This window comes from Dermacentor andersoni, chromosome 2 (assembly GCF_023375885.2).
Source record: "Dermacentor andersoni chromosome 2, qqDerAnde1_hic_scaffold, whole genome shotgun sequence".
NCBI lineage: Eukaryota > Metazoa > Arthropoda > Arachnida > Ixodida > Ixodidae > Dermacentor > Dermacentor andersoni.
The window spans coordinates 64,728,810-64,800,898 of NC_092815.1; positions in this window are offsets into that span (position 1 = coordinate 64,728,810).

Below are 72,089 nucleotides of genomic sequence, written 5' to 3' on the forward strand. Positions count from 1 at the left end.
ACCGAGCATACAAGTTACCTCAGTCAGAGAACCCCGCAGGCTGTGAGGCTGTCTTATGGCGGAGAATTTCAGCCTAGAGGATCTTACGTGCCTAAAAACTTCCTTGATTTATCTGCGATATGGAATGATTACTTTCAGCGTTTTAACCAGGGCTTACTCATAACGACTTAAACTTGACAGGAGCCTGTAACAAGTCTGAACATGCGGGTGATGTGTTTCAGCGACATCTTGTTTCGCAGGTCAACCATACACTATTTTAAAGCCAGACACTGTGCTCCGAGTCACAACAGTATTTGTGATGTATCTCGCTGTCTTGGAATCTCATCATTTTTGTGGGTCAACTAGCGGGTCAAGAAGGCAGAACAAGTGTCTTGCCTGGCTAACCCGCTCATCTGTCTTTCCTTCTTCTCTGTCCTAAGACAAGAGATGACGAGACAAGACAAGACAAGACAGGACAAGACAAGACCAGACAGACGGACGGACGGACGGACAGACAGACAGACAGACAGACAGACAGACAGACAGACAGACAGACGGACGGACGGACGGACGGACGGACGGCGTGCGCGCGTGCGCGCGCGCGCTCGCTCGCTCGCTCGTTCGTTCGTTCGTTCGTTCGTTCGTTCGTTCGTTCGTTCGTTCGTTCGTTCGTTCGTTCGTTCGTTCGTTCGTTCGTTCGTTCGTTCGTTCGTTCGTTCGTTCGTTCGTTCGTTCGTTCGTTCGTTCGTTCGTTCGTTCGTTCGTTCGTTCGTTCGTTCGTTCGTTCGTTCGTTCGTTCGTTCGTTCGTTCGTTCGTTCGTTCGTTCGTTCGTTCGTTCGTTCGTTCGTTCGTTCGTTCGTTCGTTCGTTCGTTCGTTCGTTCGTTCGTTCGTTCGTTCGTTCGTTCGTTCGTTCGTTCGTTCGTTCGTTCGTTCGTTCGTTCGTTCGTTCGTTCGTTCGTTCGTTCGTTCGTTCGTTCGTTCGTTCGTTCGTTCGTTCGTTCGTTCGTTCGTTCGTTCGTTCGTTCGTTCGTTCGTTCGTTCGTTCGTTCGTTCGTTCGTTCGTTCGTTCGTTCGTTCGTTCGTTCGTTCGTTCGTTCGTTCGTTCGTTCGTTCGTTCGTTCGTTCGTTCGTTCGTTCGTTCGTTCGTTCGTTCGTTCGTTCGTTCGTTCGTTCGTTCGTTCGTTCGTTCGTTCGTTCGTTCGTTCGTTCGTTCGTTCGTTCGTTCGTTCGTTCGTTCGTTCGTTCGTTCGTTCGTTCGTTCGTTCGTTCGTTCGTTCGTTCGTTCGTTCGTTCGTTCGTTCGTTCGTTCGTTCGTTCGTTCGTTCGTTCGTTCGTTCGTTCGTTCGTTCGTTCGTTCGTTCGTTCGTTCGTTCGTTCGTTCGTTCGTTCGTTCGTTCGTTCGTTCGTTCGTTCGTTCGTTCGTTCGTTCGTTCGTTCGTTCGTTCGTTCGTTCGTTCGTTCGTTCGTTCGTTCGTTCGTTCGTTCGTTCGTTCGTTCGTTCGTTCGTTCGTTCGTTCGTTCGTTCGTTCGTTCGTTCGTTCGTTCGTTCGTTCGTTCGTTCGTTCGTTCGTTCGTTCGTTCGTTCGTTCGTTCGTTCGTTCGTTCGTTCGTTCGTTCGTTCGTTCGTTCGTTCGTTCGTTCGTTCGTTCGTTCGTTCGTTCGTTCGTTCGTTCGTTCGTTCGTTCGTTCGTTCGTTCGTTCGTTCGTTCGTTCGTTCGTTCGTTCGTTCGTTCGTTCGTTCGTTCGTTCGTTCGTTCGTTCGTTCGTTCGTTCGTTCGTTCGTTCGTTCGTTCGTTCGTTCGTTCGTTCGTTCGTTCGTTCGTTCGTTCGTTCGTTCGTTCGTTCGTTCGTTCGTTCGTTCGTTCGTTCGTTCGTTCGTTCGTTCGTTCGTTCGTTCGTTCGTTCGTTCGTTCGTTCGTTCGTTCGTTCGTTCGTTCGTTCGTTCGTTCGTTCGTTCGTTCGTTCGTTCGTTCGTTCGTTCGTTCGTTCGTTCGTTCGTTCGTTCGTTCGTTCGTTCGTTCGTTCGTTCGTTCGTTCGTTCGTTCGTTCGTTCGTTCGTTCGTTCGTTCGTTCGTTCGTTCGTTCGTTCGTTCGTTCGTTCGTTCGTTCGTTCGTTCGTTCGTTCGTTCGTTCGTTCGTTCGTTCGTTCGTTCGTTCGTTCGTTCGTTCGTTCGTTCGTTCGTTCGTTCGTTCGTTCGTTCGTTCGTTCGTTCGTTCGTTCGTTCGTTCGTTCGTTCGTTCGTTCGTTCGTTCGTTCGTTCGTTCGTTCGTTCGTTCGTTCGTTCGTTCGTTCGTTCGTTCGTTCGTTCGTTCGTTCGTTCGTTCGTTCGTTCGTTCGTTCGTTCGTTCGTTCGTTCGTTCGTTCGTTCGTTCGTTCGTTCGTTCGTTCGTTCGTTCGTTCGTTCGTTCGTTCGTTCGTTCGTTCGTTCGTTCGTTCGTTCGTTCGTTCGTTCGTTCGTTCGTTCGTTCGTTCGTTCGTTCGTTCGTTCGTTCGTTCGTTCGTTCGTTCGTTCGTTCGTTCGTTCGTTCGTTCGTTCGTTCGTTCGTTCGTTCGTTCGTTCGTTCGTTCGTTCGTTCGTTCGTTCGTTCGTTCGTTCGTTCGTTCGTTCGTTCGTTCGTTCGTTCGTTCGTTCGTTCGTTCGTTCGTTCGTTCGTTCGTTCGTTCGTTCGTTCGTTCGTTCGTTCGTTCGTTCGTTCGTTCGTTCGTTCGTTCGTTCGTTCGTTCGTTCGTTCGTTCGTTCGTTCGTTCGTTCGTTCGTTCGTTCGTTCGTTCGTTCGTTCGTTCGTTCGTTCGTTCGTTCGTTCGTTCGTTCGTTCGTTCGTTCGTTCGTTCGTTCGTTCGTTCGTTCGTTCGTTCGTTCGTTCGTTCGTTCGTTCGTTCGTTCGTTCGTTCGTTCGTTCGTTCGTTCGTTCGTTCGTTCGTTCGTTCGTTCGTTCGTTCGTTCGTTCGTTCGTTCGTTCGTTCGTTCGTTCGTTCGTTCGTTCGTTCGTTCGTTCGTTCGTTCGTTCGTTCGTTCGTTCGTTCGTTCGTTCGTTCGTTCGTTCGTTCGTTCGTTCGTTCGTTCGTTCGTTCGTTCGTTCGTTCGTTCGTTCGTTCGTTCGTTCGTTCGTTCGTTCGTTCGTTCGTTCGTTCGTTCGTTCGTTCGTTCGTTCGTTCGTTCGTTCGTTCGTTCGTTCGTTCGTTCGTTCGTTCGTTCGTTCGTTCGTTCGTTCGTTCGTTCGTTCGTTCGTTCGTTCGTTCGTTCGTTCGTTCGTTCGTTCGTTCGTTCGTTCGTTCGTTCGTTCGTTCGTTCGTTCGTTCGTTCGTTCGTTCGTTCGTTCGTTCGTTCGTTCGTTCGTTCGTTCGTTCGTTCGTTCGTTCGTTCGTTCGTTCGTTCGTTCGTTCGTTCGTTCGTTCGTTCGTTCGTTCGTTCGTTCGTTCGTTCGTTCGTTCGTTCGTTCGTTCGTTCGTTCGTTCGTTCGTTCGTTCGTTCGTTCGTTCGTTCGTTCGTTCGTTCGTTCGTTCGTTCGTTCGTTCGTTCGTTCGTTCGTTCGTTCGTTCGTTCGTTCGTTCGTTCGTTCGTTCGTTCGTTCGTTCGTTCGTTCGTTCGTTCGTTCGTTCGTTCGTTCGTTCGTTCGTTCGTTCGTTCGTTCGTTCGTTCGTTCGTTCGTTCGTTCGTTCGTTCGTTCGTTCGTTCGTTCGTTCGTTCGTTCGTTCGTTCGTTCGTTCGTTCGTTCGTTCGTTCGTTCGTTCGTTCGTTCGTTCGTTCGTTCGTTCGTTCGTTCGTTCGTTCGTTCGTTCGTTCGTTCGTTCGTTCGTTCGTTCGTTCGTTCGTTCGTTCGTTCGTTCGTTCGTTCGTTCGTTCGTTCGTTCGTTCGTTCGTTCGTTCGTTCGTTCGTTCGTTCGTTCGTTCGTTCGTTCGTTCGTTCGTTCGTTCGTTCGTTCGTTCGTTCGTTCGTTCGTTCGTTCGTTCGTTCGTTCGTTCGTTCGTTCGTTCGTTCGTTCGTTCGTTCGTTCGTTCGTTCGTTCGTTCGTTCGTTCGTTCGTTCGTTCGTTCGTTCGTTCGTTCGTTCGTTCGTTCGTTCGTTCGTTCGTTCGTTCGTTCGTTCGTTCGTTCGTTCGTTCGTTCGTTCGTTCGTTCGTTCGTTCGTTCGTTCGTTCGTTCGTTCGTTCGTTCGTTCGTTCGTTCGTTCGTTCGTTCGTTCGTTCGTTCGTTCGTTCGTTCGTTCGTTCGTTCGTTCGTTCGTTCGTTCGTTCGTTCGTTCGTTCGTTCGTTCGTTCGTTCGTTCGTTCGTTCGTTCGTTCGTTCGTTCGTTCGTTCGTTCGTTCGTTCGTTCGTTCGTTCGTTCGTTCGTTCGTTCGTTCGTTCGTTCGTTCGTTCGTTCGTTCGTTCGTTCGTTCGTTCGTTCGTTCGTTCGTTCGTTCGTTCGTTCGTTCGTTCGTTCGTTCGTTCGTTCGTTCGTTCGTTCGTTCGTTCGTTCGTTCGTTCGTTCGTTCGTTCGTTCGTTCGTTCGTTCGTTCGTTCGTTCGTTCGTTCGTTCGTTCGTTCGTTCGTTCGTTCGTTCGTTCGTTCGTTCGTTCGTTCGTTCGTTCGTTCGTTCGTTCGTTCGTTCGTTCGTTCGTTCGTTCGTTCGTTCGTTCGTTCGTTCGTTCGTTCGTTCGTTCGTTCGTTCGTTCGTTCGTTCGTTCGTTCGTTCGTTCGTTCGTTCGTTCGTTCGTTCGTTCGTTCGTTCGTTCGTTCGTTCGTTCGTTCGTTCGTTCGTTCGTTCGTTCGTTCGTTCGTTCGTTCGTTCGTTCGTTCGTTCGTTCGTTCGTTCGTTCGTTCGTTCGTTCGTTCGTTCGTTCGTTCGTTCGTTCGTTCGTTCGTTCGTTCGTTCGTTCGTTCGTTCGTTCGTTCGTTCGTTCGTTCGTTCGTTCGTTCGTTCGTTCGTTCGTTCGTTCGTTCGTTCGTTCGTTCGTTCGTTCGTTCGTTCGTTCGTTCGTTCGTTCGTTCGTTCGTTCGTTCGTTCGTTCGTTCGTTCGTTCGTTCGTTCGTTCGTTCGTTCGTTCGTTCGTTCGTTCGTTCGTTCGTTCGTTCGTTCGTTCGTTCGTTCGTTCGTTCGTTCGTTCGTTCGTTCGTTCGTTCGTTCGTTCGTTCGTTCGTTCGTTCGTTCGTTCGTTCGTTCGTTCGTTCGTTCGTTCGTTCGTTCGTTCGTTCGTTCGTTCGTTCGTTCGTTCGTTCGTTCGTTCGTTCGTTCGTTCGTTCGTTCGTTCGTTCGTTCGTTCGTCATCTTAAAACACTAGGGAAAAAGAAAACGAGCATCACCAGCTGGACGCGCATCGGCGCCTCGTGGAGCAAGCGCAATGCTTCGCATTGCGTAGATGTAAACTGCACTTGAGTCTGCCATTTCTTCTTTATCAGAGGTTGCTGCTGTTGCTGGCTGCGGGTATCAGCTATTCACCTTAATGCTTGATGTCTTCTACAGCAATAGCAGTTATGGGCTCACTGCCCTTGACGCTTTGAAGTCCATTTGGGTCGTCGATGCTTCGCTTTGCGAGAATATTATAAAGAAACCGTTTCACACCGAAAGAAAATAAATGTAATTTATTTAATTAGAAGCCACAGTGCTCCACAAGGATTTAGGCTCCGCAAATACAGATTGCCAGTCAAAGATTATACTCCAAGCCACTTTGCCAATGCTAAAGCAAAAGGTACTGTGCCTACAATATAGTGTGCTGGCCTCTTGAGCGCCCAATAAAATGGTTGACTGACACCAGGCTCTGCAGAGCTTACGCATAAACCAGCGTGGAGGAAAAAAAAAGATAAACAAAGCCAGCAGTAAGAAGCGAAAGGCAGGATAGGAAAGATACGGAAGAAATAGCAGTCTCTCCGCCACCGCGAAACATCAACTTACTAACTAAGACTGGGGCTACAGTAGTCACTTAATAATTGTTTGTTCTTCTAGGAGGGAGACTGTTCGCACCCATCTGCAAAACAGTATACGTCAGCCGATACTTCGCAAAACAGTGCAAAGCATATTACCGCGCCACCTATCACATTTCGACTTCGCACTGCTAGCGAAACTGTGACTTTTTGCTGGTGAAGAATGCAGTTCTTTAAACTCACTCATTCACTTCATTGCGGCACAAGAGCTTTGGTGGCTTTCGTGAATTAAATATGTTTCGTGTGATGCTGCCGTCGCATGCTGGAGGCTCATAGTCATTTTGACTGTAAGTAACCTAGCGACTAGCGTGAAGCTGGAGCTTGCGTGCATCCTAAAGTCCACGTTAGCACCATTTGTATTCTACATAGGTAAAATAGTTTTAAATTAAAACTTCTTTTTCTTATCCTGCTTGCATATTGCGTGAGTTGGCCGGCATTTCGCCGTATACTTAAGAGGAAGCTTTAGCTCGGGCCCAACTCCGACGCGGCCTATTCAAATACATGTAAAAACGCAAAAACGTTTTGATGAGATAACCCCTGGACCGATTTTGATGAAATTTGTTGCATTTGAAAGACAAAGTTAAATTCTAGTGACTGTTGGAAGCGGAATTTAGATTTAGGGCTTGAATTTTCTTAAAACGATCTTCAAATATTTGACCGTTTGAAAAAAATAGAGGCACGAAGTTTACAAATTCATAGCTCTGCATCAAGAACTGATATCGCGGTTCTGTAAACGGCATCCATTAGATCATTCAAAGCGGACAAATGCAATATGTCATTTTACATCTTACGTGAATTTGTTACGTTGGTTACAACGGTTTTGCAAAAGTTGTATTTCCCTAGGATTAGATTTTTTTATATTCATGTGTAACATATCAATTTTGTCCGCTTTAGATGTACTATTAGATGGAATTCACAGAATTGTATTATCATATTTAGTGGTTGAGTAACAGAGTTGTAAACTTGATAGTTTCGTTTTCTGAAAATTTTCCATTTTTGCCAATTTTTAATAAAAGATTGACGACCTAACTCAAAAATTCGAAACCAACAGTCACTAGATCTTAAGTTTGTGTTTTAAATGCAACAAACCTCGTCAAATTTGGTGCAGTTCAGCGCTGCCCCAACACCTCCTGCTAAGCGCGTCCAGGCATGTTTCAATGCCACATGTCTTCGTGTGTGTGTGTGTGTGTGTGTCAGGGTTGCCAGGTCCAAAATGTGAAAAGTAGCCAAAAAATCTCGGAAAGTAGCCAGAAAAGTAGCCAACTTTGGCCAGATACAGAAATGTAGCCAATAATGTAGCCACGTTATCGAAAAACGTTGTATTTTCATTTATTGTGTAACTCTGAAGACATTGTCAAAGCCAACGCTCAAAGCTGCCTTTAGTAAATGTAGGAACATACAAAAAATATTATGAAACGCGTATAAATGACTACAGCTAACAGCGCTTTGATCAGCATGGAATACCACTAGAATATTATCACAAATCAGAATCACAGCTACACTTCAGGTGTAAATGTTTGAGTCAATCTTGGCAATCATTTCTGGAGGAATGTCAAAGCTCGAGGCATCCTCGAGCGATCGCTTTCGCGATTATTTACGTGCGATTTGCCGTCTTGGCATCGGACGCGTCGCAGGCCGTTTGTTACGCTGCGCAAAGTGAGATGCCCAGTCGCGCGAAATGTCGCAAAAGTGATCGTATTCCCGAATACAGCTGTATATTTTCAAGCTGGCAACGCATAAGTGGCCGACTACGCCGAGAGCGCGCCGGCCGTTGCCATGCGGGTGGCATGTTTACGTTTATACCACGGCCAGCTGTCCGAGTGTTCGGTTTTGAAAACTTCGGGCAGCTTCGGGTTGTCTTAGGATCCCAGCTTACGTGACTTCCTGTCAGGACCGAAACTAGCTGGCAGCCCGATGGCAGTCAGAACTCTGAAGATCGAAGAAGCCCAAAGCAGGCCTGACGCGGAACGTCAATGCGAAGATGGAACATGCTATGACGTCACTAGTGCGAAATCCTTTGCATGAAATGAAAGTGCCCGAGTAAGATTGACGATGATTGAACCAGTTGAAAAGATTTCAAGTGCCGTGGTAGTGCGTTGGCCTAAATATTTGTTAATGTTGCTGCATAATATGAGCTACATAAGTTTCTACCCAATTTTTACAATAGTGAAGCTATTTCAAAAGTAGCCAAAGAAGTAGCCAAGTAGCCAAGGCAGTTTTTTTCCCGCCAACAGCCTCAAAAAGTAGCCAATTTGGCGCAAAGTAGCCAAATCTGGCAACCCTGGTGTGTGTGTGTGTGTGTGCGTGAGCGTGCATGTTGGTGGCCACGCTTGTCGAAGCGCGGCAGCCGGGGAGAGGAGCTCCCCAACTGTGAAGCGAGGAGGTCTGACCAGCGCCGGCCCGGCGGATACGTCACTTCTTGTCACAACGTGTCCGTGCGTTGGTCCAGGGGTTATCTCAGAAAAACGTTTTTGCGTTTTACATGTATTTGAATAGGCCGCGTCGGAGTTGGGCCCGAGCTAAAGCTTCCCCTTAAGTTATGTAGAGCGAAATTTTGACCGACAATGTGCCAGTGAGCGCATCTTTGTTCTGTGTAATCGAGCAATAACTCGCAACATTAAACCTCTACATACAATGTCAGCTCACATGTTTCTATAAGGGATACAAACTTCTTACTGACAGAACGCCTGATATTCAACAGCGTTTTTAATTTTCTTAAATTTCTTATTATTGTGCTACCCCATTTTTGGGTCACTGGGTACACTTGTCACGACCGCTATTCGCCAGACGTGTATCAAACATTGTCCTGGTGACGCCACCACGTCGACGTCTCACAGCGTGCGTACGCTTGAACTGGTGTTTGCCTCTGGGCATAGCGCCTGAACGCTGTAGCGCATAAACGGAAACATTACGTGACATTACACATTGCATAGGGTGAAAATGAAGGCAATTGTGCGCATCACACTTAGTTTTATAGCATTTAATTATGCTCTTCACAAGGGCTACGGTTTACGTAGACTCCACTACGTGCGTTTGATGTGCGTCACTTTCTCGACGTTTACGCGACGTGGGTGTAGAGTCGTCACCATAGCTGTCGCTGTAAAACCTACGCGCAATTCGTCGATAATGCGCCAAAGGAAGTAAGCGCTATACCTATTCCAATCTAAGGACACCGGCTCAAGAAGCGTCGTCGTTCCAAAAAGTAGTACCTCAATTTGCTAAACTTTAAGTTGTGTGGCGTGTGGGGAAGGCCATTAGATGAGGCCTCTTTTGAATACCCACCGTGAAGAATGGACTTGTGAAGTACGCACTTAAGAATTCTTCAAGGGTGAATTTTCTTTATCGTTCTTCGGAGGAGAGCATTTCTTTACGTGTTTTTTTTCTTCTTCCTGGACTTCGTCCTCTGTGCTGCGGATGGTATGGATTACTTACATCGCTGTAAACAGTATGGAAGAAACGAGAAAAGAGGGCGAGAGTTTATAATGGGGGCAGCGTTTGACTTTGGTTATAAGCGCTGATGGATGGTGGGGGCTCCTCATCTACGAAACTAATTGCACTTGATGGCGTCTCACTCAATGGAGGGTGGCGCCAGGCAGTGAAAGAGACGCCAAACCAGCAAGAAATAAGCCAAGTCTTAGTCCTGACCCAGCATAAAGCTGAAGATCGCGTGCAGCTTTAAAGCCTTTTAATATTCTGCGAGGGAGGAATAAACAAGAGTCAAAGTTTGGTGGCCCAGTTTAAGAGTCGCTTGATTAATGTCATTTTAGAAATTACATGCTCGAACGAGAGTTAAAAATTACGTGCTAACAACATATGTTTTCCATAACGTTTAAGAACGGCGCTACCGACACAGGACACAGAAAAGAGAATGGGACACACACATACTTAGCGGGCTACTCAAACTTAACTCGCTTATCCCTACAGGTCTTTTTCGTTGTTATGACATCTATTGGAAAGTTTGTTCACGCTGATAGCAATCCCGATGAAACCGTTTTTCTTTACTGCCACCTCATGTAAGCGTAAATTCATTCCTACGCATCCATCACAAGGGATAATATGCAAAGAAAAACAGTTTCATAAATGCCTTCTACCCTTCCCCTTCTCTTAGACCCTACTTTTGTCAGAGCGACATTGAACAGATGATAGAGATATAGAGTGAAAGTGAGAGAGAAGTAGACATATATTTTAATGAAAACTTGAAGCATGCCTAGACACAAATTTGGCACGGTATGGTGCGTGATCTGTTATGTAAAATGAAGGGTGGAAAAGAGTGAGGAAAAAAAAACGCGCACGCTAATGCTGAAACTGAATTGAATTGAATGCTACAAGCGTCTGAAATGATAATAAGCCAGTAACGCCGTTTGAATACCCTAGGGCCGATAACAAGAGAACTACTGACAGATTCGTATGCGCCAATTGTGTTAAGCAAAGACAGCGTTGTACTTTTCGGTGCGCTTATTGTTGTATTGGAGACATTGAAGGCAGTAGCAAGAATCTACAGCCGACAGCAAATAAGACGACTGTGGGGAAACGAATTGTCCAATGTCACTTCAGAACATAGAAGTCAAAGCGAAAAATATATAAAAACAGAAGTTGAAATAACAAAAAATAATTTCATTTGTGCTCGAGGAAGCTTTTGTCCGCACTTGAAAATGCCTTTCAATCGAAAGCAGCAAGGAGTACGAGCACATTCTCGGAGCACGTTCCGACTCTTGTGCATCGGGCTAAACAAAGCGAAGCTCAATGCGCGCAGCTCTTGCCATGAAATCGACCCTTTGGTGGTGCAGCAATGTATTAGCGCACAGGCATTCGCATCAAGTTAATGTGTTTTCCAAGCTACGTTGTAAGAGACAATAAAAGAAGCTAAACTAACGATTAATATTACATCGCGAGACGCACGGTAGATGTACATATACGCGCCACCGTAGCCGGAAGGTGTAAATAATTATAAATGCTTCGCGATCTTCGCGCATCAGGCGAAGCCAAGCAGTTCAGGGAGCTGTAAACAAACCAGACGAAAAATAAGGAGTGGTGACGAAGTTTTGCGACGCTGCAAGAAAGTCGTAGAAAGGCGAAACAACAGGAACGACAACAAAAGTAAAAAAAAAAACGGGGGGAAAAAAGAAGGAAGAAAGAAGGGTGAGAGACGCGCAGCGCCTGGCATCAGCGACAGACTTGAGCGCGTTTTCTTCATTGGCGATGTGCTCCTCGACTTGTTTCCGCCTTCCCTTTCCTTCTTTTCCCTTCCAAGTTTTTGTCCTTGTCGTCGGTGCCTTGCCCCTGGGGGCTGGGGATCTCAAGTCAAGCGCGCGCGCCTCCCGATCTTTTTGGTGAGGGATAGGGGAAATGGGGAAGGGAATGCTGGTGGGCGTTCCTTGTGGGCCCCGAGGGAATCAGTGGCTCACCCTTCTTCAGAGCTCTTCCGAGTCCTAGCCCAGAAGTTTGGGCCAAGCTGGAGCATTTCTCCTGCCTTCGCCACCGGCGATGGAAGAAAGTCTCGAGATGGCACACGGGCGTCGTCGTGCGAACGCCCAGTGCGGAGTGTGCGTGTGTGGCACGGTAAGCCCCCCCCCCCCCCTCCACCCTTACCTAGCTTCTCTCTCTCCCTCTCTCTCGACACCAAGCCAGCAGCCGCCAAGTCTAGAGGTGGCGAGGAGGCGGCTTGGCCATCCGTTAGAAGGAAGAAGGGATTCCGAAGGCAGTCGTCGACTAGCTGCAGTTGCCCCGAAAGCAAGGAGGAACAACCGAAGGACAGGCACTGGCTACGCTCGGAGGAACACTGCCCGTCTCAGCGCTTTGGGCATCCTTGCTATGCATAGATGTCATGATCGTCGTTGCTATATGTTTTGCACTTCACTACACTACCCTGCAATTGAGTTTATTTTCTAAATCGGCACTATTTTATGCCCGTTTAGTAAATACAAAAGGTCCGAACTTTATTCCATCAAAGCGATAGTGAGTGCGGACACACTGTCTACAGAACCCAGTTTTGCTGGAGTTTGCTGGAGAGTGTACAAGACTGGATAATTTGCGTGCCCGAAAGGCTTGTTTGATGAGGTGACTTAAGAAATAGCCGTGCGTCATTTCCTTCAATAGGAAAGCTGCTCATTTCAGTTTATGGGAGTATGTCCAAAGAAGTAGGAGTACACTTGCCCTTTACTGAACGCGCATAGTTTACTACGTGTGCGCAGGATAACGGGTAATAAAGCAAAGGAAGGAACTTATATAAATGATCTGCCTAACAACATATCATCCTGCATACGATTGTTCGCCGATGATCGCCTAATCTACCATCCAGTAACCAATAGTGATATTCATATAGCAATCCAACGAGACCTAGAGATAGTGAACCATTGGTGTGCTACATGGCTCATGATACCAAACGCGCCAAATGTAAAACAATGGCTTTCACCCGTAAATCTGCTAATTTGCAGTTTATATACCACATTAACAATAGTGTTATATCCCTGACTGCACAATATAAGTATCTTGGCGTGCACCTCACACCTAACCTATCATGGTCTGAGCACATTACGTGTGTCTCTGCCAGTGCATCCAAATCATTAGGGTTTTTGCGTCGGAACTTGCGCAGTGTTCCATCTGCCTTGCGTAAAATGGCTTACTTAACGTTCGTGCGACCCTAGTTTGAGTACACGTCTCCCATTTGGTCTCCACAGCAGCTATACCTAACTGAAGCGTTGGAAATCATTCAGAATAGGGCAAGTTGTTTCATTACTCATAATTACAGCGCCCAGTCTAGCATAACGCAGATCAAAGCCGAACTACCGTTGCAGTCGTTGAGTACTCGCCGTGATATGGCATTGCTGTCATTATTCCATAAGTTCACCCACTCTGACGGATTATCCCTATCACGCTTGGGACACCACGTCCTCACATCGAGCCGATTGCATAATAATTTCAGTTATGACCCTGTATACGAAGCGACGCAAGGATTTAACTTTTCACCACTGCCTCGCGCTATCCGTCTCTGGAACAGCCATCCGGATAACATTGCTACGCTCAGGAATCGTGATGTCTTTTGCAGTAAATTGTTCAAACATTTTTTTGCACACTGTGCGCAGGGTTGAGTTAGTACACGGGTACTTATCAATCCCACGACGTTTTCGTTTTATATGCGTTGTCACGCGTCATGCCATGTGTTTGTTTCCTGTTTCTTTTTTTAGCCTTACGCAGTGTATAACATCTCAACGCAAGGTATATTGCTCCTTTTATGTGATACTTCTTGCTGTTATTGGTGTTTTTATACAATGCTTATCTGTTCATTCCTTTTCTTTCTTTCTTTTTTGACATATTTCTGTAAATGTGCGAATTTCATCGTTTTGTACCAATATTTGAATCCCTTTATGCATTGATATCTTTTTACCGATTGTATCTTGTGATAAACTGTGCCATATGCCCCTCCTCACCCTATGCCTCTTCGTAGGCCTGTGAAGTATTTCTAAATAAAATAAAATAAAATAAAATAAAATAAAGAGAGTGGTTCCGCGGAACGTGGAGGCATAAGCTGAATAACACAGGTAGAAAAACGGATGCCTGTGGAGCTTACGTTTCTATAAGGGGCGTTGCCTTCGTCAGGACAGCAAATTTTTCAGGCCCGTCTTCAAGGCTTCTTGTTGAAGCGTTGGTATGAGCGGCATTCCTTGTTGTGCAACAGTTATTCACAACAAAAGAAGGAATCATATCATCGGAAACCATGAGTTCGCGTCGCCCTTCGCGTTGTCATTTCAGGGTCATTGATTGCACGCCTAAGGGTTCTGTGCTTAAGAGAATACTCTTGCCAAGCCGCTTATTTCGAACGCTGTTGCGCAAACCGAAATTGTTGCACAATTGTTGCGCTAATCAAAGCTCAGGATAAGAAAGAGCTAGATTAAGATCGGCGGCCTCTAACATTACGTAAGCTAGGACTGCGACATCTTCGCTCTGTGAAAAAAAGAAGGAAAAACAGAAGGAAAGAAGTAACAAATTTGGTTGTTTTGTTAGTGTTTGCTTATTATACAGTAAAAGTTGTTTTGTTGCGATTGATTGTGATTCTAAAGAACTCACAAGAAGGTCAAATATTCGCTGGATACAGCCTATGAAATAACACATTGGTGGACACACAGAACGCACCACGTGCACTGCATCTCTGAACTGCTCAGAGGCAGGCGAATGGTCCACTTCAAAACACGAGAGACAGCAAGTCGTCGGCTCCTTTTACCGGCTATACGAAAGCAGCTGCTCGGGAGCGAAAGGAGACGACGGTGCGGGGCCGCAAACATCCATTGGCTTATCCGCGGATTCACTCCGTTTGCTTTGGGCGTGCTGCACCCGCCGTGCACCCCTGTTGCCTTTCTTCTTCTCCTCGTTCACCTACAACTGTTCGCCATGCACGAACTCACCGCAGAAACCGACGCGGGAGGAACAAACTCGCGCACCGCGTGCTGCGATCGCAGCGAAACAACGGCCTCAGGCGGGGAATGTCAGGAGAAACCCGGTGCTTCCTCCCTCGACCCAACGGCGTCGTAGTCGTTGCCCTAAGTGGATCAAACGGAGCTCGCTTCTGGTTCTGATTGGTTTCCGTTTGTTTTACCTCGCGTGCTTCGCCTTTCCCCGCAGCGTTGTGCCGCAGCTTTCCTGTTTGGCGCGAACAAACGCGAGCGCTGGAGGGATGAATGCGAGCTCCTAGCGTATACCTCGAGGACTCGCGGCTCTGGAGAGATGAAGGGGGGATGTTAGAAGGAGTGGGAAAGAAGATGGGCAAAAAAGAACTTTGCCTCGAGCTGTTTACTCCGGGCATCCAGCTCGAATTGACGTGCTGTGGTTGAGATATGGAAAATGAGATGATATTGTTTTCTTTATTTTTTTTTTCGTTTTCGTGTTTCTTCACCACCGATCGCAGAGAATCACGGCGCGTGATAGGGAACGCACCCTGCGGTTCGATGGTTGCGGCTAAAGAAGATTTATTTTTATTTTTTCAGGTTTTGCGGCACCCTTCTTTATTCTGGGTTGTTCCTCTTCCTCATTCTTTAGGTACACGGTTTTCCGTCATTTTCTGTGGCACGCTCATGAGATTCAGTTGGCGGTTCTTCGGTCTAAAAGATTTGAGACGAATGAAAAATGCCTTTCTATCCTCTCTCAGGCTCAAGTAACATCCTCAAATCTCTTGGTCCGCTACCGCCAAATGGGTGTTTCAGCGAGATTGTGATGAGAGATGCTCTCGGAATGAGGCTATCACGTTCAAGTGTTTCCAGTTTGGTGGCCGACGTGAGATATTAAGGGCCTGCATTGAATAGGGCCCCTGGATAAACGGAAACCTTGGCGCGTTGTGGTTAACATCTGATGTGGGACTAACCCGCCTCCGGGGGGAAAGAAGGTACTGATGATGGACGTTAACCGGAGTTAATAAAATAATGCTGGTCTGGTATCGATAAGCTACCAGCATATTCGTACTTAGCGGATGATTGAATGAATTCCGCGTAGAAAGGCGTGAAGAAATGGATTATAGCATTAAAACTTCATAACAAAGTCGATGGGGGTAGGGCTTGGGCTTGTCGGTAGCTCATATTTTAATTTGCTTTAGCGCAAGCAAAACGACACTGACATAGAAGGCGCACGAGGCGACACACAACGCTAACTTCGAACAATAGATTATTGTTCAGTTTTCCTAGCCGTACTTAACCACTCCAAACGTCATAGGACGCGTGTCTATGGCTAGGTAAGCACAAACGTATTCACAGAAACTGCAGGCAGGCACTTCTGAAGCTACACTGATTATTAGAAGGGATTGCGTTTAAGGAACGTGAATATATTTGAGTTCTTTTGGTGATAATGGTATTGAAGGCTTACTAACGCATGCGTCATCAAAATTTGCTATGTTTCTAGCTTCCATAACCAAGGGCTTAATACCATCGCATACTACCGTATCACTCATTCCCTTTACTTGTATAAAAGACTACATTGGCGAAACTTTTTCAGGCGTAAATGATAAGTTACGGGAGCTCATTAAGAAAGTGAAGAACGTGGTGTCTGACGGTTTTCATGCTTTGCACTGCCATAGACGAAACTGTCAACCCAGATAAAAAGAAACAGTTATGGATAAGAGCAAGTGCGAAATGACATTCTTGCTTATGTTTTGACATGCTTGCTTATGTTTTCTGTGGTTTTGTTAGTGTACACTTTTCCTATAGCATTTTGAGTGGTATAAGTATGGCTGCGAAACTGTATATAATTTTGTTATTGAAAGTTACCGCTGTGTGTAGTTTCTCGCGTGCATTCTATGTTAGTGATTGCGCCTGCCCTAAAGGAAATTAGAATTTCCTCAAGAAATATATGGTGCACTGCTCACCCTGTCACGCTAATATAAATAGGTTTGACTACGTTCAAATGCGTGTGGTACATAAAACCATTTACGAAGGACCTATACATGTGTAGAACATTCAAATGAAACATGTAGCCTGTATTGACTGTATCATACAAATCCAAAGAATTTAGGCACCTTATTTACCTGCGTGGTAATGCGAGAAAGGAAGCTTTATTTTTGTTCCCTCACGCTTCCAACAAGATTTTTATTTCTCTTCTATTTCCGTTTTTACTCTCCTGCCGGCCGCATTTCTTGATGTATATTGTAGATCGTTGGTAAAATCAAGCACTTGACGGAATACCGTCTGGTCAAGGGAAAACATGACTGAAATATCGGGTCACTGAGCAACACAAAAGGAAAGCCTCTTTACCTTTGTGGTTCCATAGGGAACAAAAGTTTCGTACGTTTGGTCTGTCACCAAATTCGGGTGACAAAGCTGGAATGACGGTGACGCAACGACCACGAAGGCATCATGACCACGACGGCACCACGAGCCTATAACTGGTGGCCCAAGTTATTAGACAACTTGGGCCACTAGGTCGCGGTAGAAGGTGTGACGACGACGGCATGGCGGGAGTGAGATATGGCGAAGAAGTAATGAGAGTGAAACGCCCACGGTGGCATAACGACCAGGAGCACATATCTAGTGACCCAAGAAGGTAGGCAACTTGGGCCTCTGGGTTGGCTAAAGTGGCTGGCTGGCTGACTGGCTGGCTGGCTACCAGCTAGCTAGCTAGACAGACAGACAGATGGATGGACGGATGGACTGAAGGCTGAAGAATGGCTGAAGAATGGCTGAAGTAGGCAAAGAATGTTGTTCGCATTAGAATGGGGATCAATGTTCGAAGCAGCTGCTATAAATCTTGCGACGGAGCTACAATGTCGTATCGCGACCTCTTTTGATACCATAGCGCCAACATGGCAACAGAAATAATGTGGTAGCATGGAAAGATCGCAGGTGGAAAATCCTCAGGGCTCCAGTTAACAAAACTTCACATTCGTAGAAGTTGTGATCGGCCTTCGCTGATTATACGTTCGACTATACCGTTGGCCGGCAGGTACTTTTGCAAGCCGTACCAGTGTACGAACTGCTTTCTGAATGCAGGCCGTCTACTGTTTTATTGCAAAGACTACTATGACACTCAGTGATAGCGCGAAAGTAGAAATATCCGCTACAGAATAATCAAAAGTCGTCCCCCCAGGAGGAGAATATTGCCAGAAACTTGGTCACTCACACAAACTCTTCGAACCCCGACTGCTGATCAGTATATGAACAGTTCTGTAGAACTCTGCGGTGGCCTAATTATTGCATGTGGAAGAAGTGGACAACGGCCACGCCCTCGATTATATTGCGCAGTGCTACAGCAGTGAAGTCAGGAAACCGTCTGAGCTGACCAGAGAATGAAAAGTCTATCGAAAGGAGGATGCATAGAAGGGTTTAAAAAAAAAATGTGTGTGCGAAACAGCAGCTGCTGGAAATTCGAGTGACAGGATAGCTCCACAAAGTGGTTTTTGCCACGATCGAAGTAAAACGGGCATCCAACGCTTCCCACGATGCGCGCGAGAGCAAATGGAGCGTGGGCGAGCTAAAAGGCCGACCGCCGCCTGTTTATCCGCAGACGCAAGGTGTCTGCTGGCAAAGCAAGAAGCCGTTTACCGTAAGCTCCTTCCGACAAGGTCTAGCGCTTTCTGCTAAAACGAAGCGAGTAAAGCTTGAGCCTGCGCTTCTGCCGCAAGCTTCTGCTTCTTATACTCGGTCCGTTTGTGAGCGATTCCGGCGGTGCCTGGTGAGAGCTTAACACTCCCGAGTGTCTCAAACCACGGAGCCGTCTGCACTCGAAGTCTGAGCTGTATACGCGAGCCCGGAGAAGGTGAGAACGTCAGCGTAAACATACACACACGGCACGCAAGCGGAGAGTGCTGGAGAATGGAGGCACCGATACGTACACATCCGACGAAAAGAAAAGTCGCGCGCAGCGAAAAGCACCGTGCGAGACGCATCGCCCGAGCGCCAGTGAATTCCCAGAAGTCAAGCGACGAGGGGCGAACGTTTAGAGCTAATCCGCTTTCTATCGGAAGCCACCGCCAAGCGATAATCTTTTCCGGCCATTACCGCGCGTTCTCTTGTTTTGTTTTCCTTCTTCTGTAGCAAGACTCTGGATTGCACTTCGCCTGTTTTTTTTTTCTCCCCTTTTGGAGATGTACGGTATTTATGTCTTGTCTCTGCAGGCTGCCGCTGTGAGCTGACCGCAGCGAGGAAAGATGGCCCGATTGCTGGGCGATTAGCGGCGTGAGGGTTGAAGGCAGTTTTGTAGCTTTGTGCTTAAAGTGTTCCGGTAAAGTGGAAACAGTGATGTTTACGTGGCTCAGCTCAGAATGAACGCCGTATGGCTGCTATGCGCTTGTATCTGAAAGGCCAACGTGGTCCGATAGAAGTTTCGTGTCAGTTTCTTAGTTTCTTTCTTTTTGTCTTAAAGGGACACCGATGGCAAATACTAAGTGAACGTGGACTGCTTAAATACCATCCCATAAACCTCACAACGCTTGTTTCGTGCCAAGACTTAGTTTACGAGAAAATTGCATCTAAAGGGTCCGAATGCTTTTTTCGAAATTCATATCTCCCGCCAAGCGGGGGAGTGGTGACGTTGCATACGCCATCACCACCCCTCGCTGCTTGCCGTCGGCGAGTAAGGCGGCGCCCGATAGACGGCGGTACCGAGTCAAGACGGAGCTAGCTTGCGGTTTAATCTCTCATACAAACAGGCGGCTACAGTAGTAGGGCAGCAGCTTCCAGGTTTATTTTATGCGGGCGATATTGTGCTGATAGCTAGCAAGCAAAGTGATTCGCAACGTCTGGCTAACATCTGTGGACAGGAAAGCGAGAACTTAGGTTTGAAATTTAGCGTTAGCAAATCAGGTGTTGTGATATTCAATGAAAACGGTGAACAGAGAGTGGCAATACGGGGCCAGGAAATACCTCGGGTAAAAGAATATAAATATTTTGGGATATGGATTAACGAAAGCAATAGATTTGTGGAAACACAAGGAAGAAACAGTAACAGTAAAGGGGAAGAGAAATGCAGCCATAACGAAACACAGAGCGCTATGGGGATACAATAGGTACGAAGTGCTCTGGGGTATGTGGATGGCTGTAATGGTTCCAGGACTTCCTTTTGAAACTGCGGTTGTCTGCTCGAAATCAGGGGTACAATCAGAACTCGGTGGCATGACGATGACTTGAAGCATGCGAAGAAGCCTGCGAATGCACGCAAAGGGCCTCGAGCGGCCAGTCGCGCGGCAATTTTCTGTGCATTTGTGGGCTTCCTTCAGGCTCAGAAAAACACTTTTATGTAGCACGTATTGAGCAACAAAAAGCTGCGTCAGGAGTTTTTCATGTCACTCTACAATTCTTAATTGACACTTTCCATCTAATTATGATATTTGAGAAGTTGATTGATTAATTAAGAATAATTATCCATTTAGGAGGAATGAAAAAAATAATTTCAGTATCTCCAAGAGACGGCAAAGAATATTATCTTGATTCTGTCCAGCTACGTGGCATTCGCATATTTTTAAACTCTGGCTAAAGTTAGCTGCGACACCCTGTATATAACTATTTGATGTCTACGTTTGCATTGTGAGGTTAATAACTACACGAACATTTTGTAACGTGGTTTTGTGCTCGATCAGACAACGCTCACATTTTGATTTTGTTTCCTGTCGGGGGGCTTTTTTAAATCAGTATTTCTGTCATTTTTCTTATACATGTTTAAATGTCGCCAATATATTTAGTTTCATCGAAGACAACAAAGAATGCTACTCACATTACGTACAATGGTTAAGCATGCTGCATCCAAGAAGACAAGTAGAAGATTTGACTGGCCATCCTGGCCCTGCGAAAGTGGATGTATAGCGATGCTGTTGAAAACTATCACTAATGCTTCTGAGGAGGGTATGCAATGCTTTATTGCTTTCGAGTAACGGTAGTAATGGTAATTTAGTCTAATGGTAGTTATGGGTCTAATGGTAATTTTGGCAGCAAGCCACCGCTGGTCGTATTGCCGTTTCTTTTCCGTTTGCCGCTCCTCGTATTTGCGTTGCTTCTCGCGAGTCCTAAATTGTGCGTTACCTACCCACATCAGTGCTACAACAACAATGAAATCTGTTGCTAGCTTTGTTCATTTATATATCAGAGGCAAGTGATCTTCACCGGGAAACATATTCGGGAAGCGCTACGGGCTCTGCGTTGCGATTTGGTGGGTCTTAGTATCAATGATGTGGTTTTGATGCTCGTTTTGTGCTTTTTCTTTATTGAAAAGAATGCTGCGTTGTATGTTGTATGCGCGATACCAAAGAATGTATGCACTTATCGCCTAAATCAGTGAAGGTTTATTTTTTAGTGCTGAATGTATTCATTTCCAGGGAAACGCGCCGCGGAAAATCCCGACTAACTAGCGGCTAACAGCTTCCCTTTAAAACCTACAGCGCAGAGAAGCAGTGTGATGTCTCCTAAGCAGCTGCAGCAGCGCCTCGCCTTGATCTTCTTTAGTTAGTTGGTCGAAGCAGCCGCTTTCGGATGAGAGTCCGAATGCTGTTGTCTAACTCAGATGCATTGGTAAGTGAGAACTCGGCAGGCAAGAATACAGCGTCGATAATTCGAACACAAACCACCGGTCACGCACGAAGAACAAGCGCTCTCGTTGCTGTGAATTTTGCAACCCGCTCGCTCGTAGCTTAAGCAGTAGTTCCGCTCACCGCTAACGTCGTTTCCGGGTCGCCGAATTCTCCTCTTTCGGAAACACTACCAAGCTACATGTTGAAGTATTCATTGAGGCTAATGTCCGAATTGGAGGGCTTTTGTCTGTGAACAGTGAAAAGGAACCACCGAGAGTCTTTAAGAGCTTTGCTTATTTCGTACCTTTGGTACCTTTCCGAGCAGGTTTTACCAGTAAGGCTGTTTGTTGTTTATCGTCATGAACCAAGTCGTCGTTTTGTATTTATTTTATTCTGTCTGTAGCAGTATATATAAGTAAAGCAAACGGGGACATACTTGCCTTATGTTTGGGGGATTTGCTGTTATGTTGCCCAGGGTTTGTACCAGCCCACTTAGCCACTTAGCCAAATCTCCTCGTGTTGGAAATGTTCTTTGGTTAGTATGTTTTTGGTAAGCTGCACTCAGCGATCCAGTGAGTTTGTTTCCGGGCAAACAACGGTAGTGTTACGTTCCTGCATGCCTCCTCGTAGAACTTAAGCGGTGATGCTATCTTCTGCATTTGTGCGCTGCCCCAAAGCTGTCGGCAACCTACACAAACGGTTTAAATGCGTGAAAAGCTTACCGCCTCTTGTAGCACGTGTAGTGTAGAACCTTCATCAGCGCGCCATCCGCACGCCACTCATAACCGGCGAATTCCGTCGGCTACGTGAGATGGTCGGTGTCTATATGTGCGCGAGAGAAGGGGGAGCGCAGCGTGCTGGCGTGAGCCGGCTTTCCAACACATGAAAACTTTACACTTGCACTGCGTTATGGTAGCTCCATGCAGGCTGTTTCACAACACACGTGCGAATAGAAAATTCGAGGCGCTTGGCGATGAAGCCTGCATCAAAGGTGGGAGATAAACACGCGCCTTCGGTTCAGCGTGCTCACACGAAGGAGAACCCAAAACACACATTATTGATAAACTTTGGTAGTAATCGTCGTCACGGAAGTGGTTAGAGCACAGCAGTGTTGTTCTTGAGCGCTCAAAATTCTTTCGCCTTACAGCAGCCTCTCACTTAGCTGAAAGCTTCTTGTCTTGCGGGTAGTAATGGAAGAAAACATCGTCGCGGCCGCTAGTTTTCATGCAACCGTAGGCTGCACAGAACGCCGGCATTGTTGGCCTAACATTTCAATTGATGGTGCGCACGTTAACTACCACTCTACATAGACACAAACAAATGAATGCAGGGTCGAGCTAAGCAGCTTATGACGGCACGCACGCAGCAACAAGCACGGTCAGGCACGGCCGCGGAGACTGCGAAGAAACGGAACACCAGTGCTGACGTCACTACGCCGCAGTTTCTGGTTTCCGCTCGCATCGTCAGCGTCAGCAGCAGCGCGCGGCGCTCGACAAGGGGCGGAGCGACAGCGCAATTTTAACCGACGATTACATCGCTCCTAAGTGAAAAATCCACCCCAAAATTTTACCTGCATGGTTTATACGCTTCCCGCATGCGTATATGAGCGTCTTATTGAATTCGACATACTCTTTAGTTTCCATTTAAAAGAAATCGCAACGCATGGAAAGCACTTGTCACCATTCAGGACTCGATCCCGGGTCCACGATGCTTGAACCATCATGCCGTCGTCGGTGTTGTCATTGTGGTCGTGCTGTGATCGTTATAGTCGTCGCCGTTATGCCGTTATTGTTGTCGCCGACCTTAAGGAAGGATTGTTGTCGTTGTCATCTTCGTCATTGTTGTGGCCGTCGGGCAGGTTAATGTTGTTTCAGGTGGCGATTAAGGCATCCCGTCGAAATTTAAAAGACGCCGTGGGGAGTATGATATGCAGAAGGTAAGCAGGATGAGTGTGTCATTGGGTGAAAAAGGGCTACGGAACAGACTTCTGAGGGCATGGTCGAAATTTAGAGGTCATACATATTTTTGGAAAGGTCAGACGCGTCATCACTATGGTGCAAGGATCCGTGCGTCCGGTTTATCTTTCATCTGTCTGTCTGTCTGTCTGTCTGTCTGTCTGTCTGTCTGTCCTGTCTGTCTGTGTCTGTCTGTCTGTCTGTCTGTGTTTTACCCAATGGTGCAAGTGTCTAATAACTTGGGCCACTATATAGTATGTGCTCGTGTTTGTGATGCGGCCGTTGTCGTTACATCATCGTCGTCCCAACTTCGTCATCGTACTCTCGTCACGCCGTCGTCTACACGCCATCGTAGTCACACATTCGTCGTCATACCGCCTTCGTCTTTCCATCGACGTCGTTTTTTCCTCATTCTATTGTAATCATACTGCCGTCATTCAACTGTGATAAAACCACCTTGTCATACCGTCCTCGTCATTACCTCGTCGTGAGACAGTCCTATAGTGCATCCTTTGTCAGATCGTCGTCTTCATGCCGTCGTAGTCGTGCCATCGTCATTATTTTAGCTTCGTCATCAAACTCGCGTCATGCCATCGTCGCCACGACATCGTCGTTATCCCATTGTCCTCTTACTGTTTCCATGCCATTGTCGTCATACAGTTGTTGTCATACAGTCGTCGCGAGGCCATCGTGGTCGTTCTATCGTCGTCCTTAACTTAGGCATGCGAATGTCGTTATGGCGTCATCGTCAGCCATCGTCGTTACGTAGTGGTCGCCATACCATTGGTGTCATGCTGTCGTCGTCACCGTGTCATTTTACCATCGTCATCACTTTAGTAACGTCATCCGAATATCGTCATGCCGTAGTCGCCATACTGCCTTCGTCCATCCATCGACGTCATGCCATGGTTGTCATTATATCGTGATCATGCTGTCGTCATACAATCGTGATTATGCGGCCTTTGTCATGCCATCGTCGTCATTGTGTTGTCAGACAGTCGCTACCTTGCGTCCGTTGTCATGCCGTCGTCGTCATATCATCGTCATTCCAGCTTCATTAACCGGTTGTCGCCAGATGATCGTCGTATACTCGTCGTCATCACGCTATCGTCATTATATTTTTTGTTGCTCCATAGATCTCATTCCAATCGTCCTCACTACGTCGGCGTCATACAATTGTCGTCATGTCGTATAATCATGGACGACCTTGGCCAGTTAGAGCGATAGGTAGAGGAGGACCTTACCAGAAAAAAAAATTAGGGGTTTTACGTGTCAAAACCACTATCTGATTATGAGGCACGCCGTAGTGGAGGACTCCGGAAATTTTGACTACCTAGGGTTCTTTAACGTGTACTTAAATCTAAGTACACGGGTGCTTTCGCCCCCATCGAAATGCGGCCGCCGTGGCCGGGATTTGATCCCGCGACCTCGTGCTCAGCAGCCCAACACCATAGCCATTGAGCAACCACGGTGGGTAGGACCTTACCAGAGTATGTCGCATGTAGTCGAGGCAACGGAAGTGTGGGAACGACCACTATAGATGCTAAATGAATGTTACTTCAGAAATACCGTGTGTCGCGAGATTGCACGAATGACAATCGCATTATTATCGACTGTCGTCGTGAGACGAGTTCGTCAGATCTTTCTTTCAACTTGCCTCATATAATATCGCCTTTTATCGTGCGCATACGTGTAAAGTAGGCTGATATCGATTTCGCCGTCATTTACCTCTCCAGTTGATGTAGCTTCTCGTTCAGTAGCGCATAACCATTCGTTCCTTTTGTGCATTTTTGTTCATGTGATGGTGATTCTGTACAAGTGTGGTTTGTGCAACAAGATAGTAGTCACATAAGATATCTCACATATTGTATAATATCAGGTGCGTCAGGCGAGCACCGCTGTACATTCGGGAAGCATCCCCAAGCTCGCAGCGGGCGGAAGAGGACGCATGTGGCCGGGGCCGACGGCGCGCTCCTTTTACAACGGTGCAGAGGCGTCAGGACGAGGAGGCGGCTGCGCAGACCAGGCGTGGAGAGGACACGTGCTCGGGCCTGGCGTGCCGTTTGTCTTCATAGACGAAGCCACCGGCCCGCAGCCGGCACCGTTCCGGGCTTGCTCTACACCAATCCTTTATCTTGATTTCGCCGAGGGACGGCCGCGAGCAGCGGAGCGAATCGGGCTTTGCTTGTTTGCCTCCGCGCATGTGGTCCGCCGGGGAGTGGCCTTCTCCAGGGAAACACGTAAAAGAGCAAGCGGTTGGACCCAGAGTGATGACGCGTCCGATTGGTTTATCTTTCAACTCATCGTCGCGTAGGATTTCCTGTGAAAAACAACCGTATTCAGCTCGTTGGCTACTGTGATTGTTTGTGCTTTGGGTAGCGGAAATTACAGTAGGAGTAGCCTATAGCCGGTGCCTGATGTGCAGCTCCATTTCGAAGCTTGCTTGATCGCGAGAACAGTTCGTGAATGGACTGTACATAGAATACCTCGATTGTTTGAGTCATTGATTGACAAAAATTTAGCCGTAAAAATGAGCATCCGAGCGTTGAGAGGGAGGACTGTTAGTGAGAGGGGTCACAGATTGATTCTTCTAGGCTGTTGCATTCACCGTACTGATGTACGCTGTTGAATTCGGAAATTAGTGTGTTAAACCTTGACATTTCTAATATGGCCTGTTCATTCCTTAAAAAAGAACCAATGCAGCTTTTCTGGCTATCCAGTCAGAGGATTTAGCTGCGACGTCTCAAAAAAGAAGTTGCCGCTGAGTTCCTTGAATCACTGAAAGCAAGCAAGTCTATTTACTTACGGTGAAGCAGCATGCTTAACGTTTCGGTTCTTGTCGTATTACTAAAGGTAAAACACAAATGCAATATCATAACGACTTCGCTGTGACGTAACTCTCATAGCTGCTTAAGTGCATGCTCTTAGAGAACTAGTAAGATAAAGCAGCCCTAAGCGTGTAGCTCAGTCCTTATTCATTTGCTCATCGGCTCTTGCCGATGCCGAATAGCGTCGTCCCTGGAGAGAAAAGCGACCTGCTGCAGTAAGTGCACCGGATACGGCAACTACGTGCGATAGATAGATTTATCGAGAAGGAGCGAGAATAAGCTGAAAATATCACACCAACCCACACGCGTAGGAATACAGCAAAGAAATAGTGCACCAGAAAAACAACCGGCACGAAAACAAGTCGGGTGGTGGCTCAGCCACTTAGGATGTGGCTGGGTTGTCCGGGAAGCCGGTGTGGCCGCTCTGGGGAGCCGATTCTCCCGTGCCTCGCGTGTCAATGGGCCGCCCCAGTAACGACTCGGCGCCCGCCGCAGCCGCCGCCGATATTGCCTGCCACGGGAGGGACCTGGCCTTGTTTTGACGTCGGCCACAGTGGCACAGTGTTTCATACGATCCCAGGGCACGGCAGCTTTTCGGTTGCACCCTTGTCTGGGACGATAGTTTTGAGAATAATGAGGGAGAGAGACACATAGGGGTCTGGCGTACGCGTGAAGCGCGAAAATTTATTGCATGTAAGGCAGAGATGTCGGCTTGAAATACAGGTTCTGTGTTATCTGTGCCCAATTACTTCCTTGTGTTTGATAGCACACCTGCACCCAATAGCATGTCCCTATTAGCTTCCCTCTACAAAGACACCATCGGCAGGACCATATACATTATTGCCATACGGCATCCTCCATCGAACCCACATGATCATGTAAGTTTCGTTTGAAAAGGGTGTTACACGGAATATGCGATTTTTTAGTAGAACGTTTGGCGACGCTCCACCTTGGACGTTGAAAAGTGGTCTACTGGTTCAATCCCGGCCGCGGCAGCAGCATTGCGATGGCGTTGAAATGCATAAACATGTGTGTACTTTAATTTACGTGCACATTCAAGAACCCTACAGGGTCAAAATTAATCTAGCCCAGCACTAGGACGTGCCTCATAGTAAGGTCGTGGTAATGGCCCGCCTTATTCAGGTAGTCTAAAATTGTGGCAGCCTAAGTCAATGTGCACTGTACATAGGTAAATTTCTTCGATCATATCGTTCTGCAGAGCAGGAAAGCCTTCCCGCGTTCTACGGTGGTGACAAGAAACAATCCACTTAATGAGGACACATGTGTTTTTTTCCCACACTCATTAGACAAGAAGCTGCGAAACCGTTGATACGGAATATGTCATAAGTAAATGACAGCCTTTAAAGGGCCCCTCACAAGGCCCCACGGCAAACTTCGGTTATACATTGTAAATTGTTACGTGTCCTCTAGGCAGCGTTCTACCGCAAAAAATTTTCAAATCGGCTCATTCATAGCCGAGATAGAAATATTTCAGTGCCACGAATTCATGATTTCGGCAGGCGAGCTGCACTGCCAAGCGAGACATTCTTTCCACTTACCCCGTCTTTCCTTTCGCAAGCTAAATTCTTTCCCTGCGTTCTCCCATATCGGACCTCGAGGATCACGTGACGCAAACGTCACGGGCCCTGCCCTCATTTTTTTCTTCCTCGTTTTTTTTTGTGTCGCGGCGCACTTCCGTTCACGGCATCGCGCGCGAGCTGTTGTGATTAGAGAGGTTTAGCTTGTCAAGTATTCCGGTAAAACGCACGCGGACGGGGCGTTGGGGCGTTGGGTCGGAGGCGTAAACGTGAGCGGTCTGCATGGTGCAGCCACCTGGTGGCGCAGTGCTCAAACAGACAGAAACAGCTAATATTCCATTAACCGAGCGTATTCTTCTTCGCTGCTGGTGTAAATCTTCGGCACTGGCGTAATAGTGTTGCTGTCGCGTATTGGAGTGCTTCACGCCTGCTTCACCTCCGCCATGGGTCGGCCCGGCATTGCACTATCTTCGGGATCGGTCCACGTATGGGGAATGCTACACGCCTGCTTCACCTCCGCCGCAGGTCGGCCTGGGATTGCACTATCTGCAGGGTTTGACCGCTTCCTGCTGAATTCATAACGGCGTTTGGTTATAAAACCGTTACCCAAGAACATGCTCTCTGGGAGACACGACAAGAGGCGGTCTGCCAGAGCCAAGGCCCTTCAAGAAAGGTACCAAAGCAACCAGCACACCGCTTATGTCGATGCAGCAAAGCAAAATCACCAAACTTACGTAGTGAGCGTCGTGACCGGAGAGGGAAGTATCCTCAACGCCGCGACCATAAAAACAGCGTCCACCGTGGAAGCGGAAGAGACTGCCATTGCTTTGGCCATCATGAATCCCTCTGTGCAAACTATCATAAGCGACTCCAAAAGGGCAATAGTCAACTTTTCGAGAGGCAGCATAGGCGTCTGTGCAGCGCGAGTCCTACGGGACTTTAATAATGAAAACACTGTTGAACTCGTATGGGTCCCTGCCCATTCGGGGAATCAAGGGAATGAGGAGGCGCACTGGGTAGCCCGAGGTATAATCAACCGGGAGATGTGCCCCTCAGACTCGGATCCCATGGATGAGGCACCGACGACATACCACGAAATAACAAACTATTACAAGCAAAAAAGGCGAATCTACCCGCCTCCAAACGCAAGCCTCACGCGAGCGCAAGCCTCGATCCTGCGTCGAATCCAAACTAAATCGTTCCCCAGCCCACATTGGCTAGCCATAATTACCAACGGGCAATGGAACCCAATATGTCAAAACTGCACAAATCAAACATTGGCTACCCAAAATCACATTCTTTGGGGGTGCGAGGGCTTACCCCCTCCCAGGTCGCTCCTGCCAGCTCCCTCACAGCAGACGTGGGAAGAGCTGCTCAGAACGCCGGATGAAAAAGTACAAAAAGCCCTCGTTGCCTGGGCCGAAAGGGTCGTTCCTCGTGAGGGGCCATTCTAGGACTCGGGCCTGCCAGATCATAACTGAGCAGAGTCTCAATAAAGTTGTTACCACCACCACTATCTGCGGGATCGGTCCACGTATGGGGAGAGCTTAACGCCTGCATCACCTTCGCCGCAGGTCGGCCCGGCATTGCACTACCTACGGGATCGGCCCACATATAGGGAGTGCTTAACGCCTGCTTCACCTCCGCCGGGGGTCGGCCCGGCATAGCACTATCTCCGGGATCGGCCGACGTATGGGGAGTTTTTTGCTTACGACACGAAAATTTCCTTGGACGTTAGAGGCATACAGCTTCGCTGTAAGACACGCAGACATTCGGTTTCTGTGTTTTAATATTTCTCTTAGCTTTAGTTCGTCTATTCAAGCAACATGTTGCACAAATAACAGATGTTGCCTTGAATAATTCTCGAAGTCACGTGTCACCACGAGCATCGTCACAGAACAAACACGTGCACGTAGGCGCACTAGCACGTGTACGTCACCCTCCGGCTTGGAACACGGCGGCTGCGAGGAGAAGGGAAAACGGCGTCCAGTTTGAAATTTCAGACCTTTCCGTGGCGCGTAGCGATGTAATACTTTGCAGACACGATCGCTATCCCGCATTGTATGCTCTACGCTCGTCAGCTCAACATGGCCAGACCCGGTGAGGGGCCCTTTAAGGGGGACAATCCCCATCCAGGGTAGCCGAGAGATATTCCAGTCCAATTTTACTGCTTGAGATATATGGTCGAGCATTTCTCTCGGCAAATATATTATCAGTGCCAAGCAAAGCACGTATGGCTTGCACTGTATTTACAAAACTCGGACGATAAATGTCCCGAAACTTCCGTGAACCCTTTAGTGACTCACAAATGTACAGAACACTGCCATTGCTATGCCAAGTCACCAGTCTAATTTCTTTCGTGAGTACTGGATGCAAACCAATGAGATAGAATTATTTACTGCAAGTCAGCTTTATGGCATGCGTTACTATAATTTTGCGGGAAACTAATGCCGTTGAGTCTTCAGTCGTTGCCAGAAACAAGTAATATTTAGAGTGAATAGCTGGCTATATATTCCGCGGATCGCTGTAAGATGTATTGCGTAGCGGACGTCATTGTAATGCGCGCAGCAAACGAGCACCATATGAATGCACTGTAGTTGCTGTACTTCCGGATGCAACTTTTTATTCCAGAAGACTGATCAGACGCTGCTATTACTCCAGTGTAGAGTAGCCAAAAAGAATAACCTCTGTAAGACCCATCGCTTCAAATTTTCTTTCTGTTTCCTAGATTGATGAAAAGGCAGAATACGTTTTTCTTGCTCAGCGAAACCTTACCAGATAGCAAACTTTGCGTGAGGTTGTGAATCGTGTGCTATACCGCTCATGAGCTTAATTTCCGTAGCTTTGTTTTGCTACATTTAAGGCGCTTGAATAGACATTTTAACTATTCTTATGCAATCTTTTTTTTTTACATAAGCGCGACATGTAGGTTATCACTTCGTATAATATAGGTGCGCTGAAAATTCAAGTTTGAAATACAAGAGATCTGTGTTATGAGGTACTTTCATAGTCACGGTATACTCCCAAGGCATGGCAAAAATAACGCACGGTCCACTGATGTCGTTTGAATTTCCGAAGTAGTGCTCGCGGGCGTAGATACACATAGCTCTTGCCTTTTGCATCTGCACGCGAGAGAAAGAGCACGCGGAAAGTGCAGGTAAATATTTAGTTATGGGGGTTTTACGTGCCAAAACTTCGATGTGATTTCTAGGCAGGCTGTAGTGTGGGACTCCAGGTTAATTTTGACCACCTGCTGTTAACGGGCATCCAATGCACGGTACGCGGCCTGAGGGGCAGGGGAGGGTTTCATTTAGCCCCCATCGAAATGCGGCCGCCATGGCTGATATTTTATGCCACGCTCACAGCAACGTGCGCGAATGATGGCAATATGATCACAGTGATTTTATCTGCCACGGACAGGGACGTCAAAGAGGCCGCAGCTAACTCAACGCAAATTTCGGGGCCGTGGCCCCTGACAAGAGATAAGCGTCCATGGCGAGTTTCTCGAACAGTCGACGAAGGGTCGCCGAGTGCTCCGAGAAAGAGAGCCGTCGTCTTTATGGCAGAGCGTTGTGTACGAGGCAAATCACGTCTTTTTCTTCCTTACTCGACTTAGCATTTTCTCCTCTGTGTCCTGGAGTGAGGAAGGAGAAAGACGGAGAAGTAAAATGAAAGGAGAATGCCGGAAACGAATGAGTTCCTTTCGTTCTCCACTGTACGCCCTTCCTTTTGTTTTCTTTTTCATTTACGGCACTGCCTCATCCCGTTTCCTCCCCTTTCCTCCTCGTACCTCTGCGCCGAAGCTTTTGGCTGCCTGCTGCCTTGCGCCGAGGAGGATAATGGCGGTTCAAATGATAGGGCAGAGGACACGGCGCAACGGGATTAAAAAGACGGCGAACATGGCATGGGAGGGGCCCTCCTTCTTTCCTCTTCACCCGCGTTTCTCTCTGTTTTTACCTTGAGCTCCATAACGCGTCCGGAACGTATCTCCGCTCTTTGCGCCGCGCATTTCCCGCTTGGGTTTTGTTCTCCGACGGTCCGCCGCCGTCCCTGCTTTAGAACCATAGTTGAATCGCTCGCTTCTACGCTATACCATTTTGTTTTGCTTTTGGTACAGCTTTACGTATACCTGGCTTCGCCACGACGCTGGCACCACTGACTCGTCTGTTCTCAGCATTCCTGCAGCGCCGGCCGACCGCGGGGTGGCACGCTCGGCGCCAAATCGCCTCTCCGCGTCAGCTGCCCGCAGCCGTCGCGGGGCTTAATCGCGTGATATGCAGATTTCTGTCCGCGGGAACTGGGCGGCGCTTACATTCACAAAGAGCTTCGGAGTCGTAATCACCACTCCAAGGCTCACGTCATTCTCTCTGCCCCACTTTGCTGGCCGGATCAGTGACGTTCGCTAGAATTTTGCGCGAGGATTACTCGTTGTGGAAATTGTTTGGCGAAGTACTTGCCTGGCCGTTTCTTCAATAACAGGAAGAAAATTATAACTACCCGACGACAAAGGGAAAGCAAGAGAGTGAAGATACTAGGAGTTTCTGGGTGCCAGTATGAGCAGACACGACGACTCAACTCTTTGCCTCACAGTTCACGTGTCATATATAAGAGAACTAATCCAGCGAGCACCGGTGTCTGTCGCATATTGCTTACTTCATGCGTCATTCTTGTGAAATCAATGGCTGTGAATGACTAAAGCGTTGATTTACTTTTTCCGGAGAGCTAGAACTTGAACCCTCACGAGCGTGAGTCTGAGAGTGCTGAGCGTCCTTTCTCTCCCGCTGGGTGTCGCCGATTTCACCAGTGACAGCTATAGTAAAAAATTTCACGCATGTTCAGCTACTTGCATTGCCTGTTCACGCCTCCCACGTCACTGGCGCCCGGATTGATCTAGTTATGATTCCAGATCGGCGCTCCGAGTAAGCTAAACGCAGGCATGCTGAGGCAAAGCGCCGAAGTAGCCGGCGAAAATCAGTGTACATATTGATAAAGCGCCTCTTAGACAAGACAGACGAAAAAGAAAAAAAGAAAGATGGCCGGGTCGTTCACAAGAGCAGACAATTCAGGTCGCTACCTTTCCCTGGGAGAGGGGTGAGTTGTGGTAGGTAGACAAAAAAGTCAAAGGCATGGAGGCCAAACAGTCTATATTACAGAGATGGAAAATGCAGAGACTTAACAGAAGGGTAAGGAAAAAAAATAGCGCAATTAAACAGAGAAATTGATGATCACTCGAAGACCCTCGTGAAGCAACAGTGGGATGAGATCTGTAATTCGGCTGATGGTAGACTCAAACATGGAGGTAGCTGGAACCTCCTCAAGCACTTGCTCAACGAGAATGAGACTTTCCAAAAGATTCCCGGTTAAGACCTCTAGGCCAGCGCAGGTTACAGTAGCTTATAAATATAGAGAACTTACGGCTTGGCGTGAGTTTTGCTCTATTTTCACTCTCCCCATGCCACGCTCTTTAAATTACAATCATAATACTTCAGAAAACCGAGTCTCAACACTTGAACAGCATCAAATGCGCAGGTAAATGACCGTTTCGTTTATTCTTTTGTAAAATCTGGTACACCACGGGGAGTCATTAGCAGACCGTCCAATTTAGCGTTCGTAGGCTTTCTCGCTTGACAGCGGTACCTCGTCGGCAACGCCCGTAGCGCACTTCACGTGCAGTCTGACATGCTTCTTTTAGTCATGCCAATTGTTCTTTTTTTTCTTTCCCACGCAGCTAATGCCTGGATGCGGAGCATTAGCACGTTGATATTTGTTTCTTCTGTTTTCTCAATTCCAAATGAGAATACTGCAGGCTCGGTAACGAACGGAGCAGCACTCCTCAGGGGAGCAAGCTTCTTTTCTTCCTACCGTCATTTCACGTCACAGTCATTAGGGCTTCCAGCAAATGGTCGTTTCCGAAATAGCACAGTACAGTGACATCCTCTTAGCGATAGGACCAGACATACTCGCAATAAGAGTGACAAAAGGAAAGGTCAAACTCCGCCAAGCTCAGGGCATGAGAAGTCAACGGACCTCGTGACCTATAACGCGGCGGTGACACATGAGTCCATTAGATTGGAATTAGGTGAACGGCTCGAGAAATATTCTGACGGGCGGAGGCGCAGGGGTTTCGTTCACGCTTTCATATTGAGGTTTTTTTTCCCCTATATGGCAGGTAAGTAAGCACGCAGGCAAAGTGAAAGACTCCATCGTGTTTATAAAGTGTCACGTCCACGCTGGTAGTAAGCAATCAAGAAAGCCTTTCAGGCTGTAGCTTACAGCGTATTAACGACTCTGCCATTGCATATACTATACTTGGGCATTACCATGCACTACTTTGGTTATATTAGCTACGCTGCTGTTTGTGTGCGGGGGCATGTCGTGCTTTGAAGATTTTTCGAGTGTCATATTACAATGCATTTATTTTGCCATTGCGATATTGTGTGATTGTGACGTATTTCCATGCTTATCATGCGAAAAGAGGGAAGCCGGAACGATCTCTTGGTGCCGAAATATCGCTATTTATTCGTGTCAATAAAATATGAAGCAGTCGCTGCGGTTCGGAAGAATGCTTCTTGGTACGAAATATATGGTAGACTTAGACGAGAGGTAAAAAAAAGAAGAAGCTCATGACATGTCGATAACATCTGTATAATATTGTCTGATGCAGTTTGAAGACAGGCGCAAGAAAATTTTCAGTTCATGAGGACAACTCAACATTTAGCACGACAAATGTGTTGTTGGTTGGTTACGTTAGAGATGCAGAAATTGTTGCGCCTATACGTTTAGCACCTAAATTACCGCAAACATGGCGAGGAGGACGATATGATGTTAGCAACAAACATAAAGTACTAATGATCAATTACATTTATTAATAAAAATCTGTTGGAATAATTAAGCTCCCGCAGAAGTGCTCATCGCATTTAGAGTGCTTACCAGTATAAGAAAAGACGTTAGTTAGCACTCCCTTCGTGAGTTTTATTTCTCCTAATAAGCAGTACGCGTGCAGGGTATGTCACGGCCGTGGTAGCAAGAGAAGATATATGTTGTGGACTTGTAGTGTGTTGTGTGGTGTGTGGAACTTAGTGCCCTGAAGCAGTAAAACAGTACCAGGCGCACGTGATTTTTTTACCACAAGCGCGACTTTGTCAAGTGCTGTGCAGCATGCGAAGTATAGCCCTTCTGCCCGATTTTTCTTTGCGTTGTTCGCATTCCCTACATCGCGAGGCAGTAGCGCGCCACCAAGCCCACTAGTTCCCTCGTTGCTCCTTGGTATCTGTTGCAACAAATAGCGTTCGCTTGCACTCCTCTGTAGCGTTTTTTTGCCATTGCTGTTGCCTTCCTTCCGACATACCCAGGGCGAAATGCTGCGCGTTTTCGTCGTCCATGCTTTATCCAGTTGTCAAGGAGCGAGACGTGGTGTAAACAGAGAAGAAACAAACACAGAGAGCGGTCCAGCGAAACAAGGTGAAGCCACGTTGATCTCGCTCGGATGCGAACTCAACTGCATTGCGTATAACGCCCTGTGCGCCCTCCTACCTATGCGCCAGGCAGCGTTTCTTTTCGCGTGCTCTGCTTATACTTTGCCTCTTCGCCTGCGCTTTGGCATCTTATCCCGGCAGTAAAGACATTTGAGCGGATGCGAGCGTCGTGGCCTCGGAAGCGTCGTCGTCAGGAGCTCGCATCGCTTTGCCGGCACGACGACGAACCGATCGAAGGAAATCGAGTTGCAGGGCCCACTCCGATCTTCTGAGACGAGGAGTCCTCGGTTCCGGTCGGCTACGGATGCAACTAACCTCCCGTGAACTCCAATGGCCGGGCAAAACGCAAGAAAAGAGAGTGAGAAATCAATGGAGTGAGAAAGTACCACTCCTGTATCCGCTCCGAGGCAGCCTAGATCGTGGAAACGGCTGTAGTTTTTGACGAGTGCTTTGTGTCTTATTCCTTTACTTCCCTGCAGCCTGCGGCGATGGTAAGCAGCGTGAACTTCGTGTTGCCTTATCAATTTCAAACTCATGCTTGGCGGGCCCTCTTTCCGAAGAAGCTTTACAACTATATGGAAGAAAAAGCTTCATGGGTCATTGCGGATATTTCACGCTCCAATTACTAAGTCACTAGTTTCACACCAACTGGCCTGTTCACTGCTGGCTCCTTGCAAACTTATTAGCGCTCACTCACTCACTCACTCACTCACTCACTCACTCACTCACTCACTCACTCACTCACTCACTCACTCACTCACTCACTCACTCACTCACTCACTCACTCACTCACTCACTCACTCACTCACTCACTCACTCACTCACTCACTCACTCACTCACTCACTCACTCACTCACTCACTCACTCACTCACTCACTCACTCACTCACTCACTCACTCACTCACTCACTCACTCACTCACTCACTCACTCACTCACTCACTCACTCACTCACTCACTCACTCACTCACTCACTCACTCACTCACTCACTCACTTCACTTCACTTCACTTCACTTCACTTCATTTCACTTATACCGCCTCGGTGGCGCAGTTGCTAAGGCGTTGCGCTACTAAGCCTGAAGGCGCGGGATCGAATCCCAGCCCCGGCGGCCGCATTTAGATTGTGGGGGAAATGCAAAAACACCCGTGTACCGTGCACTGGGTGCACGTTAAAGAACCCCAGTTGGTCAGAAATAATCCGGCGTCACTTGCTCAGAATCAAATCGTGATCTTGGCACGCAAGGCCCCGGACTTCAATGGTTTTTTAACTTACGTTAGCTTAAATAGGCTACCGCAGTTTCATACGGCAGAAACTACGGGACCACAGGACTATAGTTTCGCAGACGCCAGCCGTTGCGAGTTAGCGCGAAGTTGCGGCTTCCGCAAATTCAGACGTCAGCCACATCAAGAAAACGCACACACACACGCACACACACACGCGCACACAAGGCAAAAAAGAGAAGGAAAAATGCCTGCTCGCTGTCAGTTCGTAGCATATTCCAAGAACATGCTCCCATTCCAATCTTAATGCAAAGTGCTGCAGGTAAACGCTGTTCTCTTGGAACGCGCGGAAACGAAAGCATTTGCATATTAAAGAACCGCGAATCTTCCGGCAGGCTGTAGCACGCCATTCCTGGCGTGCTTCCCTCAGCGTATCAGTTCCCTCACGCAGAGCTGGCTCGCCCGCGAGTTGACGTGTGTACGCGGCACTGGGCGCCCATTCCTTGTGGTGCACGCGCCGTGGTGTAGTTTTGTTCTCGACCAAGTTTGATTGTGCCTGCTGCGGGACCGCCTGCGTCTCTAGGGGCACTTAGCCGCCACACGGTGGGGCGTTTACGCTGTTACGGAGCCCTCATTAATGGAGGGAGGAAAGAAAGCACGAAAGCAAAGGAACGAAGGCCGAGCATTCGTGTCCGTGGCTTAACGGTCCGACCACAAGAAACACGAGCGGGCCCTTCTTGGTTATACTTGTAGTATACGAGTGTCTCGGCTCACTTTCGTATCGCGCGCCCATTTTCCCCAGCACCGCGAAAAGCACATAATTATGCGCGCTGCTCATAAATGCCACCGCTACTACACAGGAGATCGTCAGAAGGGAAGGGGAAGGTAGTGGTGGTCGGGAGCAAAGCCGAGTCGGCGAGGCAGCTGAGCCTATACGCCTTCGGAGACGAAGGCGCGGGCGGCGGCAAGTGGTTTTCGTGCGTGTCGGCGAAGAATTACGCCGCTTCTTCTGTGATCTTAGTGCGGCCGGGAAACTGGCGTGTGGTTAGGCAAGGCGTTCCTTGCCTTTTGTTCGGCTCAGCGATGCACGTTAGGGTTCCGGAATGAACTCGCGAGTTCCATTGGCACTGGTAAAGTTGCCGCCCCGAAGAGAGTCTGTACGGGTCTTCGCTTGCCGTTCTAAGCTCGCCGGATGAGAGTTTCACTCGCTATCTTTTTGCACTTTGCAACGCCGTTGAAAGTAAGGAAGCAGATGAAGCAATGAGCATACGAAATGGCTTTCAACCAAATGGTTTGCCTAGCTGTTGTACATGTTCTCTGGATGAAAGAAAGAAAGAAAGAAAGAAAGAAAGAAAGAAAGAAAGAAAGAAAGGAAGAAAGAAAGAAGCAAGCTTATTTTACAAATGGCTTTTCGTCCAAACCATCTTTATGGAAGGAATAACATCATAGTGCCGCAATTTAAGTTACCTTTAAGTACGTTTTCGTTCGGGCGGAACTTTTGCAATGTACCGTTATGGAAACATTTATGGCGGTTGTTAAGGCAAGATGCACGCAATGACTTCGTAAGCTGAAGGTAGAACGGCACTTAGGCATGCATGAAGTACATTTCGAAGGAATGTTACAATCGATCGCGTGGCACCGCGCCTTACTGTAGTCCAGTTCAACTTTCAATTTTGTTTAGCAAAGCTTGGTGCATACTATTTTTAACCACTTGCGGTCACTCAGTGCGGTATCTCAGCGCCAGGTCGCGTGTTCGGACTGGACCACGGCTGTTCCTTTAGTTCGCGAAAATAGACAAAGCAGCACTTGTACTGAGAGCTAAATGCACATCAGGGGTCCCCCATGTGGCGAATACTACGTCATCTAGCCGCGCGTCCTCATCGCTAGCTAGTCAGTGGAACTTGTGGGAAGGAGGTATCGACTCCGACATGATTATTGAATTGAGTACCGATGCCCACCGGAAGTCGCTTTATTTTAATTTGTAAATTTAAGTTTGTAAGTAGTTGCCATCTCTCAGGGAGTCGTTTAAGAGCAAGGCAATAGCGTGGAAGATAAAATCATTTCTGTGGAAAGGCATAATCTGACGTATTGAAATGGCAGCAAACCGGAAGGACGTGAGAAAGAAACCACGGGTAAGAAACACACCACGAAAAATGAAGGTGATGGGCCATATCTTTAGATACATTGACGATCTTCAAGTTTTTACTTTAAATATTCTGACAATGTAACTTCCTCACTAACGTCATTCATAATATCCCATCAGTGTGACTCATATGACTATGACTTGCTATACTCATCATCTTTGAACTCACAAAGCACCACAGGCAAATGCCATAATCTTTTTAAATTTTTCTTTCACCTTCCCTACCCGTGGTCAAATTCTCTGGAAATATACTCCGAGGACAAAAAAGACACTGTTACGGCCCCTTTTATAGCGAAAAAGAAAACCAAAGCCACAATCAAGACGCAGGACCAGAAGGAGGCACACATGCGCACATTCGCTGGACCATCATTTCCAACTGGCACAGTAATTCAAGCTTCTAAGTTATGGCTCCTTCCACTAGAAACTTGTTAAGCGTGGTGTCGCCAACATGCGCGTATCTAATTTGTCAGCTAAAAGTTGTACACATCAAATGCAAAACGGTTTCAACAAAGAAGCTGAGAAAAGGGCGGAATTAAAGCGGGCTATATATCCTCAGTCTATGATCACAGCTGTAGCAGAATCATTGCGCAAGCGACAGCAGATGAAACACAGATGCCATAGTGATCGCAAAGAGTACAATCAGGAGAGAAGGAATCTAGTTGTAATGTCGTACCTACATGGCGTTTCACGCAAACTAAAGAAAAGAAGAATGTTGTTAGAAGCACCATAAAACTTTTTTCTGCGCCCTGCAAATTGGCTAGCCTGTGTAAGCTTGCTTTGGGTTGAGTTATAAGGTATGAAGTTATAAGGATCGAGTGCAATACCATACATCTGAACAAGTATAGTAGGTGCGACACATGTGCTGTTTACGGGCTTCCGATCACCTGTGGAAAAGAGTACTTAGGGCACTCGGGTAGGTCTATAAATGGCAGGATGCGCAAGCATGGTCAATTTAGTTCCCACAGACACGGGCGGAAACCTCCCGACACATTGTAAACAGTGCGGTTGTACTTCTTTCTTCAGTAACGTTTCCGTCGTTGGGAATGCTAAGACGCAACAGGAAATGGATATAATAGGAGCCTGTCCTATTGATAAACTCAGTCTGCACAAGTGTGTAGGCGCGCCATCTGTGCTCCTGACAAGTAAATAGCTTTGCTTTCTGTGAGCGTGATTACTTCAAGGATGACTTGAACTGCGGAGACGCACGCCCCGTTTGGTTTTGTGGGACATCGTTCCCACGGAATAGTCAGTTGTGAGTCCAGCCATCCAGTACCCTTCCTGTCCATGTGTCTGTTTCTTTCTCGTGGTTCTTTCTGGTTCCTTTCCTGTTTGCCGGGTATTCTCTTATGTAATACCGTGTACCGTCTCGCCCAGCAAGTCACAATTATCAAAGCGCATTCTTATTATTTTCATTGTCGCTCTTCCTTCGGCTCGACAAGGACAACACTTACAACGACGCAGCGATTTTATGGCATAGGGATCCTTGCACAGCCTTGGAGGAATGTTTCATTGTTTTAGGTTGCTTTTTCATAACAAAATATCCATACATTATATTATTTCTGGTTGTTTTGATTCTCCCACCAGAAAATTTTTTTTGAAGAGCAGCACGTTTTTTATACTGTCATTCGAGTGTTCACCTATGCCCCAAAGTATAAGTATATGCAATCAGTAAATGAAGATCAACCAGCCAACCAACCATGATCGACTATCCGCAATCTTGACTGTTACTTACCTTGTAAATAGTCCGCCAATACACTGTCATCTATCTCTCTGCTTGTAAAAGTATATAAACTGATGCTTAAGTTTCTGTTTAGTAAGAAAACAAAAAATAACAGCGACGAGGAGGCTAACGACATACATATGGCATCTAATTTAATATCTCATAAACTGAACCTAAAGTAATTATACGAAAAAGAGTGGGCGTACCGAAAGAAAGTACAAAAGAACATGAGCGAAGGAAAAACATTTTTCCCTCTGGAAGAGCTGGTTTGATTAGGCCTTCCTCAAGACTTCCTAACACAAAGTGTTTGTAAAGAGTACTGCCTCACAGTGTAGTTACACGTTAAATAGCTAGACTATGGCATTTTACGTCCGAAAGAAACGATATAGCTATGCGATACGCCGAAGTAGGGGATTCACATTTCGCCCTCATCGAAAAACAAAAACAAAACGCTCGTATACCTAAATTTAGGCACACGTTGCAGAACGCAAAGTCGTCAAAATTATTCCAGAGTCCCCCTGCTGAAGGCGTGCCTCACAACCAGATCGTGGTTTTGGCACGTAACACTTAGGAAAATAATTGTTTATTTTGGGAAACTTACAACATCGGGTTTATTGACATACGCGCGAAGATCAGTGCACGAGCGATTTCATACTCCCTCCCCTTCACAATATGGCTGCGCACAGCTGGCACTCGAACCCACGACCTTGTGCAGAGCAGTGGAAAGCTCTAGCCACTGAGCCACCATGGCTGAGGGTTCAGCAGCTTTTTTGCTCATCTTTTTCATTTATTCATTTTACTTATCATAAATATATTTATTTATTTCCCGCTGCGTGATTGTAGTAAGCAAGAAATGTAAGGCATTTTGAACCACGCAAGTTTCTTGCTGTTTATGTTAAACGTGAGACGTGAAAAACAAAACTTGGTAGCCTACTCTTCCTGAAAATGCTTTTTTGAGATTTGGTTCATTTGTAATTCTTTTGTGTTTAATATATTGCAGAGACTGCAGTTGCATTTCGCTGCCTTGAGGTAAACTTTCTTCAAGAGTGCGACCCAGCTTTAAAGCTGCGAAATGGATGTGAAAGAAGCAGCGTAAACAACATATAAAAACAGAAAGACAACGCAACATATATACAGAAAGACAACGCAGCAAAGGAGGTTCTAAGAAGGTGTGAAGTGGAAAAGCTTTTTTTGAAAGTTCGTGTCTCGTGTAAAACAGAAATACTCAAATGTCTTTGTACTTACAGTTCTTCACTTCACCCCGCTTTGCAAGTCTATTTGTTGTTGCCTTTCAATTAGGCATTCGCGTCACGTAGTTGCTTAAAATCGCACCCTTTTCCGAAGACGCTTATTTGCTTTCTTTTAAAATCATCCAGCCTCTTGTTCTCACCATTCCCAAACGCCCTTTTTGTTCCGTTCTTCTGCACGGCCTATATCGTACGTGCCGAGGCTTCCAGCTTCCAATCTCTCTTTCTCTCTCTCTCTCTTATTGTGTGTGTAGCTTACCATAATAGATGACATTATTCAACCCTTTACTGGAATCATTTTCATCTGTCTTCTTTGTTTGTTTAACCACGCTTCTCGAAATGTTTCCGATGTTTAGAATTGCAAATGTGCGTTTGTTTTAGTTGTGTATTTATTTCTTAGATGGCGTTGCGCAGGACGGCTTTGCCGCGCTCTAATCGCGGCCTTCTTTATCGTTCTCTATTCCAAAGGGCTCATCATTTTGTTAAATTGCTCGGACATGACCTGCTTGTAAATGACATGCAAGACGATCAATAAAAAAAATGAAGTAAGAAAAAGGAACAAAGCGGTCATTTCTTCGGCAAGTTCTAGATTTGCAATGCGTAGCCCATCTCTGTCCCAAAACTATCCTCCCGTCACCTCCTTCCCCCACCTACTTCCCACAATTCTTTCTTCTTATTATTTTTTCTCGCTAGTCAAAGCAATCTCTAATGCATTTTCTTTTCTGTTTAAGTCTGTCAAGACTTGCATTGTCCCCCTCCCCTCCCCTCCCCAGCCCCATTTTTTTATATCGCCATCTGCGCAAATCCAACCTTATTCCTTGAACGAAGTTCACTAACTTTCAAGGCTACCGCCACAGCTTCTTTTGTCTTACTCTTTGTCTGGCGAAAATACATATCAGAGAGGCATAGAAAAGAACAAAAGATAGTACCATCGAAAAAAAAGAAAAGAAAATGTGCCGTGTATTGAAGAAAAATTCGACACAGAAACTATAGCTTACGGCAAAGACGAATATTGGTAAGCACGTGTCTACCTAATCCACCCGTGACAATGCCTTCTTGATACGGCAGCACCAATACTTTCTCCTAATATCGCTTAACTATCACGTATGAGTCTTTTCGTTCTTTCTCGACCACATTTTGCTGAGCACACTCTCTTTCCAATATTTCACCAGTAATTGCGTTAAAGACTTCATGTTATCGTGTGTCGAAAGAACAATCTCGAACCAATGGCAGTCCATTACGCAGCTTATCTTGAAAAACGCGCTTACGAAATTAGAAAAAGTTCACTTTGCTTGTTCTTTCTGTCACTTTTCTGAAGAGAAGCAGGTAAGGACTAAGAAGAAACTGGATAACTGGGGACGGCCCGTCCCCATGATCACGTTTGCACAACGAAAGCTGAGCGGTAGCTCGCGATATTAATATCGCAGTAGTTTACGACCGCGTGCCCTAACTGTAAAATTGCGCGGTCTTTGGGGAAAGATATCTCGGTAGTAAAAAAGTGCTGAATGCACCAAAAACAGCCGAGTAAGGATAAGTCATCGGAAGAGTAGGTGGCGCTCTAGGACTTATCTGTTGAGTTTGCCTACGTGAACCGAAAGTTCGAGCACGAGCGCCCCTTTTCCGATGCCGTGCGCTGCGATAGAAATGGCAGCGTCGTATGAAGAAAGCCCCCGCAGAATCCTGTTGAGAATGCGCGTTCTGCATCTTACTCTCTCTTCCTTTTTCCACCTTTTTCTTACTTGTAGGATGACCAACAGAGAAGTGCAGATATCCCACTATGCATAACTTGGCAGCTGCGTTCCAGATGAAGGAGAAGTTTATTCCCTAGGAAGCGCTTTAGGAATTCCGCGGCCATATAAGCGGCGATAAGAAATGTTGGCCAGCGCCCCTTTTTTTCGAGAACGTGCGCGGAAGACTTGAAACACTGGTTCGGGCTGGAGACCTGCGACCTTGAACAAACTCGTACAGACTGTTCGAGTTTGTAATGAAAACAAATTAAAGGGGGCGCATTGCTTCATGTTGTTACGGGCTGAACGAAAAGCTCTGGCATTAGAAGCTGTGCGTGGAAAGGACGAGGAAGACGAAGGGAGAGAAGCTAGAAAGATGGCCACCAGTCCATTTAGTACGGGTACAAGGCCACCGAGACATTCATCTTAATGAAATAGCCTATTCTTTAGCCCGAGCTTCTTTAAATGGTCTGGTGATATCTGTCCTGCCGGCAACTGCGCATATCACTGCGGCTAGATGTAGACAGTTTTGTTTCACTCAAGACAGAAAAAAGTATCTCATTAGAAAAATCTACACACTTTATGCATCCAAATTATTCTTGGAACCGTCAATGGTGTCCTAACCAAAAATTCGACGTATCATATACAAGGCTGCGTTGCCGTATTCCATCACTCAATCTTTACTTGCACAGATGTGGTCCGGCGGTATGCCCTTTACGCTACATCTGCAATGAGACGCAATCCATCGATCATTTTTTACTATCGTATCGACGGTTTTCTACTATACGAAAACAATGTTTGGAAATTCCGTTTCGAAATCTAGGACTGGCTTTATGCAATACAGTTATACTTTCGCTTGGAGCAACGGTATTAGTAAACAAACCCACGAACGTTTGCTGAGCCATTTATCATTTTCTCTGTGACAAAAAAATTGCTTTGTTAATATTTCCAATTTTACATGATTTATTTATTCCTCCTTCACTAAATTGTCAACTTAGAAAATTCTAATAGCAATAACACAACTTCACAGTTAAGATACTATTAATGTAATTATTCAAAACCTAACTTACTCATTTTTACGTCTACCTTTTGTTACGCATTTCAAATATTAATCTTATGTTACAATTCCTACCTTTGCAAGGCTAACTAACGTATTGTACACTACTTAATTTCACTTAATTTGCGTTTCTTTCTCATCCTCGATTATTCATTTATGTTACTTTTCTTTTCTACATCATTTTACCACCCGGTTCGTCACCTATCCCCCACAATGGGTTTGTGCCATTGAATAGGGAATCATCATCGTCATCGTACTCTTTAAGTCGACGTGGGGTTTCCGTTTCATTTGGCACGAAGCGGTGGGATCGAAAGAATGGATGGACTCAAGGACTAGGTGGGGAGCGCGCTGAAGGAGGCACTGGACGAACTTGAATGATGGCAACAAGCTAGGCTCGAAGAGGTGCTTCGTGACTTCGCGGAAAGGAAGGCGCTGCATCGCGCGATAGCTGACGTCAGTCAGAGCGTAGAGCCTCCAGAGCAAACCATTTCTAAGAACCACACGAGCATTCGCAACGAACGAGAAGACGTCTGGGAGCCCCAAAAGAACGAGCGCCAGGGCTGGCAAGGCGGTTTCCACGGTGGCGTCGGGTGACTGCGAACAGGTGCAGGCGGCTTCCGACAATCGCTGTTGGCATTTCTTTCAGTAAACAGCAACGGTGCAGACGTCGAGGCTGCCGAAAAAAAACAAAAACAAAGCAAGGTCAGAAAGAAGGGGAACGAAGAGAACGGCAAGAAGGACCCAACAACGGACGCTCCACTCGAGGATGGCCTGGACTGGAAGAAAGGCGAGCAGGAAGGGTAAACCAAGCAATACGGCGCTGGCGTCACTACAGTGTACCGCGACAAGACTTTCGCAGACGTGCCAAATTTTGCCGACGAGCCAGCGCCGCCCTAAAGGCCTGCAGCTTTCGCGACAGTGACGACGACGGCCCCCGTGGATACCGACGGGCAACGTTTCTGCCAGGCCACCGCTCTCTGAAACCTAGCATGCTGCGCACACATGCAGGTAACAAGAGAGTAGTCAAGCGAACGGGAAGCCAAATGAGCATAAGCCCACATGCTCGCACACGCCGTATGCTTCGTCGTTGTTCTTCTGATTTCGGGCCGGAGGCGACAAAAGCAGTGAGAGGCCGACGGATGCACACACAATTTCAGACTTCCGGAGAACATGTCAATCATCACCGATCGAGTCTCTTGCCTATTGCGTTTGAGCCAGCCTCGGCATCGCAATGAAGTTTTCTGCCAGTTCACTGATGAGAGGACAAGCAGGTGACAAATTTCCGCGGCTTTAGCCAGCCCGTCAAAGACAATATGTACCAGCTCACTACAAAACATAAGCTGCAGCACAACCAGGAGCACACGGGGGGCCTCCCAGAGGGAAGCTTTCCGATGACGGGCTCATCATGCGAAGGAACATTCTCAAGAAACAAGCATCCAAGGAGGGCCTCGTCACTATAGACAATGTCAACGAAGCAAGTCATTGAGGCGACCAGTTTGCATCATGATGAGCCCGACGGTGCACTTTCGACTCAGGGTAGAGCAGTCGGTGCTTTTAATATTGTCCTTGGTGAAACACGTATGCGTGGAAGCTGTGCGTGGAAAGGACGAGGAAGACGAAATGAGACAAGCTAGAAGGTGGTGGCATATGCACAGTCTGCCAGACTCTTGGCCAATCCCCGTGAGTGGGAATGCGCCAAACACACCAAGGTCCTCACCATCTTCCTCATCATCATGGTGACCAGTGCTGTATTAAAGTGTAGTATGTAAGCCGGGGTGGCGTCTGCGGTACTATATAATCTTAACAGCTCTTCTAATTCCGCGTGTTTGCCGTCAACTTGAATGAATAGAATGCCCCAAATATATAATGAGGGAATATTTGTTGGTGTTTAAATCGAGAAGCTGCACTGTAGGCTATGAGCCCAAGTAGAGGCTTCAAGAGTAACTATGCCAACCTGGTATTCTTGTATGCCCAGAAATTTCAACCACAGTGGCACCGTAGATGTTTCAATTTTTTTTTTTTTAGTTCCGCGAAAGCGGCAATAGTGGCTACACGCCCATATTTATGTAACGGAAAGGTAACTTCGCGCCTGTTGTTGAGGTATTACTGATTTCTACTGTGAATTGAATTGAATTCTAATGGTTTACTTGCCAAAAAGACGATGATTATGAGGCACGAAATAGTGGGGGACCCGAGGATAATTTCAACGACCTGAGCTTCTTAAACGTTTTCTCATTTGGCCCCCATGGAGATGCGGTCGCCGTGGCTGGCATTTCATCTCGCGCCCTAGGGCTTAACAGAGCAACTTCAAAGCTACTACGCCACCACTGCGGCTGTCCGCTGTGTTGGTCGCAGATTCGTGCAAACGCAATGCCTTGCGGCAAGCGTCTGTCTCTAGTTGTCAGCATTTCTGTAGACAGGTTGCTTTATAAATCTTTTTTTCACAGAATTTTATCATTATCCGTAAGACACTTCAGTAGCAGCCGGGATCATTTAAGAACACCGGGGATGCATGGCGAGAGGCATAGTTTGATAAGCGTGAGCGTGACACAGGTCTTATTTCATTTTTTCTGACCGACCCGAGTTATTTACTGTTAAGGCTGGATGCGAATTCATATGTTGCACGTTTGCGCTCGAACCGTATCTGGCAATCAAATAGCTGTGGGTACCTTCTGGGGTATACGTACGTTCGACCTGTTCTAAATAAAGTGTATCCCGCTGTTACCGAGACCAGGAGAAGCTTTCGCTCTTTTTGTGGTATACTAGTTATAACCTAAAGTGTCCCTTTCTGATGCTGACGAAGCATATTTGCTCCAATGCTGTCTGTAATACGAAGTCAAGACACTTCCGGCAATCGCTGCACAGCCTTATATTGTTCTTGCCCTGGCGGTGTCAGGCTGCAGCACGTTGGAACAAATATTATGCTTTAGTTTTGCGAACTTACAGTGGAACAGTTGTTAACAAGGACATATGTACCATGCCTTCCCCAGTGTTATCCACACTGCGAGGCTTATGACTCAACCACGACTCTATAATGCGTGCATTCAATGCAAGAACAGAAAATAAAGAGAAAGTACGCGAAAATCCCGCCGCGCAAAGACTGTCCCTTATTCGTTCGTAAGCCGGTCGTACGCCAACAGTAAAAGTCGCCGTTACGGCGCGTGCGGTTGGCATGCAAACGAAGACTCAAAGTTTAAGGAGTCTTTTTTTTTTTTCTAACGAAAAGCCGGTGACGTGCACGCACAGCCAGAACAGAGCTGCAAGGCTGGGTTAAAAAAAAAGTATGGAAAAGAAAATCAAAGGCGCCGGCGAGAAACAAGGAAACGAATTCTTCCCAGTCACGGACGCGTAGCACCGCGTGCAGTAAAAAAGTGGCTCCCGGAAATAAAAGGGCACGGAGGTGAATCCCTCTGTCCGTTATTTATGGAGCCGTAAGAGCGAGATTAACGGTCGCGTTATGCGGCGCCGTTGTACTGAGGCGCGGCACACGCCATGCCGCGTTGACGCAGCAGTGCGTGCCGCGTGCGGAAACATATGACGTGCGCAAATTTCCCGAACAGATGGAACCGCCGCCGCGCGCGCGTGTGCCGCGAAATGCGCGCCTTCGCGAAGCCAATCACGCGACTGCATGCGGGATTTACCGCATGCCTCTTCTTCCTCTCGCTTCGTCGACCCTTTCTCCGAGGCCGTCCACACTTCCCTTCGCCCTCCGCCGATGCAACACCGTCACTCGCTTCCCTCGCCCTCAAAAAAACTCCTCTCCCGTTTCATCAAAGCCCTGCCCATGCATTCCGCCCGGTTCCTTACACAAAGCCGCCGTCAGATCGGCGATGCGCGGCGAAGCACTCTTTTAATTGGCTCTTTTATTATCGCGCCGACGCGATAAGTCCGCCATTAAAATTTCAGCCACGACAGATGGGTCTATCTAAGTAATCCCGCTCGCTCGCCTCTAGCTCCCGAAGATTCTACGTTTTTTTGTTTTTTCGTTTGCTTGCACTTGATGACGTTGCGCGGAGGCGTTGTGCGGGGCCACCTCCATTAACGGCTCTCTTTGTTTCGCCCCCTTTATTGCCGCTTCTCGAAGAGGGAGTCCGCGGGCACGTGGAGGCATCGGCGCACTCTTGCATTCTTGAGAGGCGCGTTGGACGACGTCGTGATATGCGTTATCCACTCCTTTCTGCATAGAAATCACGAGTAGACCGTGCGCTGTCACTGTCCGATCGCTTGCAAATTGTCTGCTACGCTGAATCCTACAATTCCGAAAATACTTCTTACTCGACGTAGGGCATCGAATACTGTTGTTATCTTTAGTGTTCAGGCGATAAATTTTTCTAGAGCTAGCTGCAATATTATAAGCTGCCGACCGTGTTCGCACCCGTTACTATAGCACAAGAAGTAAAAAGAAAGAAGAAAGAAAGAACAAAAAAGAAATGAGACGTTTGGAAGGAACTTTTTTTTTTCGAATCATTCTTTGTTTATCTGCACCCACTTGGCAAGTAGCTAGCTATATACACTTAGTTTGGGTTTCAAGAACGTGTTACCAGATGGCGAAACATATCCGTATGATGCAGACACGCTGCTCCATCTGGTTATATGTGGTAAAAGAAGAAAAAAGAAGAAAGTACATGGAGATTTACAAAGATTGCACACAAGAAATCAGGAGAGATAACTTGTATGATAATGTGAAGAGATCAAAGGGCCTCTCTGTTTTTATGCGCGAGATGGCTGCATGAGGACAAAAACATGCAGGACATAACATTTGAAACAGAATGAGGCTTCTGTCTGGAGAATAAAAATTGCGGAGACGACTCAATGGAATGTCATGACATCCACCCAGTCAGCACCGTATAGGGAAAGCCCACCTTCCAAATGCGCTGTGATTAAACTCTGATGAAAGCGTTAACTGATCACTGGTCTAAATAATCGAGGAAGCGTGTAGCGCATTGATGGAAAAGAATAGAAAGGAAAAACAGAGAAAAAGGGGAGCTTGGGCCGTTGCATGCACAAGTTGCTGAACAATATAAAGATAAAGATTAAATTTAGAGAAATAATACTAAATAGCGATGCACGAAAAAGCTAGACTGCAACAGATATAGCGAAACCAAATTATTTCAAGGAACTTATAGGTGACTATTCGTCACGACCTCATTTCCGAGGGGATGCCATTAAAAATGAATCGATGGTCAAATTGCATGTGTGAGGTGAGCTTGTGTGCGAGAACGACAGCAGGTGTCAACCAGGACAGCGGCATGGCGATGACGATATGTAGCTGACGACCACGGCGTAGTGGTGACGACGACAGCAAGAGCACAGGAAGACGACCTAATTTGAGACATATGAATCGCGTGCGTCGACTACGACGATGATAGCGGTGATGAAGCATGCTGACGACGACAAGGCTACAATGATGACGTCAACGATGACACTGGGATGGCACTAGGACGATAAAACGTAGATGCCGATGACGACGATGACGTGGTAACTGATTGGAACAAGATAGGTTTTGGTAAAGAAGCGATGGATGCTGACAGCGATGAAGCGCGGTGACGATGGCAACGACTTTGACAATGGCGACAAAGACCTAGCGACTACAACAGCATGCCGACAATGACATGGCGACTACGATGACATGTGGAAGACGACTCAATAACGACGGCGGGGCGATGACTACGGCAACATGCCATCGCCTGCACAGTCGGAATCAAAATTATGCTTTGCCTAAAGATGGAATGCCACAGTGCCATCGAGCCGGCACATCTTTTTCAGAACAGGGCGCTCCTTTTACTTCTATAATCTGTCAGGTTTAGTACTTTCCATTGTCAGACTTCTCTTGTTTTTATTTATTAGGAACACATCACTCGTTCCGATCTTTCCAGGATGCAGGCAGATCATACTTGTGCTTGTGTGTTCTTCGTCTTTATTTGTGGCGTCTGTTGTGTGAGCAGTAAAACACGTTGTGGGGCTAGTTGGTGCATAGCTTTCAATTGATTAAGCGCCAAAAGTGACGGCACACAAGAAGAAATACAGACAGGAAGCGCCTTGTCCTGTCTGTATTTCTTCTTGTGTGCCGTCACTTTTGGCGCTTAATCAATTGAAAGTTGTGTGAGCACTACGTGACACTTGAGCATGATTCGAGACGGCTGACATGTGGGGGTGCCTGCCATGGTGTCCCGGAGCTGATGAAAATTTATTAACTTGGCAATACTGTTGGTAGTTTCGCTACCTTATTATCGTGAAAGAATTTTGGAAATGTAAGGACTGAAGCCGCTCTAACAGAGCAGCAAAATGCAGCCGCGCAGAGCAAGATCACAATGTATACGTTCAGTGAGTAAACCTGCATGGTGTCCTGTCTTGCTCCTAAAGACCACGCGTTGCTAGCGGCTAACGGGCTGTCGTTTGGGGCTTCGATGAGCGAATACGTCTCCGAAATGTGCCACAAGAGCCACCACCTAGCATTTCCCGGTGGCTGTGTTTTGTGCTCATGCGACGTATTTCTTTTGTCTTTTGTCCCTTCCTAAATCGAGAGATCATGAGGGGCGGATACCTTGACGCTGGGGATGCTCCCCTTTGTAAATGATCGTGGAATTAGCAGAAGGGCGAAAGCACTGAAATGGTCCTCCTCTCTCAACACCACAAACACGGGGACGGAGCGGAGAGAACGAGTGCAGATTTACACTGGCCTTCTGTATGGATGCTCTAGGCGGGCGCGGTAAAAGCACTACTCTTTCGAGCCGACAAGACACGCCTTCAAATAAGGCCCCTCTATCATGCCGTTCACGGCTTTACAGTAAGTGCCCGCGGTGACGTCCCTATAGCTTCGCTTGCTTTTCTCGTGCTTTGCACTGCTCCCACGATTTAAACACCGCCATTTACAAGAGGTAGCTTGCTGCAGCGAGAAACGCGTAGTTGCCGACCAGTACCGTTACGTTTGAAGAAGAAGAGAAGAAAGAGAAATCTCCCCGTATGTGGTTTATGATTACAACGAAGGCGAACAAAGGGCGACTGAATTAACATACGAATCGCGCAGAAATGAAGTGCACTGTTTAAACGGCACATGGAAAATCAAGTGAAATAAAATCAAATCAGGTTTATAGGTTTCTTGAAATACAAGAACAGGGCAGTCGCGAAAAGCCGCATTGAGCGGCCAGTGCCTCGAGCGGCCAGTCGCGCGACAATTTTTTGTGTAATCGCGGGCTTCTTTCATGCTTGGAAAAACACTTTTATGTAGCACGTACTGAGCCGCAGAAAGCTGTATCGCGAGTTTTTCATGTTGCTCTAGAATTTTCTCATCGACACGTTTCATCTCACTAAAATATTTCAGAAGCTGATAATTATTTGAGACTAATTATGTAATTAGGTGGAATGCAAAATAATCTGGGTATCTCTAAGCGAGAGACAAATAACATTGAAATTGAACTGAATTGAAATTGAAATTAATGTATTCATAATAGATTACAGGTTATAAAGAACAATAATATACAAAAGGAGGCTTCACAGTCGATGACTGTATCGGGACCTGCTGTTATTTATAAGTATACTCTTTCTAAAGCAACGAGGAGCACCACATTAAAATCATATACAAGGAAACATGGAAGAAAGTAAATAATTTCGCTAGAATAGCAGCTTGGGCTTGTTGGTTTTCCATCCTGGTGTTAACAGCGCAAAATGTAGACGAGAGGCGAGACGAGAAGACGACACCACAAGCGCTGACTTTCAAGTCAGCGCTTGTGGTGTTGTCTTCTCGTCTCGTCTCTCGTCTACATTTTGCGCTGTTAACACCAGGAAAGTAAATAATGGAACACACAAAACAAGATATACTTGTGTCTATATACCTTGGCTCTGTCCAGCCTCGCGGAATTTCCATATTTTTAAGGTTTGACTCAGGTTACATGGGGACGCCCTATATGTACCGTTTAACAGAAAAAAGGTATGTGCATTTGAAAATCGTGATATAATTATTGTTAATGTCTAAAACGTGAAATATCGTTTCTGTGAGAGGTGCTTCCATATACAGGGTGTCCCAGCTAACTTTATCCAGAGTTTAAAATATGCGAATGCCACGTAGCTGGACAGAAGCAAGGTAATGTTGTTTGCCGTCGCTTGGAGATACTCAAATTATCTTTCTTTCATTCCACCTAATTAGATAACTTCTCTTAATTAATTAATAAGCTTCTCAAGTATTGTAGTTAGACGAAAAGTGTCAATGAGAAAATTGTAGAGCGACATGAAAAACTCCCGATACAGCTTTCTGTTGCTTAATACGTGCTACGTAAAAGTGTTTTTTTTTCGAGAGTGAAAGAAGCCTGCGAATACATCCAAAGTGCTTCGAGCGGCCAGTCGTGCGGCAATTTTGTGTGCACTTGAGGGTTTCTTTCACGCTCTGAAAAACACTTTTATGCAGCACGAATTGAGCAAGAGAAAGCTGTATCGGGAGTTTTTCACGTTGCTCCAAAATTTTCTCATGGACACTTTTAATTTATTGGTAATATTTGAGAAGTTGATCAAATAATTATGACGAATTATGTAATTAGGCCGAATGAAAAAAAATAATTTGAGTAACTCCAAGCGACGGAAGACAACGTTACCTTAAATTAAATTATGGGGTTTTACGTGCCAAAACCACTTTCTGATTATGAGGCACGCCGTAGTGGAGGACTCCGGAAATTTCGACGAAATGCGGCCGCCATGGCCGGGATTCGATACCGCGACCTCGTGCTCAGCAGCCCAACACCATAGTCACTGAGCAACCACGGCGGGTAACGTTACCTTAGTTCTGTCCAGTTACGTGGCATCCGCATATATTTAGACTCTGGCTAACTTAAGTTGGGACACCCTGTACTATAGGAGCAGTTTACCTAGACTAGAACTGAGTTTACCTTAAAAAAAGAAAAAGTGTAATCACCATAGTTGTCCATACTTTTGTTAAACCATTTTGCTGTGCACTTTGTTTTCTCAGCAAAAACTCTTATGAGAAGCTGGCATAGCCGTTTCGATGTTTTCTTACTCTCTGCGTGCTAAAATTAGCTACATTGTCGTGCACAATGCATTTCTATGCAGTGGTTCGGCGGCTCAGAAGAGCAGGCACAGTTAAAGAGGAGAAGCTATAGCGGTAACTTGCAATGTGTACCACGAGCTGATAAACTGATCTTCTCTTACAGCGTGTCGTTCGATTTCAGCTAGCAAAGTGCTAAAGCGTAACACCTTACTTGGACAGTGCTCTTTTAAAGCATACGAAACTGCGAGAAAGCACCCATTTACGCACAATTGCCCAAGTGTCCAGGCGACCACCGTCGCCAAAAATAACAATATTAACAAAGGAAATGAACCAAGAGGAAGGAGCAAGGAGAAGGTGGTTCCGCAGAATGCAGTTCACATATAAGTACATCACTCCATTCACCGCTGTTGCTATTCACGTTCCACGGCACGCTAAACATGTCGCATTGGAGAGCCCCCGCTTGTGTTTCTAAAGACTGCGCTATTTTATTCGTAACAGCCCGATCGGAATACTGTCACAGACGGCAGAAGGTGCAATGCATAGCAGAGAAAGTAAATGAAAACAAAAAAGGAACAAATGAAACAAACACGTACTAAAAATCTTCCCCGGTGAGCTCAATAGGGAAATGGCAGTATACTCAGGAAATACGAGGCCTGGGAAGTACAGTAAAACGCAATAGAAATGACGAGCGCGTGCGAGGACAAGACGACGGAAAAGCTGAAACAAAAGAGCGAGAGAGAGAGAGAGAGAGAGAGAGAGAGAGAGAGAGAGGCGCGTGAGGCGGTGCACGAACCCAGGGAGCGACGCACAAAAGCGCGCGGCGTTTATCTTTTGCGCTCGCCATTCGCAGCGTGTTTTCTGCGTTTCTCCCTAGAGTGCCGTGAAGTCGAGTTTACCGTAGACGACGCCGGCGTCGCGGGACGCGACGTGCCGCGAGAAGGGACGCACACGCACATTTTGCGAACTCGCACCCTTTCTTTCCCCCCTCTCTCTCTTTCCTGTCTTTCTCTCTCCCTCGTTGTGCTTTCCGCTTTCCCCCACAGATGGGAGCTGATGGTTCCCGGATCGGCCGTGAATAATGGAGCCAGGCCACGGCATTGCGTGCCTTCGTCGTCGGTGCACACCCCGTCTCTTTTCCCCCGTTTTCCTTTACCCTTCCTCGAACGGCGTCACCTCCTTACGTTTGTCCTTCCTTTACCTTCTCCACCTTTTTCTAACCGGCATCTTCTCTGACGCTGTACTCGTTGACATTCGCGCTCCCGAATTCTCATCTCTTCTTTTCCTTAACTGCGCCAAAGTGGGGGAGGAGGAGTGAATCGGAGAAGTCCCTTCCTTAGTCCTCCTCCTTCCATCTCTGCCTTTCCCCTCTTTTGCATCTCCTGTTCACGCGACGGTCGCGCAACCCTTCCCGAAGCCCCCGTTTACAAAAGAAAGAGAGCGACCAGCCCAGGCAGCGTCAGACGCTGGTATACGCTTTTGGCCAGCGATCTGCCTAGTTGGGATGCTGCTGCTGCTGCTGCTTTGAATGCGAGTGCGTCCTTACCTCTCGCTGTTGCTTCGCACTACCCCCCGCCTCCCCGTCCCGCTCCACCCCCTGCATCTCCTTTAGGTATACTCACACTGATGAAAGGCGTCCGTGTATTCTCCTTCTCTTTTTTTTCTCCCTTTCGCACCGTTTTATGCCTTGTTGCGTTCACACAAAAAATCGTCGCAAGGGAAGCGGGGAGCATGAGGAGTGTGCGATCTTTCCAAATAAAGTGGTTTCGAGACAAAAGTCGGCAACAGTCTAAGCAACCGAACTGGCGAGAACACGAGGGAATTGACGAAAATCAGCAGTGGAAGTGCGAGCTCGTTGAGCGAAATATTCAAATCGAGTAAAAGCTACGAATGCGATGGAATGATTGATTGAGGTTTTCTAAACATTTGCCGGATAAAAGTTGTCTCTGTTTGGTGAAGAGGACACAATTTGAAGAGATGTGAACGCGCTTTTTGGATAGCCTTCATCCCGCCTGCACGTTTACTCTAATCGCCCCTTCACGCTATTTTTCTCGTCCACTGCGCCTTTTCTTAGCCAAAAACGGGAAGGCTTGCTCCGGTGCTCTAGATATATGTTGCTAGCGTAACTGCTTGGTATTAATACATCGACTTTCGACCCCAAAGGAAGCTTCCCCGGTACGCCGCTGCACGGTGCTACAAATTTGTTGGTAGATTCCTTGGTCCGGCTAGTTTGCGCGATACATTACTACCGCTTTGCTGATGATCACAGAACATTTTCGTAAATCAGTTGCCTCGCGGCTGACAGTATATTCAAAGAGACGTCTTTCTCAAGACATCCGTCACCAAATCAAAGTGAAAACTACAGAGCTTTTCGTGAATTGTTAAAAGGGATGTTAAAGTATAAAAAAGTACAGAAGGACCAGCATCTGACAAGCATCAGACAAGGTTATGAACAAAACGAGAACAAAGTACTTATTACAATACAATATACAATACTCATTATTATTATTATTATTATTATTATTATTATTATTATTATTATTATTATTATTATTATTATTATTATTATTATAATACTTTTTGCCTTGAAAAAGACAAGTCAACTTGTCGAATCATTGGCTCCCGCTTTCACCTTGTTCTCGTTTTGCTCATCGTCTTGAATTTCCATCTCCCGCCTTTCCCTTGTTTTCCCAACTATCAGACAAGTAACTCATAAAACAACATAATGCTCGCATTCCGCGTCGGTGAATTTCTCGCGGTATTTTATTGCCTAAGGACGGCATGTTTTTCTTTTGAGATGTAGAATGACACCTATAGAGGTGTTTTGTCTGATGCCAGTTGTGCGTCACGTATATGCTTCACAGGTGTTTTCTCTTAACATTATACTCTTCATGGCCTGTTGTCTATGGCGTTTGCACTGGTGTAGTCTTATCTGCAACCCTCTGTATTTCGTACGTCTTATCACACACAAACAAATGAAAGGCCAAGACAGTGGAAATGTATGTGCACCAACCTCGGAAGCAATAGCCGTCGTTCGCCGGAGATGGCGTTGGAGAAAACGAGGTTTCTTCAAGAGGCTTCTTATCTGCGCTTTGCTAGTGCAGGTTCATCGACGTGCATCTATGACCCGCGTTTGATGAACACGAGCTGAGAACTTACATAAAAGGAACCGTGCGCTAGAGCGACATCAACTTGTCAAAATTATTTTCGGTCGCGGTTTTATGCGTAGAGCGTTTAGTTTTTAAGCAAGCATTTAAAAAAAAAAATCTACAAATGAAAACCGAAAAGCGCGAGCGCATTACTCCAAAACCTACATGCTACTGTTAGACGCAAGATAAGGTCCCTATAGTAATAGTACGCTGCGCATAGAAGAGACGCCTTACTGTGGACGAAACGCAAAGCCCAAATAGCATTGATGCTTTTGATGAAAAGAAGAAAGAAAAAAAGGAAGCCAACAAAAAAGTTGCAGCAAAGGCGTATCAAATGTGAGAGCTGTGTCTCCAGGAAGTCTAATCGTGTCTTTGTGTCCACCTATAATTAGTTACACAGGCTCCAAGGCGCACGTTTACTGGCAGACGAAGTTGACGTACCTAAAGAATTTGGGTGCTTCAACATAACAAGTTGAAGCTTCTATAAAACTTCATTCTCCAAGCGATATAATCAAGCACGCAATGAAAAGTGTGGTCTTCACCAGAATATGTTTACTCTTGTATTTTAAAGCTGTATTTAAGCCTGTGCTGCGTGTTCTTCTATATCTACGAGATCTTAAGTGTCTTTTTATTTTTTGTCGCTTCCATTTCTTCAGATGCAATGCTCATTCTATAACACGCACCCAAGTTCATTTCCTTCTCTTCTCCATTCCTCGTTCAGCAAACTTCTCAATTTAAATTCAATCTTGCGCCCCGCATGCCATTTCACTCTGGTGACGCGTCTTTTTCAGTTTTGTGCAGAGTTGCCGAGAGGGGTCATTGTACGCCACGTGACATTTCCTCGCTACGTTTGTTTGTTGCGTTTTCAACTCAGGCGTTTCGTTGCGTAGTATAGCTTACCGAATCTTTCGTATGTTTGTGCTAAATCAAGCAAGAACGCTTGCAGGAGACGATACACCAGATTTGCGAGACGAACGGAAATCGGCCACCGCTTCTGATTTGCATGTTATACAGAAAACGCCGAGATGAAAACCACGTGAGTTTGGACAGCGCAGGGATACATCGAAATACACTTGGCATTAGGATGCACCTCGATTCCTCTTTTTTGCAGTTATTTTTAAAGTTCTTTCTTTTTCGTTCTTTTAATTTTTTGTTTGCTTTGGTGGGCAATGCTTCTAACAGTTTTGCCAGATTACTCGTCTAGACTTACGTGTCGTTTCTTATTTCAGAGTCTGAGCACTAAATTTTTTTACCATCATTGTTGATTCCGCTTACTACGGTTGTTGTTGCTGAATTATACTTAGCACTACGTAACTTGTGGATGCCACCGGCGCCTTCGGTAGATAAATTTCGATGAGCTTGAAGAGAAATATAACTTCGAATGACATCTTCATCTTGGAACTCCTCTGTATTGTGAGCTGTCGTTATGGATTTCTGCAACCACCAGAACGCCTGTGTCAAACACTGCTTATCAAACATGTTTTAATGTATTTTTCGCCATGTGCTCTCTCAATGTTTAGAACTAGAAGCCAGGATTAGAGGGGGAAAATGCGCACGTACCATTTCGGCTGTGCTTCGAGTGCAATCAACGAAAAAAAATGTATTTGAGGAACGTTGCACGTCTGAAGAACCACTTCAGCAGAACTGCCTTATCGGGAAGAAATGACGCCAATCTCTCATGTATAATGCTCCTTCGCCCTAGCTCCTTACCTTGGGTCAGGCATTCTCGAAAGAAGGAAAGACACAAACTTTCGGTTTGAAAATAACGAACTTGCAGAAATGTTACGAACAGAAAGCCACCTGTAAACAACGAGAAATGCAGCCTTACTTGAAAAGCACACGTGTCAAGAGGGAGGGGGAAAAACGTGTTGGTAAAGTGATGGAGTGTCTCATCACGACGGCAAAATATACGCAGGATTGGCGGCGATCGAGAATTTTCGATGTAAGCCGTCAGCTATAGGACGTAGAAATGACGCTGGCGCCAGACACGCGAGGCAGTGGCTTTACAGAGTCGGGAGGGTTGCCTGTCGTCGGCACTGAGAGCCTGACATCTCGTTTACTTTAATATATCTCACAGGACTAAGAAGTAGTTGTTTCCCATCACGTTGTGGCTCAGACCAAGGAGTACGATGTGATGCAGCATGTTCGGGTTGCTTCTTTTTTTTTAAATGTTGGCACATGGAGTACAACTGATGGAGCCTGGCGGTTGCAGTGACAGTGACGGCGGTGTCAGCTATAGATGAGAAATAGAAGTAGGAGGGTGCGGCTGCGATCAAAGTAGATAAGCTCCGGCCAGCTGTCGTGCCTTCTCGTCTATACAGTTTCACACAAGCATTACCGGATGCAAATCAGGAACTGCCCTTCTTACGAGGGGAGCGCATGGCATTGCAGCCGAATACTGGCGTATAAACGGATATGTCCAAGTTTTTCCCGTCCTGATTCCAACGTTTGCTGTCTCTCCTGACATTGCTCTAGGAACAACGCATGTAATACAATTGAAAGATGCCGGAAGGCGCAGTAACAGTTGTGCGTTTATTGTAAACTCTGTCTCGAAAAAAAAAGAAAACGTTAAGTGAAAGGCATGGAGGTTAAACAGGACTGATCCCGAATGACTATCCCGCACTGAGAGAAGGAGATAAGGGAGGATAAGATTAATAGAATGACAGATACCCAATAGTTAGCGCGCACTGGAGTCGCCAACGTAGTGAAAATTCTCAACACTTAATTATTTTCTCCTTTTTCTCTCTCTCTCTGAGCACTGAATCTCTGAGCCCAGTGTTGCCTTTGAGGAATCGCGGCAGAGCCTTTGTGTTCTTTTGCAGTTGTGAATAGTGAGACAGTGGTCCCAAGACCTTGCCTAAATAGGAAGGGCTAGATGGTCTAGAAGCGGTGCAGAGGTCACCAGGTCACCACTCTAAATGAAAGTAAACGCTCGAGGTAGGCACTGCAGTCTCTTAAAGTACAAGAACATGATTAATGACTAGTCACGTTAAAAAGAAGCCACAAATATTAATTATTCCTGTATACGTCAACAAATTATTATCATTCAAATGGTGCGTGACCACTAATCAGCAAGCTATATAGAACAATTGCTGCGGTATTAAAAACAACACCTATCAGGCACCAATCTCTCCTGCACGAAAATTCACGACACGTGCCATTATAAAAACAAGCATTACCTTGCCCAACTTGCACATCATACGCGAATGACGCATAAATAAATCTTCCCCGTGCTTCGGCACTCCGCGCAAACCGCCCAGTTCGCGGTGAACTCACCGAGCTGTCTTTATTAAGCATTAAATTTTCGTTAAGCCGCCTCCATATACGAGTAGCGACACGAAGTTAAGAGCGCTCTCCAGCTGTCTTAACGAGGCGCTAATCCATACGTACGAGCGAGCGATGTCTGAAATCCAGGTTGATGCTCCGCACGGCAACAAAGCCGCCGAACACGGCGGAGGGCGCTGCTTTCGTCTTAGGAACGGGACTGCGCTCCATTACGGCGTCCGCTCGCCCGGCATCGCCCCGCGACGGCTGCCTTCGTTAGCGATCGAGCGCCGCGGCTCATTGAATCCGCGCAAACCGAGCGGCGAAAATAAACGAGTCAATTTTTGTCTTCGATGTCGCGACCCACCCTGGGTTCCCGCTAACCTTGCCTGCCTTGCTCTTCAGCACTATCAAGCCCATTTCGGTGGCGTCTCTTGTACTGCTGCCAACCTCGGTCGCTCCTTGCCATCGCTTTTAGCTTCTGTGCTTGCTTTTGTTCTTTCGCGCTGGGGAAACGTGTCGAACATCGCGAGCAGCTGTGGAGCGCGTAACGCCACCTCCATCCTGTAGCCCCCGACGACTGCGCGGGCCGCGGGCGTAGCTTGTTTATATGCCTGTTCAGGACAACCCCTGGGGGGTTTTGACGCAGACCAAATTAAAGGGGGAGGGGATGGCTTCAGAATGTGCAGGGCGGTCGTAGTAGTTACGGGGGCGAGTTCGAGGTTATGTGGGAGAGGTTAGGTGGGTGCAAATGTGGAGAGGAGGACGTTACGAACATTGCGGGCGAGAGTGCCGCGCGCGCTTGGAGTTGTGCGTATAACGGTAGGGAGACGAGGAGATGAGATGCGTTGCCCCACCACGCCGGTGGAACGCGCGTCCATGCAGCACACGGTGCCGGGCTGCCGAGAGGTAATGGCCTGTGGCTCTTGTTTCGACGAGCAATAATTACGTCGTGACTCATCGCGGGCCCGCTGCTGCCGCCAGCTCCGTGTGCGCGCTCACGAACGACGCGTATTGACGGCGACGCCCCGGTGATCCCCCCCCCCCCCCCCCCCCCCCCAACAGCATGGTCCGCTTTGCTGCGGACATGCGCGTGTGACCGGGCAGCTTCAGCCGCATTTAGGCTGATCCCTTCATTTGGAAACTTTGCGCAGTTTGCTTTTCTTCTCTTGTACACGCGGCCCGATGATGTATGAGGGTGACTAATGTAACTTTATTTCCGTACGCGCAGACTCTCTTACTCTCTCGATCACGCGGATCGCACTTACGGCACGCTGGCATTTTGCTTCGGGCTGATCCGCGGGCTTCCTTATATTTGACTTCAGTGTAGGCCGATGTTGAGGGACGAAGGGACCACGTTCTTACTGCTCCTACACTCGTTTGTAAAAGTCGTACATAGGTTCCATAAGCAGCTTGATTTGGGCCAGGTCATGTATTTCCGTATCGCTTGTCTTTTCAATTCGAAAACGCGCGTAAATCAGGTTCCATTTCGAAACTATGTGACACGAAATGACACTGGCTTTCTGCTTTATGTTTAGCGGGCATCGCATCTAGGCAGTGTTACGACTTTGCATCGGTGCCACCACTATTCCGACTTTGAGGTGGTCCCGTAGCGCTCGTCACCCGTTTCGTGACAGAGCGTTGGTAGCGAAGACTCCGAGTCAGGCGTCGGTGAGAATAACAAGAGGGACTTTATACACTATATACAGGTCATTATACAGGACATGAAGGGATCGGCACTGGGGCCGAGAGCTCACAGCAAACGCGACTGTTCCCGCACGGCGACGTCCGGCGAAAACGCGTGACACATCTCACTCCAGTCGAGAGCGGCACTGGCTCCCGGTGGGTCGGCGGATCCGGTTTTCCAGGCGGCGCGCCCCGGCTTATAAGCCCCCAAAACCCATTGTCACTCAAACGGTCCAATACAAAGTGAGCACTCGACGGTCGTCCGAGAGGTCCAACCTGCAACCGCGCTGGCCACCCCGTTCAAATGTGGCGGGCGCGGTGACCTCCAGGCAAGGAGAGGTACGGCGCCGGGCTGTCTGGCACTTGGCGACCCGTTTGAACACGTTGCCCGCCGATGCTTCTCCGGAGGACATTACTGCCTGACGGCTCAGCATCTTGACTTGCCAAGGGAGAATTAGGGCGCTGTGCCTTTCGGCGCAGCCCCGGGTTTGCCCAAAGGGCGCTCGCAGGATAAATTCTGCATCTTGCAGATTCGGAATCCGGGCTTGTGGTAATGGCACAACAGCAGCTTTCGAGCGGTTGCTCTGTAACAGAACTCACGACAATACACGCTCGCTTCCCCATCTACGCTAACATTAGAAAGCAGGGAGTCGCGAAGTACGCTTGCGATGATGTTCCCGAGTTCGTTCGCTAAGGATCGCCTCGCTAAGAGGGCCTCGTATAGCATCTCCGACAAATCGGCTTCGTCCCTTGGGTCACGTAGTCATCTCCTAGCAAGGGACATTCTGTAGACGCTGCCATTACGAGTACTAATAGTCGTACCTGCTCACCCCCAGTTGATCGCAAACGTGCACTTTCCCAGCGCTTGATTCGCATACATCCTAGACAATGCTTCACAATATACCCTCGTCGCAACGCACCGCACCTCAGTAGCGCGTCGTTTTCCTCTCCCTCTTGCTTCCTCATTTCTCTCCCTCCTCAGCGCCACGAAGCCATCAAATCCCCGGGCGCAGTTCATTAGAAGGGGGCCTCTCTGCCTTTCGGATTAATTTATGCCCATGGCCCCTGCGGGCACTCGCGGCAACGCCACCTTTCTTTTTTTTCTGCGTTCGGTACGGAGCGGTTCGTGAGAAGGCGCGAAAACCCCCTAGCCCTGATGTAGCATCGAGTTCGGTGAAGTGGCTCGCACAGCATTACTGCTCCCTTCTCCACACAGCGTCCCTCTCCCCCCTCTCCCCCTCCACCTGTCGCACCAGCGTGCATCTCTGTTCGCCACGCCAGAGCTCGTGTTCACCTTTGGGTCCGTTTCTGGCCGCCGGGAGGGAGGTTAACAAACTACTGTCGCGAGGCGCACACGTCGGACCGAAGCTCCGGTCGGGTCAGCGATGCGCTTGCGTGAGCACGTCGAGGGAAAAAGGTTTCGGATTGAGCAGGACGGCGAGAACTCTTTTGCATATACGGGCACCCCGCGCGCCGGTCGTGGGCCAGTCATTGCGCGGTCATTCGTTATGCGGGAAGTTGCCTGCCGGCGACCGACACAGTTACGAAAGAGTGATTCGCGTGTATTCCTTTCATTTTGTGTGTTTGTCTTCCAGCGCCCGAATCGGATCGAGAGTGGTTCTGGCGGAATCCTGATGGGCAGCCGCCGGGATTGGTGTCCAAACAAGTCAGGCTTCCTCTCGGAAAACTTTGTTCGCTGGACGGCTTGCAAGTTGCCGTTTCTGTGGTTTATTTGTGCGTGATAGCGGATACTAATGCCTTTTCGTTGCAAACAGAAAGAAAAGAAGAAAATAGGATTGAACTTGGCGCTATCTTGTAACATGCATCTTGTAACATCTTGTAACATGCGGGAGCACGGGGATTTCACAGGCACTGAAACCATGTTATTCGCACAGCAAAGGCAATCGCGAAAAGCGCTATCGATATGCGGAGAGATGCAATCAAAAGAATGAAAACGAATTAATGAGTCGCACGTAGAAATTGCAAAACGTTGTGGAAAAAGAAATAAAAACAAAACGGGAAAAGGGGAGTGGGGGGACGAATGTGACCCGTCGGTCACGTGATGAGCATGATTGGTCACGCGCCGCGGCTTCCGGCGGTCACGGAGCGTGGCTACGCCGCTGCGCTTCAGGAAGGCTGCCAGCAGCAAGGGTCGTGCACGGAAAACAGCGCCGGGGGGTGTCGAGATGGCGGGGGAGGAGGAATGCCGTACGTGGCCAACTTGGCAATGACCCCCGCGATTAATCGGATTACACGCTGCGAGCCCCCTTCCGCTGCCAGCAGAGCTCCCCAAGCGTGCGCGAGCCACGTTGTTTGGAAGCCTCGGAAGCGTCGTAGCGTGCAGTTGTCGTCACCGGGTGGTCGTCTAGGTTGCGAAGTGTTGTGTACAACAAGCCTGCCCGCCGGCGTTATCCGCGACGCGCATCTCAACAGCGACGTTTCGTGTTATAGTGTGCTCACCGCAAACGCTGTCCGCTGTGACGCGGCGCTGTACTACATATCTATCCTCACTTGTCTGGGGACTCAGTGCGGGTCTGGATTCGCAACTTTTCACCTCCCCACAGTGTTTGTCGTCTTAATTAAATTAATGACCCTCGGGTCAGTTGTTTGAATGCGGGCTGGTTAAGTTAATTTGACGCCTGCGCTTAGGTTTCTTTTTTTACTTCTTTGCGATGTCAATACGCATAGCAATGAGAGTTCCAGGTCTCTTGTGAAAGCCAGCAAACTGAAATGTTTTTTTTCCTTTTTTAGAGGTTACGCGAAGGGTTATTGAACCGACTCGAGCATCGCCACGTCAGTGTACTTCTCGACGTGTACTGAAGCGCTAAATCGTCCCGTAATCCAGTATGACGTTGCATCGAGAGAGGCAGAATGAGCTGGCTGTCTTCCCCGTTTCAAGAAATATAAGTTTCCGTTCTCGAGTACCAGAAAACCGCTCATTAATCTCAATGCTCTTTTGCGGGTACGCTTTAATAGCGACCTCGAAGTTTCATATCTCTAGGCATTTTATTTGTAATGTGCTTTACGATAGTCGTATTGTCAGTTTTGTCTTTTTGCATTGTCTTTTGCACCTTGCTTGCACCTCGCTTTTGTACCTTGTTCGTTAAAAAAAAGCAACGATAACAAACCTGCCCAAAAAAAGAAAGAAAGAAGGAAAGAAAGAAAAAAGTGTGTCTACTTAGTGAAATAACTTCGATGAAGTGACGCTGTGCTGTGCAAGCTTATAACTGAACTAATAAAGGGGGCAAACCAATTTCAATTCTGAAAACTGTCACTGCCAAATCTTTGTTTACTTCCGAAGCTCCCTTTATTTCAGGTTGGCTACCTTGAAACGGTCCAATTGGGAAACGGTGCGAGTGGGTTGCCGCACTGACAGGGAAAGCGTCACCTTGTTGCCACTGCGCAAACCACGTTCTCGCTTTCAGAATGACCCCCGGTAGCGGGTCTCCATCTCCTCGATTGCAACCCTGATGTTTGGTGGAGCCGCTATATTTTAAGACAAAGAAACAAAGCGCACTGCGGTGCACGCAGCTACTCAGGTGTGCAACGTCCGTTGCCGTCAAGATTCTGGCCATCCGCCCGTGTAACAACTGTTGGTTTCATCACAAAGAGAGCAAGAACGGCCTTACAGGAACAGCCTTATAGTGCAGTCGACGTTCCGACGATCGAGAGTGTCCGCGCACTCACGAGCATCACATCACACCGGATACGCCGGAGTCGAGAGCGACTCGACTGCGGCCTGCTCGACTCCAGTTTCGGCCATCGAGTGGCGCGTCTTCCTCGTGACACGACTCGGCAAAAAAGCGAGGCCCGCGAAAGCGAGGCAGAAAGACAAGGCCCGCCCCGGTGAAAGGCGCGATGCGAGAGGAGGGGAACCCCGGAACCGGACAAGTGCGTTCAGGCCGCCACTCGTAGCCCACTTGGGGAGCGGCGCCAAGTGATACCTCTGGCTGCGTCAGCTACACTGGCCGGCGGCCCGACCGCTACGCCTTTGCACTTAGAAGCGGGCCTACGGATTCTCGCGATTGCTCGGCGGCGCCCCTCGCGTGTGAAGGCCATGTCTCGCGTTTCGCTTCCTATCTCAGTGTTCTTTTTTCTTGTATTTTTGTTCCTATCGTTCTACACGCAACGACCCCTGCCCTCCCGGGGTTTCGCAGCGCGGCATGTCTTCTTTTCCTGCGTCTTTGTTTTTCTTACGATTTGCATTAAACTGTTTACGTGCACGTGGGTAACATTTAGCTTTTTGTCTTGATCACGCCTTTCTCCAGAATTTTCACCGGCTGCCACTGTTTCATTTTACCAGTCTATTTTGTGCTCGAAAGGACGTTCGCGGTCGGGAGTTGTTCTTCCGCCACCCTAGTCTCCTTCGAACCTTGCGCGTCGTATTCGCTTGCACAATAGTTCTACCAGCGGCCCTAGATACACGTCCTCATAAGGTTTGTTTCGTATTTGGCAGTGGCTTTGAGGACGTTTGTTGGCGCACGCTGTATCGAGCGACCGTTTATACTTGTTTCTTGCTAGAATGTCACTGGAGTTGACACACGCGACGTGGTTTTGTCGACAGTCGTCTCTCTGCCACTTAGGAAGCGCACGACTATTGTGCGGCAGCACTGGGCAAACGAAGTGGCTGCGACAAACAGGAGCTTCGCGTGCCCCGCGGGCAAGGCTGTCTCCAGGAGGGACTAAATGTTGTTGGTTTTGTTTGGTTCTTTGAGAGGTCTGAAGAGTGGAACGGGTAGTGCCCAGTGTAATAATGTGACCAAAGGACCACTACTTCTAAGTTGCGATGAGAGAAGCGCTGCCAAAAACAAGAACACGAGGCTAAGCGCTGCCGCGAAGCACGATAGTAGCCAGCGAGATGTAAAAAGATGATGACCAGAGAAGGTCATCATCAGAAGAGTGTCCTTAAATACGTGTTTTCAACTCGTAAACGGTTGCCTTTCTCACGCATGAACGTCCTAAGTAATGGTGCATTCAATGACCAAAAAACTATCTGAACACCTGTCGCAACCCAGCTGGAACGGTAGTAGCACGGGTCTGGTCTTACATAGGTGAAAACTATAGTTACGTGTGCTTAGCAGTGCTGCTTCTTCTGAACAGACGAGCGCGTACTTTGCCTCCATTGGACGCTCATGCTGATCGTTATATTTGAGTGTTCCTTTCAGGCATCACATCTACATTATAGCAAATATACGAGCTATAGAAGATTGAGCTGAAAGAGCACTGTTGCCATGTGTGGTCGATGATGATCGTTCATTAAGCTGAACGATCTCCCAGGAGTGCATCAAAAGGCAGCACCAACCCTGTCTTAAGCATTGGTTCTCAAGGCCTAATCACTCTATTATTAATATTAATTTCAATTAAAGATATCTTGAATCATACCTACCACGTTCTTAATTGTCTAGAAACTCACAGGATTCAAGGAAAGCAACAGCGTTATTCTACGGAGACATTTCAGCGTTTAAAACACCACCTTATTCAGTGACGTTTTTCGCAAAACTGCGAAATATCAGCACATATACACCCCAAACGGAATTCGCAATATTGGCTTGCACTCTTGAAGATCGACGAATGCCCCCCTTTTTTCTTTGTTGCTAGCGTTGAGATCACACCATCATTATTACACTAACAATGGCAAAGCCACCTAATCGGTTTACATACTGTGCGGGCCACCCAAATCCACGTTCTCCTGGCAATCTTCAACAGATCATTTACTCACTTTTGATTCCCAATTAACACTGCTCGCGTTCTATTTCTTAATGTCAAGCTATCATTTTCTAACGTACTGTTCATTTTGCGTAGCTTGAATTTTATCATTCTTTCTAGCTTCTAACTTTAGGCCTCATTGATGACGCGCATGAAGTGTGTTCGCTGCTTTCGAGTCACAGATGTTTTTAGTGAAGCCGTAAATTGAACACAAGTGGTAAGTGATAAATATAATGGTATTAAGGAAGGGTCTCTCTCTGTAGCTTCTTTTTGTTTACTCGGTGGCGCGGCCAAATCGTGGAGCCAGCTGATGTCATGCCTTCAAGTGAACATTACAAGGTTGCACTCTAAAGAAAGGGGTCAAACGAAAACAATGTAAGCGTTCTAGGACTTCCTGTCGACAGCTGAGCTGCGCGTTAAAATCCGTTCATAAATGCTGTAGCTCGCTGCTCAGAAACATTGGTCCGGGTTAAGCTGCTACCGCCGGTTGATGGTCAAATGAGCATGCTGTCGTAAAGTGAGCGCACCGAAGTGCTTTCAAAGAAAGTGGAGCAAATATCGGCAGCGCAGGTAGGCGAAAGCGCAAGAAAAGTCTGCAGGCAGCGATAAGGCACTAGTATTAGGTACAGGCGGTCAACAAAGATTTGATTACTCCCCACAGGTCAGGCCTCACATAAGCGTGCTATAAAAGAAAAAAAAGAGTACTCGTTTGGGCTAAGTCTATCGCTGAGCGACGAATTACAAAAGTTCGGAGTGAATCGGTAGAACTTCTTATTGCAAGATGCGCATGGTAGAGAATATAATGATGCTGATAATGGGGGCAATGATCACAGTGATCATTCATACGGATGAAATTCCTCGCCTAATTGCGACGCGGCCAGCGAAAAGAAAGCTGGCTAGATTGGAATTTGAGGTTTCTAACGCGGCATAGTACTGCGACGGAGGCTAGTTGCTATGGCATGACATTATGATGTCTCTATAGGACCCAACGTCATCTTCCTCGGCCTCCTTTTACATATGGCGCGCTCCTGCGCGTGTGTCTCCTGTCTCGTGCCCCGAGTTGCGAGGCTAGAAAGTAAGGGAAGAAGAATAAAAAAAAAAGAGCTTCTGCTCCTGCCATCGGTCCAAACGCTTCTCAGGTCTTTCGCTCGCTGACTCACACATTGTTGTAGTGGACCTGACCTCGGTCCCTGTAACGTGGTGGCCCGGCACTGACGTGCGCCGGCACCGAATTCGTTGTGATACCAATAATACGCGCCGCGACGAGGGCCAGAACGGGAGCTGAACCGAGAACGGATTCTGGAACGGCAATCGTGATCGCGCTGACGACGATGCGGCGAGGATTGTTGTGCAGTAATGGTCTCAGCAAGTTCGTCAATCATTTGCTCAAGGCGAGACTGCCGATCTTTGATGTGAAACGGTGTCAATTGCGCTGCCTAGGTGGCACCCAGAGAGACACTGACGCGCTAACATGAAACGGACAGAGACCTAGCGCAAGGCGATGTGCTCACCTTGCGCTATGGGCCTGTCTTCGTTTAGTGTTTCTGTGTCAGTGCACATGCGGGCGCCGCCTACACCATAAACTTACACCATAAAGTAGTAGATATATTTCCTTTGTGGGGTATTAGTGTCGCAACGAGGAAAAACCATTTCACTATGTGCGAAAGTAAGTAAATGTCTTGAGAAATGGCTGTTTACCAGTAGTTGTACCATTTTCTCAGTAAACAAATGCGTCTATTATGTTCCCAGCAGCAGGCTGTAAAGTGTTGTCGTACCGTGAAACGCCCTTCTTCAAATGCCGCTACCAGTTTTCTTTATCGATGATGTTGAAAACCAGCACGGTGAAGCCCAGATGTCAGCCTGGCTCATAAGGTTCTTGCCAGACGATCGCCGTTTGTAATTGGAAGCGAGAAGATTACCAAGAAAAATGAACATTGATAATATAGAAAAAAGGGGTTGTGTCAAGTTCGCCATGATGCAAGAACGTCTAATTAACAATGAGGATTTCGCGACTGCATGGAGTATACGTCTGGATTGTGCTAGCATGCCTGCTATTTTGGCACGAGGGAATCGTCTGGGAGTGATGCATTGGTTATCAGGAAATAGTAAAAAGAATTGGGTCTCTTATTCGCAATGTGGTTCAAGCGCTATAGTGATTCATAAGAAGGGGCGAACTGAGAACTAACGTGTCATTGAAGACGGCCGGGAAATGACAAGAGTTGCTGCGAGCACAAAGATTTGTGAAATCTGGCCGAAAGGCTATTGTCCACATGTTAATTATAGAGCGTCAAGACACGTTGTAGCTTTAAGAGCCTAATGTACGCCACAGAGAGTCGTGGCCTCTTGACATAAGTTTTCGGATGATTACGGACATAAATATGTTCTCGTACGATTGTTACAGTATAGTTCAAGTCTATTTTCAATAAGAATAGAAACAAACAAACCAACAAAAATAATTGGGGATGATATTTTGACGCGTATTGAGAAAGGGAGCAAAAAAAAAAAAAGAAGGTAGCGCCGAGAATGAGAAGCTTCGTGTTTTGGAACACATTCCTTAATGATGGTGTGGTTGGACCCATAATACGCGGCGTGCAAACTCTTACGTTTGAATTTACAAAAATTATTTGTTTAGATTTTTTTTCTGTATTGTGCGTTTTATACACTCTCAACCATGCGGCGCAGTTTGCTGCAAACGACGAAATAAAGAAAAAAAATTGAGAAAATTCACAGAGAGGACAAGAGCGTTAAAACATGCTCGGCGTTCCGCCACTGAGAGATCAGCAAACAAGGATGCCAGTGCAGCCACGTGAGGGGGTCAGGCTTGTAACTCAATTAAAGGTGGCAAACAATCAAAACTGGTTCTACCTCCCACTTTGTTTACTGCTGTGGAGCATTCTGAAGAGTTAGCGAGAGCTGGCGAGATGAGGAAGCAAAGCTTGTTACATCACACGGAGCTAGTTTGCAAGGCTACCGTTTCTTTTTCGCGTTCGCAGGACACTTCCAACAAGAGGGTAAACGTGATATTTCTGTCGCTTCCTTTCTTCTTTGCCGCATAGTTTTGTTTCTTTAAGTGTGAGCTTAGTTCTTTCCGGCAGTGTGGTGGCTGGGCATTCTAGTAATTGAGTTTCACCTCTGTGCTGGCCTTTGTGCCCTGTCTTCGAGACCTGGACCTGGCTTTCGTTTACCATTGAGTGAAGTTCGAATTAGGATTTATTTGTCCCTAATTAAAGTTCGGCAAACTCTTGCCTCGCGGCCATTATTCGCAGGGTTCCCACCATTCTCGTGGTGCCTGCAAGCGTGCTTTCTTGCAGTATGAGCTTTAATGAGGCAGAAGCCGCACTAGCGGCAGCGTCCTCGAAACGAGGTTGTTAGCGCACCTTCCTTACCCTCACTTCAAGTTTATTCTTATTGTACGTTTGATTTCATTTTTTCTTTTACGCCACTCTCTGTCATAAGCGTGAAAATTGTTACCAGAAGCACTCTCTTTAAGGTGAGAGATCTATTTATTCACACCCTGACATTAATTGGAAAGTGCGATTTCGATTTTCCTGTTCGTAATCAAACAATAATACCGGTTCGTACTTCAATAAATAGCAAAAAAGGGACCAAAAACATGGCACATTCTGCTGTTTGTGCAATTAAACATAAACCAATTAATTCAGTCAATTAAATAATAGGAAATAAGTAAGTAAAGCACACACAATTAAGATGCAACAAGCTACCTCTACACCCAACTTCCAACTTGAGAGGGTGGATCGAAGAGTACCTGGCATGAGCAGCACACCACCAGAAATTGGGCACTGCAGATGGAGGTCCACTTTATACAAAATACTCTTCACAGAAACGTCATCAAATTGATAAACTTGAGTTATACACTTATCATACATAATTGCTGAGGTTATATATTGAGCAACATACCTCGCGAAGAAGCCGTCTGTGATGACCGCGCCTGGAACCATGTGTATGCGTTTCCGGTGCGTTGCGCCGACAGCAGCAATTGTCGCGTGAGCTGCACGTAAATGAAGGAAATCTATATACGTCGGAGAAACGCATAGGCATACACACGACGGAAAGGCTCTTATTAATTATCCGCGGAACAGAATAGACGGTGCGCTGTTTCGAAATACGAGAACGCAATTCGTGCTTTGGTCATGCCAGCACGAACACGCGGGCCTTCTTCCGCATTCCGGTCGCGCAGTGGCGCTTTATTCTAGAGGTCCACTACTGTATACTCTCTCCTTAAGTGCCTTTCTTTTTTCTTCTTCGCAAGAACGTTGCCGCGCAGGGCAGCGGCTCAGGGCGAAGCATAAGAGCGGCGTCGCCAGCGGACGACGACCATTCTTTTCGCCTTTGTTGACAAGCGCGCATTTCGTGTCGTCGGGCCTCTCCGTGAGCGCGCAATCATTATTATTATTGCACGACCACGGCCCAGCAGGAGCAGCAGCAGCAACCGCACCCGTGGGCGATTCGGTAATCCATACGCATCGCCGCGACCACGGTCTTTTTCTTTCCATACGGAGAGAAGAGGCGAGGCTTAGCTTTATTAATAAACGCCGCGGGCAAGGCAATTACCGGCGCGTTATCGCCGTAACGGCCTCGACCGCGCGCGCGGTGCGTCCTGTATCCCGAATAAGGCCTGACCCAGGCCTGCTAACGCAGTCTCGGCAACGACCCAAGCACCGTCGCAGTCCGTGAGCTGTGTCACTTCCTCGATAACACCGTGCGGAGGGGCCACGAATGTTCTTTTTCTTTTCACTCTGGCACGGGCGCGCTTTGTGCACTTGGGTCTCATAGCGACTTGATGAGCGGTTGGTCACCGTCGTTAGGTGAACAACACCCTGTGCGTGCACTTGGGTCTCATAGCGACTTGATGAGTGGTTGGCCACCGTCGTTAGGTGAACAACACCCTGTGCGTGCACTTGGGTCTCATAGCGACTTGATGAGTGGTTGGCCACCGTCGTTAGGTGAACCACACCCTGTGCGTGCACTTGGGTCTCATAGCGACTTGATGAGTGGTTGGCCACCGTCGTTAGGTGAACCACACCCTGTGCGTGCACTTGGGTCTCATAGCGACTTGATGAGTGGTTGGCCACCGTCGTTAGGTGAACCACACCCTGTGCGTGCACTTGGGTCTCATAGCGACTTGATGAGTGGTTGGCCACCGTCGTTAGGTGAACCACACCCTGTGCGTGCACTTGGGTCTCATAGCGACTTGATGAGTGGTTGGCCACCGTCGTTAGGTGAACAACACCCTGTGCGTGCACTTGGGTCTCATAGCGACTTGATGAGTGGTTGGCCACCGTAGTTAGGTGAACAACACCCTGTGCGTGCACTTGGGTCTCATAGCGACTTGAGGAGTGGTTGGCCACCGTCGTTAGGTGAACAACACCCTGTGCGTGCACTTGGGTCTCATAGCGACTTGATGAGTGGTTGGCCACCGTCGTTAGGTGAACCACACCCTGTGTGTGCACTTGGGTCTCATAGCGACTTGATGAGCGGTTGGTCACCGTTGTTAGGTGAACAA